This window comes from Nicotiana tabacum, chromosome 13 (genome assembly GCF_000715075.1).
Source record: "Nicotiana tabacum cultivar K326 chromosome 13, ASM71507v2, whole genome shotgun sequence".
Taxonomy (NCBI): Eukaryota; Viridiplantae; Streptophyta; class Magnoliopsida; order Solanales; family Solanaceae; genus Nicotiana; species Nicotiana tabacum.
In genome coordinates this window covers 80,194,971-80,267,059 of record NC_134092.1, presented here as the reverse complement: position 1 = coordinate 80,267,059, position 72,089 = coordinate 80,194,971, and positions in this window count along the sequence as shown.

The following is a 72,089-nucleotide window of genomic DNA, read 5'->3' as shown; positions in this document are numbered from 1 at the left end:
AATGTTTCGTCGAAAGTCGACAAGTTGGGAATGTTATAACATATACCTTTGGGGTGAGACTAGGGTGCTTAACATGATAAGGAGATTATGTTATGATTTATATTAGTCGTATGACATCCGTGTGTTATGTTTTGAAGTCAAGAGAGTTGTGGAACAAAAGTCGATGAAAGTCATCACAAGTTACATTCATAAGTTTTACTGAAACTTTGAGTCAAATGTAACTGCGATTTTCTCCCAATATACTTAGAGTTATGGGGTGTTTCACCCATCAAATTAAAGATCTATGAGTCTATTTTCCAACTCATTAAACCGTTTGTCAATACGATATTGGAGTAGAAAAATATGGGCATTTGTACGATACTGCGCAAGCTGCTAGGTGACAAGGAGGTGTGTCACCTACTTGCTTAAATGAGAGCCCCAAAAAAGGGGCCATTTTGGGTCGTCCAAAGAGGCCTTTTAAGGGCCTATTTTCTTTATATATTAGACTTAAAATAGAGCATAATAACCAGACATAAGCTCTGCAAAGAATCCTCCCAAAAATTTTCCACAAACCCTAATTGATTTTCTCTCCCTTTCAAGTTCCAATTGGAGGTAAAACCTAGAGTTTGAAGAACCAAGATAAGAGCTGAGTTATCCAACAAATAAGGTGAGTTTAATTCTCTCTTTCATCCAATTTTTCTTCTGTAAATTCATGGTAAGTCGTTCTATACTTGTAAGAACTCACGGGACGGTGATCGGAAGCCGTGAGTTCGAGTTATTCACTTGTAGCGGACTGTTTTGTGGACTGTTTTGTGTTGCTGTTGGGCTGCATGTTTTACTACTATTTTGTGAAGTTTTGGAGGAGGAAGTGGGTTTATAAACACCATATAAATGTAGGGTGGTTGGCTGGTCGTTCGTCATAACATTTTCGGGTCGTTTGACACTACTACAGTGGTCGTTTTGTGTACGAAGAGATTGGGGTGTGTTGGGCTGTTTTGTAGTATTTGATGGTGTATATAGGGCTGGAAAATAATGTATATATGTTGTTATTGTTCTGTTCTTGTATTGTTGGTGTTATCTTGAATTTGGAGGAAGTAAGAATTATAGGGGAGATGCTGCCCGTTTTAATACAAAATAGGTTTGTCGTTCGTTGTGCGATAGTTATACCTTTCGTAACTTAACGATAGTATTATTATCATTCTTGTAGATTAAGGTGCGAAGAGGTGAGTTCAACTTGGTGATTGGAAAGATTGTGATAAGGTATGTTAAGGCTAAGCCTTCCTTCATTTTGGCATGATCTCGTAGCTACATGTGTTAGTAATGAGACAAAAAGAGAAGTTCATATTCATGAATTTATTCACACTATTCTAGTCTCATAAGTTACAATATTATTCCTTATCGAGACTCTATATTCAATTTTAGTATTGTCTTCTTCCAGTCAAGAGAGCAGCAAGCCTATATATACAGTATTACAGTATTTTCATTACCATCGAGCTATAATCGATGGGCAGGCCCCTATTGGGCAACCTCTGATCAGATGGAAAGTTATATACCGAGCCTACTGTGGCCGAGCGCCTATGAGCGAGCCCAGCATGGTCGAGATACATAGCCTAGTATGGCCGAGCGCCTATGAGCGAGCCTACTATGGCAGAGCAGTTATATATACCGAGCCTTATAAGGCCGTACAATTATTTTACTTACTATATTGAAGGAGTTGAGTCAGTATCAGCAGGTAAGTATATCTCCAGATCATCTTTGACTCCCAGTTACTTCCAGTTATTATATTATCAGTTCAGTTTCGATTTTCAGTTATGTTATTGCCTTACATACTCGGTACATTATTTCGTACTGACGTCCCTTTTTCGGGGACGCTGCATTTCATGCATGCGGGTTCAGATAGACAGACGAGTAGATCTCCTCAGTAGGTGTTTCCCGAGTTCAGCCTGATCGGTAAGCTCCACGTCTTTTGGAGTTGCCAGGTCTAGAGTGTTGTGTACATCTTATGTATATCTGTATATATGTTATGGGTAGGTTGGGGCCCTGTTCCGATCATAGTACATCTATCAATAGAGGCTTGTAGACATATCCTGTTGGTTAGTGCAGTATGTTGGGTTTGTAGGCCTGGTATGTATAATTTGGTGGTTTGTCAGCTGTAGTAGCTATGACGGCCTTTTCAGCCTAGCTTTATATTGATGTTTAGTTAGCGCTAGTTTCCATTCAGTTTTATATTTTGCTTCGCAAATTGTCTTGCAAGGTGGCCCCATGGCCAAAGTATGACATTATGTGTTCAGAGTCCCTTAGTCGCAATTTGGTATGCCAGGTTAGGTGAGGCACCGGGTGCTTGTCTCGCTCCTAGGTTCGGGGCGTGACAAACTTGGTATCAATTTGGTATTGATTTTGAGGTGACGTATACATCAGGGTCATATTGGGCTAAGTGGTACTGGTTTGGGGCGACGCATGCACCAGGCCCCACTATTAGGCTATGTGAATTTGATTATTGCTTGGGCCAGGATCCTCCCCTCCGGAGTCTGATACTTACAGTGAGCGCAGGCACAATGATATATACACGTACTTTGGTGCAGAGCATTTATGCCAGGCACTTGTATAGTGCTGAGTGTAATTGTGTGTGATGGTGAGGGTCCTTGTGCCAGGCACAACGTGCTAAGTGTGGTTATTCTTGATGGTTTCACTATGATGATATTGAATTGACATGTATATTTGACATGTAGTCATAGAGATGTAGTTTCCTCATGCTAGCTGGTAAATGAAATATTTTATTCATGTTGGGCTTTAACTATTATACTTGGAAAGCATGTATAAATTCCTTTAATGTGAACGAGCTGGTTATGATATCATTGAGTTATTTACTTACACTGTTTCCTTTATATCATGAGCTATGTTTTGATTATTGATATTGGTCACTGACTGTTTCTTCTGAGCTCGTCACTACTTTCAATTTAAGATTAAGTGTGTTACTTATTGAGTACATGGGATCGGTTGTACTCACACTACACTCTGCAATTCATGTGCAGATCCAAGTACTTTCGGACGTGGTGATTGCTAGAGTTGTGTTGGTACAAGCTTGTAGGGGACTACAAGGTAATTGCTGTGTCATCCGCAGACCTTGAAGTTCTCTTTTAATTTATCTCTGTTATTACTACTCTATTGTTCAGACAATTATATTGAGGATTTGGCCTTATATTTTGATATTCAGTAGTGCTCATGTATTCATCGACTCCAGATCTTTGGGATGGTTGTAGTAGTATTATTGTTGTTTTTGCAGTTATTTCATGATATTTCCGTTGTTGAATTTATTAAATTCTATTTTATTGAATTTGCTGTTATTGTGAAATTGTTGGCTTGCCTAGAAAGTAGTGTTAGGAGCCGTCACGGCTCCGTTGGGAGTTAGGTCATGACAAGCTGGTATCAGAGCACTAAGTTGCCTAGGTCTCACAAGTCATGAGAAAGTTTAGTAGAATCTTGCATATCTGTATGAAGACGTCTATACTTATCTTTGAGAGGCTACCAAACTATTAGGAAACTTCACTTCCTTGCATTCTTGTCGTGCTAATTTATTAATTCCAAAATCTAAATCTTTACTCTTCTCTTCTCTCATAGATGGTGAGGACATGTTCAGACGGATCAGGCGGACATGCACCAGTACCACTAGTTAGGGCCGGGAGACGTCGGGGACGAGGTAGAGGCTGAAGTGGGTTCACAATGCATTTAGAGCAGTACATGTGGAGCCACTAGTTGCTCCAGTGGAGGAGCAGGTTCCGAATATTATTGAGCCGGTGGGACAATCTCAGACACCGGCGATACCTATTATTATACCTGGTCTTCAGGAGGCATTAGCTTAGATCTAGAGAATGTGCACGAGCCTGGCTCAGGAGGGTACGATACTAGTTGCACCAGTTATCTCATAGGTTGGGGTAGGAGCCAAGACTCCCGCCGCCCATACACCAGAGCAGCAAGCTCAAAGATATCAAACACCGGGGGTGTTACCAGTTCAGCCAGTTATTGCTGTTCGGGCCGAGGTTGGCCTACCTATATCTGATGAGAAGCAGAAAAGGTTGGAGTGGTTTAGGAAGCTTGATACACCCGAGTTTAGTGGAGGAGAGTAAGAGGATCCTCAGGATTTTCTAGAGCGGTGCCATCAAACTCTTTGCACCGCGGGTATTTGGACACCAGTGGAGTTGCTTTTACTTCCTTTTAGCTGACAGGGGCAGCTTACAGATGGTGATAGACTTATGAGTTGAGTAGGCCAGCTGGCATAGCCCCACTTACATGGCATGAGTTTTCAGTTCTCTTTTTAGAGAAGTTTGTTCCACGGACTCGCAAAGAGGAGATGCGTAGAGATTTTGAGCAGCTATGCTAGGGAGATATGAATTCGTAGATTTGTCCCGTCATTCCATATGGTTGGTTCCCAATCAGAGATAGAGAGAGAGAGGATCAGAAGGTTCATTGATGACCTAAACTATGGTCATTGTTACAGTTTGGCTCGAGAGGTAGATATGAAATCTAGGTTTGACTAGGTGGTCAAGATTGCTAGACATTTGGAGCAAGATTTTAGTCTTGAGTGTGAGGAGCGATAGGGCAAGAGGCCCCGTGGTTTAGGTGGTACCTCGTCTAGAAGTCAGTCACATCATTGCGGGATTCGTCCTTTTAGGCTCGCTCAGGAAGCTCATTAGATTCCTCGTGGTTCGTCAGTTAGCCATAGTTTATACAGTGCTCGCCTAATTCAGTCATCATTCAGTACACTCCCAGCTCATAGCTTGTACCGTACTCCATTAGTTTAGGGTTCGTCCGCACCGGGTGCTACCAGTGGTTATTCTAGCTCTTGGGGTATGATTTAGGCCCCACAGTCATTCCTAGTTTGAGGTTGCTATGATTGTGAGGAGCTAGGGCATATGAGGAAGTACTGCCCCCGTCATTACAAAGGTCCAGTGCAGCAGGGAGGCCAGACTATGACTCCCGTACTAGTTGCTACACCGCTAGCTTAGCCAACTCGGGGTGGAGGTCGTACGGGTCGAGGTTGCCCTTGAGGGGGAGGTCAGTTAGGCGGTGATTAGGCTCGTTCTTATGTATTTCCCACCAGACCAGAGGCAGTTGTTTCCGACGCTGTTATCACATGTATTGTTTCAGTGTGCCACAGTGATACTTCAGTGTTATTTGATCATGGTTCTACTTATTCATATATTTCATCATACTTTTCTCGTCATTTGGATATGCCTCGTGATTCTTTAGTTATGTCTATTCATGTATCTACACTGGTAGGTGATTCTATTGAGGTGGACCATGTAAATCGGTCTTGTGTTGTGACCATTAGGGGTTATGAGACCATAGTTGATCTTTTACTGCTTAGCATGGTTGAGTTTAACTTGATTTTGGGCATGGATTGGTTGTCGCCTTATCACGCCATTCAAGATTATCATGCTAAGACCGTGACATTGGAGATGCCAGGGTTGCCGAGGTTGGAGTGGAGAGGCTCATAGATCATGTTCCTAGTACAGTAATTTCTTATTTGAAGGCTCAACGGATGGTTGAGAAATGGTGTTTGGTATATATGGCCTTCGTGAGTGTTGTTAGTGCTGATACTCCTACCGTTGAGTCAGTTCCGGTTGTAAAGGACTTCCCAGATGTGTTTCCTGCAGACTTGTCAGGCATGCCACCTGATAGGGTTATTGATTTTGGTATTCACTTGGTGACAGGCACTTAACCCATCTATATTCAACCATATCGCATGGCACCGGTAGAGTTTATAGAGTTAAAGGAACAACTTTAGGAGTTGCTTGATAAGGGTTTTATTATACCGAGTGTCTCGCCTTGAGGTGCTCCAGTCCTATTTGTTAAGAATAAAGACGGATCTATTAGGATGTGTATTGACTATAGGTAGTTGAGTAAAGTTACAACAGTGAATAAGTACCCACTACTGCGTGTTGATGATTTATTGATCAACTTCAGGGTGCTAGGGTGTTCTTGAAGATTGATTTGAGATCGGGGTATCATTAATTGAAGATTCAAACTTATGATATTTCGAAAATGGCCTTCATGACCCGCTATGGTCACTATGAGTTTCTGGTGATATCTTTTGGGCTAACCAATGCCCCAGCAGCCTTTATGCACTTGATGCACATTGTGTTTCAGCCGTATCTTCATTCCTTCGTCATAGTTTTCATTAATGATATGTTTTTGTATTCATGCAACTGGAAGGATCATGAGCAACATATAAGGATTGTGCTCCAGACTTTTAGGGAGAAGTAGTGTCCATTGAGGGAATTAAGGTAGTTTCGAAGAAGGTTGAGGCAATTCAGAGTTGGCTCAGACAGTGTTCTGCAACTGAGATCCGGAGTTTCCTTGGTTGGGTCGGGTATTACCGCAATTTTGTGGATGTGTTTTTGTCAAGACCCAAACTAACCCTCTGTAAGTTGCCGTGATGGCACCTAGTCTTTACTACTAAGTAAGCCGACTAGGTAAGCCTAATATTACAAAAAATAAATGTAAAGAAAACACAACATCTTAAAGATAAACAGCGTATACAAAATAATTTTCCCAAGACCCGGAATATCACTAAGTCACAAGCTGCTATAATCTATGTAGCTCTATACAAAAGTTTGAAGATAATAAAGAAAGTTTATAGGCGAGGGAGTAGAAGGGGACTCCGAAGATCTGCGGACGCAAGCAGAAGTACCTTGAAGTCTCATAGAATCAGCAGCACGCACTAACCTCGAGGCTGATAGCTCGCACCTGGATCTGCACACAAAAATATGTGCAGGAAAGGGCATGAGTACACCACAATGGTACCCAATAAGTGCCAAGCCTAACCTCGGTCGAGTAGTGACGAGGTCAGGTCAAGGCCCTACCGGAGTAAATATAATAAATTAAATAGTATAAGATATCAGTAAAATTTATGGCAACACACTTAAAGAGATTCTCAAAAACCTTTAACAGTTAAGGGAGCCCTCGGCTCATAACAAGGTAATCACGGTGGGAAATCTCCCGTAGCTCCGAATGAATATGCAGTACAGGGGGATCTCCCGGAATACGTCCGTAGTCCCAAAGTAAATATACAGTGCTAGGGGATCTCCCGGAATACGTCCGTACTCCCAAAGTAAATATGCAGTGCTGGGGGATCTCCCGGAATACGTCCGTAGTCCCAAAGTAATTATGCAGTGCTGGGGGATCTCCCAGAATACGTCCGTAGTCCCAAAGTAAATATGCAAGACAGGGGGATCTCTCGGAATACGTCCGTAGTCCCAATTTAAATATGCAACGCAAGATGAAATGACAGGTATGGCATCGAGTTATACAGTTTATACTGAATACAGATAAGGAAAAATAGGGATTTAACTAGGCATGGCACACAGAATGTCAAATAGGCAGTTAAAACACGTAAGCATGCTTTTCTAGTCTAAACTAAGCAATTAAGCATATTAGTGCAATTTAATAAGAGAAACAATTTATGATTTAAAAAGGATAAACGGAATTTTTGCAATAACAACCCGTGTACTCACTTGTCATTTACGTACACGGCGCTCACACACCAAATAATATCGAAATATCCTAAGGGGAAAGTCCTCAACACAAGGTTAGGCAAGCCACTTACCTCGAACCGCTCAAATCAACTCGATATCACGTTTTTGCCACGAGTATCCGACTCCAAATGGCCCGAATCTATTCAAAGTAATTGCATATATAAATATAACTACAAGTAACTAATTTAACTAATTAATTCGAAGCTAAAACGTGAATTTAGGAAAAACGCCCAAAAGGTCTCCCCGGGCCCACATCTCGGAATCGGGTAAAAATTATAAATTATGAACACCCATTCACTCAAACAAAAATCATCTAAATCTAACGTCAAATTCCCATTCAAATCTCAGATTTTCAATTGGGGAACCTTTTCCCCCATTTCCAAACTTTTACCCTCAAATTCCTTAATTAGACTAGGAAAACAACAATAGATTATTGTATTATGATCAAAATCGAGTAAGAATTCGATACCCAACAGTGCTCCTTCAAAATCCCTCGAGAAATCGTCTCTCACCGAGCTCCAAATTGAATTTTGTGTTATGAAATTTCAAACCCTCGAAATCCCCTTTTTTGCCCAGCGATTTTCGCATCTACGCTCATAGGGCCGCATCTGCGGTCTCGTACCTGCGGAATAATCAACGCAGGTGCGGAAGTCACTTATTGGGATGGGTCCGCATCTGCGACCCCTGGGCCTCATCTGCGGACGACCCGCCGCACCTGCGAGCCCAGTATGCCCTATCCATTTCCGCATCTGTGAACTCTCAAGCGCACCTGCGAGTCCGCACCTGCGGACTCCCCTCCGCAGGTGCGAAACACCAAAACCAACAATGCACCAGATTTTCCTAAGTCCAAATTTCTTCCCGTTAAGCATCCGAAACACACCCGAGGCCCCCGGGACCTCAACCAAACATACCAACCAATCCTAAAACACCATACGAACTTAGTCGAGCCTTCAAACCACGTCGAACAACACCAAAATCATGAATTAAGCACGGATTCAATCCTAAGAATTTAAAATTTTCCAAATGCTACAAACGATGCCGAACCACATCAAATCTAGTCCGAATAACCTCAAAATTTACACATAGGTCACAATTGACACTACGAACCTACAGCCACTTTCGGAATTCCATTTCGAGGTCGATATCAAAATTTTCACTATCGGCCGAAATCGCCGAAACACTAACTTTCGCCAATTCAACCCGAAATCTACTACACACCTTCAAATTACATTCCGAACACGCTCCTAACCCAAAAATCACTCAACGGTGCTAACGAAGTCAACAGAATTCCTTTCCGGATCCGTCTTCACACAGTTTCAAATACGGTCCAAATTCTAAGGCTTAAACTCACAACTAGGGACAAAGTGTCCCAAAATTCTCTTAATTCCATAACCAATCACTCCGGCAAGTCCCAAAAGTAGAAACAAATATGGGGAAAGCAGATATTAGGGATTGGGCTCTAATTCTCAAAATGAATGGCCGGGTCGTTACATCTTCCCCCTCTTAAAACAATCCTTCATCCTCGAACTGTAAAAAGATGAGGGTACTGGCTGCGTATATCCTGCTCGGTCTCCCAAGTCGCCTCCTCGACCGGCTGACCCTTCCACCGGACCTTTACTGAAGCAATATTCTTTGACCTGAGCTTTCTAACCTGCCTGTCCAAAATGGCTACTGGCTCCTCAACATAAGAAAGATCCTTGTCCAACTGGACTGAGCTGAAATCCAATACATGAGTCGGATCACCGTGATATTTTCGGAGCATAGACACGTGGAATACTGGGTGAACTCCTGCTAGGCTAGGAGGCAAGGTAAGCTCATAAGCAACCTCCCCAACTTGCCGCAATATCTCAAATGGACTAATGAACCTCGGGCTCAGCTTGCCCTTCTTCCCGAACCTCATGATGCCCTTCATAGGCGATACCCGAAGCAAGACCCGTTCTCCAACCATAAATGCCAAGTCACGAGCCTTCCGATCCGCATAACTCTTCTGCCTGGACTGGGCTGTGCGAAGTCTCTCCTTAATCACCTTCACCTTATCCAGGGTATCCTGGACCAAATCTGTACCCAACAATCGGGCCTCACCCGACTCAAACTATCCCACTGGGGACCGGCACCACATACCATACAAAGCCTCATATGGTGCCATCTGAATGCTGGACTGATAACTGTTGTTGTAAGCAAACTCTGCAAGTGGCAAGTATTGGTCCCATGACCCTCCGAACTCCATCACACAGGCACAAAGCATATCCTCAAGAATCTAAATCATGCGCTCGGACTGCCCGTCCGTCTGAGGGTGAAAGGCTGTGCTCAGCTCCACCCTAGTACCCAACTCCTGCTGTACGGCTCTCCAAAACTGGGATGTAAACTGTGTACCTCTGTCTGAAATGATGGATACTGGAATACCGTGAAGGCGGACAATCTCTCTGATATAAATCTCATCCAACCTCTCAGAAGAATAAGTGGTCAACTCTGGAATAAAATGAGCTGACTTGGTCAGCCGCTCCACGATCACCCACATAGCATCGAACCATCTCAAAGTCTGTGGAAGTCCAACTACAAAGTCCATGGTGATCCTCTCCCACTTCCACTCTGGGATCTCTAACCTTTGAAGTAATCCACCCGGCCTCTGGTGCTCATATTTGACCTACTGACAGTTGAGATACTTGGCCACAAACCCAACTATATCCTTCTTCATCCTCCTCCACTAGTAGTGCTGTCTCATATCCTGATACATCTTTGCGGCACTGAGATGAATGTAATACCACGAGCTGTGGGCCTCCTTGAGAATCAACTCATGAAGCCCATCTACATTAGGCACACAGATCCGTCCCTACATCCTCATCACACCATCATCACCAATATTCACATCTCTGGCATCACCTCGCCGAACCCTGTCTTAAAGAATTAGAAGATGAGGATCATCATACTGGCGCTCCCTGATACGGTCATAAAGAGAAGACCGAGCAACCACACAAGCTAATACCCGGCTAGGCTCTGAAATATCCAATCTCACAAACTGGTTGGCTAAGGCCTGAACATCCAAGGCTAAGGGCCTCTCAGCTGCCGGAAGATATGCCAAACTCCCCAAACTCTCTGCCCGGCGACTCAAGGCGTCGGCCACTACATTGGCCTTCACCGGGTGGTATAATATAGTGATATCATAGTCTTTAAGTAGCTCCAACCACCTCCGCTGACGCAAATTAAGGTCCTACTGCCTGGACAAATACAGCAAACTCCGATGGTCAGTATAAATCTCACAGGGAACACCGTACAAATAATGATGCCAGATCTTGAGGGCGTGAACAATAGCTGCTAACTCGAGATCATGAACTGGATAATTCTTCTCATTCACCTTCAACTTCCTAGACGCGTAGGCAATCACCCTACCGTCCTACATTAATACCGCTCCAAGGCCAATCCTCGAGGCATCACAATAGACAGTGTAGGACCCCGAACCTGTAGGCAATACTAATACTGGGGTTGTAGTCAAAGCTGGCTTGAGCTTCTGAAAGCTCTCCTCACACTTCTTGGTCCACCTGAACGGAGCACCCTTCTGGGTCAGCCTGGTCATAGGTGCTGCAATGGATGAAAATCCCCCCCACAAAGCGACGATACTACCCCGCCAAACCAAGGAAACTGCGGATCTCTATAGCTGATGACGGTCAGGGTCAACTCTGCACTGCCTCCACCTTCTTCGGATCTACCTTGATCCCAGACACTATGTGGCCCAAGAATGCCACTGCATCAAGCCAGAATTCACACTTAGAAAATTTTGCATACAATTTCTTCTCCCTCAAAGTCTGAAGCACGGTCCTAAGGTGCTGCTCATAATCTTCCCGAGACCAGGAATATAATAGGATGTCGTTAATAAACACAATGATGAAGGAATCAAGATAAGGCCGGAACACACTATGCATCAAATGCATAAAGGCTGCTAGGGCATTGGTCAGCCCAAATGACATGACAAGAAACTCATAGTGACCATATCTGGTCCTAAAAGCAGTCTTTGGAATGTCCGGCTCCCGAATCTTTAACTAATGATAGCCAGAATGCAAGTCAATCTTGAAAAACACCCTGGCACCCTGAAACTGATCAAATAAATCATCGATGCGTGGCAATGGATACCTGTTCTTCACTGTAACCTTGTTCAACTGCCGATAATCAATACACAAACGCATAGAACCATCCTTCTTATTCACAAATAAGACCGGAGCACCCCAAGGTGATACACTGGGCCTGATGAATACCTTATCAAGCAACTCTTGCAACTGCTCCTTCAACTCCTTCAACTCAGGAGGAGCCATACGATAGGGAGGAATAGAAAAGGGCTGAGTGTTCGGTAACAAATCAATGCCAAAATCAATATCTCTGTCGGGCGGCATGCCCGGAAGATTAGCTGGAAACACATCTCGAAAGTCCCTCACTACTGGAACTAACTCAACTGCAGGGGTATCAATACTGACATCTCTCACATAGGCCAAATACGCATCACACCCTTTCTCAACCATTCGCTGCGCCTTAAGAAATGAAATGACCCTGCGGGGAGTATACTATAAGGTACCTCTCCACTCTAATCTCAGCAAGCCTGGCATAGCCAGCGTCATGGTTTTAGCGTGACAATCAAGAATAGCATAATGGGGCGACAACTAGTCTATGCCTAAGATAACATCAAAATCTACCATACTGAGTAATAACAAATTGGCTCTGGTCTTAAAACCATCTGACATCAAATTCCCATTCAAATCTCAGATTTTCAATTAGGGAACCTTTTTCCCATTACCAAACCTTTACCCTCAAATTCCTTAATTAAACTAGGAAAACAACAATAGATTATTGTATTATGATCAAAATAGAGTTAGAATTCATTTCCCAATAGTTCTCCTTCAAAATCCCTCGAGCAATCGTCTCCCACCGAGCTCTAAATCGAATTTTGTGTTATGAAATTTCAAACCCTCGAAATCCCCTTTTCTGCCTAGCGATTTCCGCATCTGCACTCATGGGGTCGCATCTGCGGTCTCGCACCTGCAGAACAATCAACGCAGGCGCGAAAGTCACTTATTGGGCTAGGTCCGCATCTGCGACCCCTGGGCCGCATCTGTGGCTCCGCTTCTGCGGACGACCAGCCGCACCTGCGAGCCCAGCATGCCCTGTCCATTTCCGCATCTGCGAACTCTCAAGCGCACTTGTGAGTCCGCACCTGCAAAACACCAGAACCAGCAATGTACCAGATTTTTCTAAGTCCAAATTTCTTCCTGTTAAGCATCCGAAACACACCCGAGGCCCCCGGGACCTCAACCAAATATAGCAACCAATCCTTAAACACCATACGAACTTAGTCGATACTTTAAACCGCGTGAAACAACACCAAAATCATGAATTAAGCACGGATTCAAGCCTAAGAATTTAAAATTTTCCAAATGCAACAAACAACACCGAACCACATCAAATTTAGTCCGAATGACCTCAAAATTTACACACAGGTCACAATTGACACTACGAACCTACAACCACTTTCGGAATTCCATTCCGAGGTCGATATCAAAATTTCCACTATCAGCCGTAATCGCCGAAAAACTAACTTTTGCCAATTCAAGCCTAAATCTACTACAGACCTCCAAAACACATTCCGGACGTGCTCCTAACCCCAAAATAACTCAACGGATCTAACGGAGTCAACTGAATTCCATTCCGGATCCGTCTTCACACTGTTCCGACTACGATCCAAAATTCTAAGGCTTAAACTCACAACTAGAGACTAAGTGTCCCAAAACTCTCTAAATTCTATAACCAATCACTCTGGCAAGTCCCAAAAGTAGAATCAAATATGGGGAAAGTAGATATTAGGAGATCGGGGCTCTAATTCTCAAAACGACCGGCCAGGTCGTTGCATCCTCCCCCTCTTAAAACAATCATTCATCCTCGAACGAGTATAAAGACATACCTGAAACTGTGAAAAGATGAGGCTACTGGCTATGGATATCCTGCTCGGTCTCCCACCCCTCCACTGGACCTTTACTGAAGCAATATTCTTTGACCTGAGCTTTCTGACCTGTCTGTCCAAAATGGCTACTGGATCCTCAACATAAGAAAGATCTTTGTCCAACTGGACTGAGCTGCAATACAATACATGAGTCGGATCACCGTGATACTTCCGGAGCATAGACACATGGAATACCGGGTGAACTCCTGCTAGGTTGGGAGGCAAGGCAAGCTTATAAGCAGCCTCCCCAACTCGCCGCAATATCTCAAAAGGACCAATGAACCTCGAGCTCAGCTTTCCCTTTTTCCCGAACCTCATGATGCCCTTCATAGGTGATACCCGAAGCAAGACCCACTCACCAACCATAAATGCCAAGTCACGAACCTTCCGGTCCGCATAACTCTTCTGCCTGGACTAGGCTGTGCGAAGTCTCTCCTGAATCACCTTCACCTTATCCAGGTCATCCTGGACCAAATCTGTACCCAACAATCGAGCCTCGCCCGTCTCAAACTATCCCACTGGGGACCGACACCGCCTACCGTACAAAGCCTCATACAGTGCCATATGAATGCTGGACTAATAACTGTTATTGTAAGAAAACTCTGCAAGTGAAAAGTATTGGTCCCATGACCCTCCGAACTCCATCACACAGGCACGGAGCATATCCTCAAGAATCTGAATCGTGCGCTCGGACTGCCCGTCTGTCTGAGGGTGAAAGGCTGTGCTCAGCTCCACCCTAGTACCCAACTCCTGCTGTACGGCTCTCCAAAATCGAGATGTGAACTGTGTACCTCTGTCTGAAATGATGGATAATGGAATACCGTGAAGGCAGACAATCTCTCTGATATAAATCTCAGCCAACCTCTCAGAAGAATAAGTGGTCAACACTGGAATAAAATGAGCTGACTTGGTCAGCCGATCCATGATCACCCAAATAGCATCGAACCTTCTCAAAGTCCATGGAAGTCCAACTACAAAGTCCATGGTAAAACGTTCCCACTTCCACTCTGGGATCTCTAACCTCTGAAGTAATCCACCAGGGCTCTGGTGCTCATATTTGACCTACTGACAGTTGAGATACTTGGCCACAAACCCAACTATATCCTTCTTTATCCTCTTCCACCAGTTGTGTTATCTCAAATCCTGATACATCTTCGCGGCACCGGGATTAATGGAGTACCGCGATCTGTGGGCCTCCTAGAGAATCAACTCCAGAAGCCCATCTACATTGGGCACACAGATCTGGCCCTGCATCCTTATCACACCGCCATCACCAATAGTCACATCTCTGACATCACCTAGCCGAACCCTATCCTGAAAAACTAGAAGATGATGATCATCATACTGGCGCTCCCTGATATGGTCATAAAGAGAAGACCGAGCAACCACACAAGCTAATACCCGACTAGGCTCTGAAATATCCAATCTTACAAACTTGTTGACTAAGGCCTGAACATCCAAGGCTAAGAGCCTCTCAGCTGCCGAAAGATATGCCAAACTCCCCAAACTCTCTGCCCGGCGACTCAAGGCGTCGGCCACTACATTGGCATTCCCCGGGTGGTATAATATAGTGATATCATAGTCTTTAAGTAGCTCCAACCACCTCCGGTGATGCAAATTAAGGTCCTTCTATGTGGACAAATACTGCAAACTCCGGTGGTCAGTGTAAATCTCATAGGGAACACCGTACAAATAATGATGCCAAATCTTCAGGTCATGAATAATAGCTGCTAACTCGAGATCATGAACCAGATAATTCTTCTCATGCACCTTCAACTGCATAGACGTGTAGGCAATCACCATGCCGTCGTGCATCAATACCGCTCCAAGGTCAATCCTCGAGACATCATAATAGACAGTGTAGGACCCCGAACCTGTAACCAATACTAATACTAGGGCTGTAGTCAAAGCTGTCTTGAGTTTCTGAAAGCTCTCCTCACACTCCTCGGTCCACCTGAACGGAACACCCTTCTGGGTCAGCCTGGTCATAGGTGCTACAATAGATGAAAACCCCCCCACAAAGCGACGGTAACACCTCGCCAAACCAAGGAAACTGCAGATCACCGTAGCTGATGACGGTCTGGGCCAACTTTACACTGCCTCCACCTTCTTCGGATCTACCTTGATCCCAGACACTATGTGGCACAAGAATACCACTGAATCAAGCCAGAATTCACACTTAAAAAATTTTGCATACAATTTCTTCTCCCTCAAAGTCTGAAGCACGGTCCTCAAGTGCTGCTCATGATCTTCCCGAGATCGGAAATATCCTAGGATGTCGTCAATAAACACAATGATGAAGGAATTAACATAAGGCCGGAACACATTGTACATAAAATTCATAAAGGCTGCTGGGGCATTGGTCAACCCAAATGACATGAAAAGAAACTTATAGTGACCATATCTAGTCCTGAAAACAGTCTTCGGGATGTCCGGCTCCCGAATCTTCAGCTGATGATAGCCAGAACGCAAGTCAATCTTGGAAAACACCCTGGCACCCTGAAACTGATCAAATAAATCATCGATGCGAGGCAAAGGATACCTGTTCTTCACTATAACCTTGTTCAACTGCCGATAATCAATACACATATGCATAGAACCATCCTTCTTCTTCATAAATAAGACTGGAGCACCCTAAGGTGATACACTGGGCCTGATGAAACCCTTGTCAAGCAACTCCTGAAACTGCTCCTTCAACTCCTTCAACTCAGGAGGAGCCATACGGTAGGGAGGAATAGAAATAGGCTGAGTGCCCGGCAACAAATCAATGCCAAAATCAATATCTTTGTCGGGCGGCATGCCCGAAAGATTAGCTGGAAACACATCTAGAAAGTCCCTCACTACTGGAACTAACTCAACTGTAGGGTTAACAATACTGACATCTCTCACATAGGCCAAATATGCATCACACCCCTTCTCAACCATTCGCTGAGCCTTAAGAAATAAAATGACCCTGTGGGGCGTATACTCTAAGGTACCTCTCCACTTTAATCTCGGCAAGCCTGACATAGCCAGCGTCACAGTCTTAGCGTGACAATCAAGAATAGCATAATGGGGCGACAACCAGTCCATGCCTAAGATAACATCAAAATCTACCATACTGAGTAATAACAAATCGGCTCTGGTCTCAAAACCACTAAATGCAATCAAACATGACCGATACAAGAGGTCCACAATGAGAGAATCTCCCACAGGAGTAGATACATAAATAGGGGAACTCAAAGAATCCTGAGATATCCCCAAATGTGGAGCAAATTAAGAAGACACATATGAATACGTAGAGCCTGGGACAAATAATACTGATGAATCCCTATGACAGACAGGGATGATACCTGTGATGACTGAATCTGAAGCAATGGCCTCTGAACGGGCTGGAAGGGCATAGTACCTAGCCTGGCCTCCCCCTCTAGGGCGACCTTGACCTCCCCAACCTCCGCCTCGAGCTGGCTGAGGAGATGGGGTGGCAGCTGGTGCTGGAAGAAAGGCTGGAAGACCCGGTGGAGCACGTGGAGGCTGATAAGTCTGTGGAGGTGCACCCCTCCTAGATCTGGGGCAATCTCTAACCAGGCGACGAGTGTCACCGCACTCAAAACAACCTCTCGGAGGACATGGCAGCTGAGTCTAACTCGGACCTGGCCGGTAATAGCACCTCGAGTAGGAGGCATACTGGATACTGGCGGTACATAATAGGGCTCCTGAGGTCCAGGAGGAGCTGGAACACCACTGGCTGCTGGAAGAGCTGAATGAAATGTTTACTCACAAAACCCCTACCATAGCATGCTGCTGGTGCACGAGCTACTGAATAATGACCAGTCTCTCGAGACCTCTTGGCCTCTCTCTCATCTCTGTCCCGGGCAAACATGCCCTCTAACTCCTTGGCCATACTGGTCTGAATACTATGGTGGAGTCCCTCAATGAAGCGACAAACCCTCTCTCTGATTGTAGCAACCAGAGCCGGTGCATGGCGAGCTAACTCACTAAAATGGACTGCATACTCCAACACAGTCAAAGCACCCTGACGCAGCTGCTCAAACTCTGTACACCAAGCATCCCTGAGGCTCTAAGGAACATACTCACATAAGAAAATCTTTGAAAACTGAGTCCAAGTGAGTGAAGCTCCCTCGTTCGAACTACTCAACTCATAGGCACGCCACCACTGATATGCTGCTCCCCTCAGCTGGAAAGCGGTGAAAGAAACCCCACTCATCTCCACAATGCCCATAGTGCGGAGAATACGATGACACTCCTCAAGAAAACCCAGAGCATCATCTGAAGCTAGTCCGCTGAAAGTAGGTGGGTGGTACTTCTTGTACCTCTCAAGTCTGAGCTGCTCTGCCTCAGAAGCAGCTACCCGAATCTCATGCTGAACCGGAGCCACTGGGGGCATAGGAATATATTCTAGGGCCTGATCAATTTGGACCCTCTGCTCAGGAGTGCGGGCTGTGGGAGTCTGTGCCCCTCCCCCAGCCTGAGATGTAGCGGGAGCTATCGAAAATAGTCCAGCCTGAGCCAGAGTGCTAAACATGCTCAAGAACTAAGCTAAAGTCTCCTGGAGGGCTGGAGTAGCAATAAGGATCTCCGGTGCTAGCCCTCCAGCTGGAGCTGCTCGGGGCTCTTCTGACGCAGCTCTCGTAGGTGCTCAGGCTGCACCGCATGGTCATCCTCTACCCTGACCCCGGCCTCTGGCGGCTCTGACAGGGGGCTCGGGTGCCTGATCGTCGGTCCTCCCAGTACGGGTCATCACCATCTGTGAGAAATAATAGAATAGAATCTTAGAATTTCTAGTGTCAATAACTCGCACGACAAGGAAATCAAAGAAATATGATTAATCTTAAAAGTTACATAGCCTCCTGAAGATAAGTACAGACATCTCCGCACCGATCCGCGAGACTCTAATAAACAGCTTGTGACTCGCGACTCCTATGAACCTAGTGCTCTGATACCAACTTGTCACGACCCAAACTAACCCTCCGTAAGTTGTCGTGATGGCACCTAGTCTTTACGACTAGGTAAGCCTAATATTACGAAAAATATAAAGAAAATACAACATTTTAAAGATAAACAACATATTATGAATAGCCAAGAGTAGTACCACTCGGCATACACAAAATAGTTTCCCAAGACCCGGAATATCACTAAGTTACAAGCTGCTATAATCTATGTACCTTTATACAAAAGTCTAAAGATAATAAAGAAAGTTTATAGGCGAGGGAGTAAAGGGGACTTCAAAGATTTGCGGACGCAAGCAGAAGTACCTTGAAGTCTCCTAGAATCAGCAGCATGCACTAACCTCGAGGCTGATAGCTCGCACCTGGATCTGCACACGAAAACATGTGCAGGAAGAGTAGCATGAGTACACCACAATGGTACCCAGTAAGTGCCAAGCCTAACCTCGGTCGAGTAGTGATGAGGTCAGGTCAAGGCCCTACCGGAGTAAATATAATAAATTAAACAGTAAAAGATATAAGTAAAATTTATGGCAACACAGTTAAAGAGATTCTAAAACTTTAACAGTTAAGGGAGCCCTCGGCTCATAACAAGGTAAACACGGTGGGAAATCTCCCGTAGCTCCGAATGAATATGCAGTACAGGGGGATCTCCCGGAATACGTCCGTAGTCCCAAAGTAAATATGCAGTGCCAGGGGATTTCCCGGAATACGTCCGTAGTCCCAAAGTAAATATGCAGTACTGGGGGATCTCCCGAAATATGTCCGTAGTCCCAAAGTAAATATGCAAGACAGGGGGATCTCCCGGAATACGTCCGTAGTCCCAATTTAAATATGCAACGCAAGATGAAATGGCAGGTATGACATCGAGTTATACAGTTTATACTTAACACAGATAAGGAAAAATAGGGATTTAACTAGGCATGGCGCAGAGAATGTCAAATAGGCAGTTAAAACACGTAAGCATGCTTTTCTAGTCTAAACTAAACAATTAAGCATATTAGTGCAATTTAATAAGAGAAACAATTTATGATTTAAAAAAGATAAACGGGATTTTTGCAATAACAGCCCATGTACGCACTCGTCACCTCAAATACACGGCGCTCACACACCAAATAATATCGAAATATCCTAAGGGGAAAGTCCCCAACACAAGGTTAGGCAAGCCACTTACCTCGAACCGCTCAAATCAACTCGATATCACGTTCTTGCCACGAGAATCCGACTCCAAATGGCCCGACTCTATTCAAAGTAGTTGCATAATGTAAATATAACTACAAGTAACTAATTTAACTAATTAATTCGAAGCTAAAACGTGAATTTAGGAAAAACGCCCAAAACGTCTCCCCGGGCCCACGTCTCGAAATCGGGTAAAAATTACAAATTATGAACACCCATTCACTCACGAGTTCACTCGAACAAAAATCAGCTAAATCTGACGTCAAATTCCCATTCAAATCTCAGATTTTTAATTGGGGGACCTTTTCCCCCCATTTCCAAACTTTTACCCTCAAATTTCTTAATTAGACTAGTAAAACAACAATAGATTATTGTATTATGATCAAAATAGAGCTAGAATTCGTTACGCAATAGTTCTCCTTCAAAATCCCTCGAGAAATTATCTCCCACCGAGCTACAAATCAAATTTTTTGTTATGAAATTTCAAACCCTCGAAATCATCTTTTTTGCCTAGCGATTTCCGCATCTGCGCTCATGGGGCCGCATCTGTGGTCTCGCACCTGCGGAACAATCAACGCAGGTGCGGAAGTCACTTATTGGGCTGGGTCCGCATCTGCAACCTCTGGGCCGCATCTGCGGCTCTGCTTCTGCGGACGACCAGCCGCACCTGCGAGCCCAACATGCCCTGTCCATTTCTGCATCTATGAACTCTCAAGCGCACCTGCGAGTCCGCACCTGCGGACTCCCCTCCGCAGGTGCGAAACACCAGAACCAACAATGTACCAGATTTTTCTAAGTCCAAATTTATTCCCGTTAAGCATCCGAAACACACCCGAGGTCCCCGGGACCTCAACCAAACATACCAACCAATCCTAAAACACCATGCAAACTTAGTCGAGCCTTCAAACCATGTCGAACAACACCAAAATCATGAATTAAGCACAGATTCAAGCCTAAGAATTTAATATTTTCCAAATGCTACAAACGACGTCGAACCACATCAAATCTAGTCCGAATGACCTAAAATTTTTCACACAGGTCACAAATGACATTACGAACCTACAACCACTTTCGGAATTCCATTCCGAGCTCGATATCAAAATTTTCACTATCGGCCGAAATCGCCGAAAAACTAACTTTCGCCAATTCAAGCCTAAATCTACTACAGACCTCCAAAACATATTCTGGACGCACTACTAACCCCAAAATCACTCAACGGAGCTAACGATGTCAACATAATTCCGTTATGGATTTGTCTTCACATAGTTCCGACTACGGTCCAAACTCTAAGGCTTAAACTCATAACTAGGGATTAAGTGTCCCAAAACTCTCTGAATTCCATAACCAATCACTCCGGCAAGTCCCAAAAGTAGAAAAAAATATGGGAAATAAGATATTAGGGGATCAGGGCTCTAATTCTCAAAATGACCGGCCAGGTCGTTACATCCTCCTCATCTTAAAACAATCATTCATCCTCGAACGAGTATAAAGACATACCCGACACTGTGAAAAGATGAGGGTACTGGCTGTGCATATCCTGCTCGGTCTCTCAAGTCGCCTCATCAATCGGTTGACCCCTCCTCTTGACCTTTACTGAAGCAATATTCTTTGACCTGAGCTTTCTGACCTGCCTGTCCAAAATGGCTACTGGCTCCTCAATATAAGATAGATCCTTGTCCATCGTGACTGAGCTGAAATCAAATACATGAGTCAGATCACCGTGACACTTCCAGAGCATAGACACGTGGAATACTGGGTGAACTCCTGCTAGGCTGGGAGGCAAGGCAAGCTCATAAGCAACCTCCCCAACTCGCCGTAATATCTCAAATGGACCAATGAACCTTGGGCTCAGCTTGCCCTTCTTCCCGAACCTCATGACGCCCTTCATAGGAGATACCCAAAGCAAGACCCGTTCTCCAACCATAAATTCCAAGTCACGAACCTTCTGGTCCGCATAACTCTTCTGCCTGGACTGGGCTGTGCGAAGTCTCTCCTGAATCACCTTCACCTTATCCAGGGCATCCTGGACCAAAGCTGTACCCAACAATCGGACCTCGCCCGGCTCAAACCATCCCACTGAGGACCGGCACTGCCTACCGTAGAAATCCTCATATAGTGCCATCTGAATGCTGGAGTGATAACTGTTGTTGTAAGAAAACTCTGCAAGTGGCAAGTATTGGTCCCATGACCCTCTGAACTCCATCACATAGGAACAGAGCATATCCTTAAGAATTTGAATCGTGTGCTCGGACTGCCCGTCCGTCTGAGTGTGAAAGGATGTGCTCAGCTCCACCCTAGTACCCAACTCCTGCTGTACGGCTCTCCAAAATCGGGATGTGAACTGTGTACCTCTGTCTGAAATGATGGATACTTGAATACCGTGAAGGCGGACAATCTCTCTGATATAAATCTTAGCGAGCCTCTCAGAAGAATAAGTGGTCAACATTGGAATAAAATGAGCTGACTTGGTCAGTCGATCCACAATCACCCAAATAGCATCGAACCTTCTCAAAGTCTTTGGAAGTCCAACTACAAAATCCATGGTGATCCGTTCCCACTTCCACTCTGGGATCTCTAACCTCTGAAGTAATCCACCAGGTCTCTGGTGCTCATATTTGACCTACTGACAGTTGAGATACTTGGCCACAAACCCAACTATATCCTTCTTTATCCTCTTCCACAAGTTGTGCTATCTCAAATCCTAATACATCTTCGCGGCACCGGGATGAATGGAGTACCGCGAGCTGTGGGCCTCCTCGAGAATCAAATCCCGAAGCCCATCTACATTTGGAACACAGATCCGGCTCTTCATCCTCATCACACCGCTATTACCAATAGTCACATATCTGACATCACCTCGCCAAACCCTGTTCGGAAGAACTAGAAGATGAGGATCATCATATTGGCGCTCCCTGATACAGTCATAAAGAGAAGATCGAGCAACCACACAGGCTAATACCCGGCTAAGCTCTGAAATATCAAATTTCACGAACTGGTTGGCTAAGGCCTGAACATCCAAGGCTAAGGGCCTCTCAGCTGCCGGAAGATATGCCAAACTCCCCAAACTCTCTGCCCGGCAACTCAAGGTGTCAGCCACAACATTGGCCTTCACCGGGTGGTATAATATAGTGATATCATAGTCTTTAAGTATCTCCAACCACCTCCGCTGACGCAAATTAAGGTCATTCTGCCTGGACAAATACTGCAAACTCCGGTGGTCAATGTAAATCTCACAAGAAACACCGTACAAATAATGACGCCAGATCTTCAGGGCGTGAACAAAAGCTGCTAACTCGAGAGCATGAACTGGATAATTCTTCTCATGCACCTTCAACTGCCTAGACGCGTAGGCAATCACCGTATCGTCCTGCATCAATACCGCTCCAAGGCCAATCCTCGAGGCATCACAATAGACAGTGTAGGACTCCAAACCTGTAGGCAATACTAATAATGAGGCTGTAGTCAAAGCTGTCTTGAGCTTCTGAAAGATCTCCTCGCACTCCTCGGTCCACCGGAACGGAGCACCCTTCTGGGTCAGCCTGGTCATAGGTGCTACAATGGATGAAAATCTCCGCATAAAGCTACGGTAATACCCCGCCAAACCAAGGAAACTGCGGATCTCCGTAGGTGATGACAGTCTGGGCCAACTCTGCACTGCCTCCACCTTCTTCGGATCTACCTTGATCCCATCACAAGACACTATGTGGCCGAAGATGCCACTGAATCAAGCCAGAATTCACACTTAGAAAAGTTTGCATACAATTTCTTCTCCCTTAAAGTCTGAAGCACAGTCCTCAAGTGCTGCTCATGATCTTCCCGAGACCGGAAATATACCAAGATGTCGTCAATAAACACAATGATGAAGGAATCAAGATAAGGACGGAACACACTGTGTATCAAATTCATAAAGGTTGCTGGGGCATTGGTCAGCCCAAATGACATGACAAGAAACTCATAGTGACCATATCTGGTCCTGAAAGCAGTCTTCGGGATGTCCAGCTCCCGAATCTTCAACTGATGATAGCCAGAACGCAAGTCAATCTTGAAAAACACCCTGGCACCCTGTAACTGATCAAATAAATTATTGATGCAAGGCAAAGGATGCCTATTCTTTACTGTAACCTTGTTCAACTGCCGATAATCAATACACATACAAATAGAACCATCTTTCTTCTTCACAAATAAGACCGGAGCACCCCAAGGTGATACACTGAGGCTGATGAAACCCTTATCAAGCAACTCCTGCAACTGCTCCTTCAACTCCTTCAACTCAGGATGAGCCATACAGTAGGGAGGAATAGAAATGGGCTGAGTGCCCGGCAACAAATCAATGCCAAAATCAATATCTCTATCGGGCGGCATGCCCGGAAGATCAGCTGGAAACACATCTGGAAAGTCCCTCACTAGTGGAACTAACTCAACTGTAGGGGTATCAATACTGACATCTCTCACATAGGCCAAATACGCATCACACCCTTTCTCAACCATTCGCTGCGCCTTAAGAAATGGAATGACCCTGCGGGGAGTATACTCTAAGGTACCTCTCTGCTCTAATCTCGGCAAGCCTGGCATAGCCAGCGTCACAGTCTTAGTGTGACAATCAAGAATAGCATAATGGGGTGACAACTAGTCCATGTCCAAGATAACATCAAAATCTACCATACTGAGTAATAATAAATTGTCTCTGGTCTCAAAACCACTAAGAGCAATGAAACACGACCGATACAAATGGTCCACAATGAGAGAATCTCCCACGGGAGTAGATACATAAACATGGGAACTCAAAGAATCCCGAGATATCCCCAAATATGGAGAAAAATAAGAAGACACATATGAATACGTAGAGCCTGGGTGAAATAATACTGATGCATCCCTATGACAGACAGGGACGATACATGTGACGACCGATTCTGAAGCAAAGGCCTCTGAATGGGTTGGAAGGGCATAGTACCTGGCCTGGCCTCCCCCTCTAGGCCGACCTCGACCTCCCCGACCTCCACCTCGAGCTAGCTGAGGAGGTGGGTGGCAGATGGTGCTGGAAGAATAACCGTAGGACCCGGTGGAGCACGTGGAGGATGCTACGTCTGTGGAGGTGCACCCGTCCTGGCTCTAGGGCAATCTCTAACTAGGTGACGAGTGTCACCACACTCAAAACAACCTCTCAGAGGATGCGGCAACTGAGACTGACTCGGACCTGTCCTGTTGGACTGGCCGGTAATAGCACCTCGAGTAGGAGGCATACTGGATACTGGCGGTGCAAAATAGGGCTCCTGAGGTCTAGGAGGAACTGGAACACTGCTGGCTGCTGGAAGAGCTGAATGAATAGGGCGACTCACAAAACCCCTACCATAGCGTGCTGCTGGTGCACGAGCTCCTGAATAATGACCAGTCTCTCGAGACCTCTTGGCCTCTCTTTCCTCTCTGTCCCGGGTAAACATGCCCTCCACTCTCTTGGCAATGCTCACTGCCTACTGATAAGTGATGTCCATCTCCAACTCCCTGGCCATACTGGTCCGAATACTGGGATGGAGTACCTCAATGAAGCGACAAACCCTCTCTCTGACTGTAGCAACCAAAGCCGGTGCATGGCGAGCTAACTCACCAAAACAGACTGCATACTCCGACACAGTAATAGCACCCTGCTGCAACTGCTCAAACTCTGTGTGCCAAGCGTCCCTGAGGCTCTAAGGAACATACTCACGCAAGAACATCTCTGAAAGCTGAGTCCAAGTGAGTGAGGCTGCCTCGACCGGACTACTCAGCTCATAGGCATGCCACCACTAATATGCTGCTCCCCTCAGCTGGAAAGCGGTGAAAGAAACCCCACTCGTCTCCACAATGTCCATAGTGCGGAGAATACGATGAAACTCCTCAAGAAAACCCAGAGCATCATCTGAATCTAGTCCGCTGAAAGTAGGTGGGTAGTACTTCTTGTACCTCTCAAGTCTGAGCTGCTATGCCTCAGAAGCAGCTACCCTGATCTCATGCTGAACCGGAGCCACTGGGGGCATAGGAATATATTCTCGGGCCTGATCAATCTGGAACCTCTGCTAAGGAGTGCGGGCTGCGGGATTCTGTGCCCCTCCCCCGGCCTGAGATGTAGTGGGAGCTATCGGAAATAGTCCAGCCTGAGCCAGAGTGCTGAACATGCTCAAGAACTGAGCTAAAGTCTCCTGGAGGGTTGGAGTAGCAATAGGGATCTCCGATGCTGGCCCTCTAGCTGGAGCTACTGGGGGCTCCTCTGACACAGCTTTCGTAGGTGCTCGGGCTGCACTATGTGGTCATCCTCTACCCCGACCCCGGCCTCTGGCGGCTCTGACATGGGACTCAGGTGCTTGATCGTCGGTCCTCCCAGTACGGGTGATCACCATCAGTGAGAAATAATAGAATAGAATCTTAGAATTTCTGGTGTCAATAACTTGCACGACAAGGAAATCAAAGAAATATAATTAATCTTAACAGTTACATAGCCTCCCTAAGATAAGTACGGACGTCTCCGCACCGATCCACGAGACTCAAATAAACTGCTTGTGACTTGCGACTCCTATGAACCTAGTGCTCTGATACCAACTTGTCACGACCCAAACTAACCCTCCGTAAGTTGTCGTGATGGCACCTAGTCTTTACGACTAGGTAAGCCTAATATTAGGAAAAATATAAAGAAAACACAACATTTTAAAGATAAACAGCATATTATGAATAGCCAAGAGTAGTACCACTCGGCATATACAAAATAGTTTCCCAAGACCCAGAATATCACTAAGTCACAAGCTGCTATAATCTATGTAGCTCTATACAAAAGTCTGGAGATAATAAAGAAAGTCTAATGACGAGGGAGTAGAAGGGGACTCCGAAGATCTGCGGACGCAAGCAGAAGTACCTTGAAGTCTCCTAGAATCAGCAGCACGCACTAACCTCGAGGCTGATAGCTCGCACCTGGATCTGCACACAAAAACATGTGCAAAAAAGGGCATGAGTACACCACAATGGTACCCAGTAAGTGCCAAGCCTAACCTCGGTCGAGTAGTGACGAGGTCAGGTCAAGGCCCTACCGGAGTAAATATAATAAATTAAATAGTAAAAGATATAAGTAAAATTTATGGCAACACATTTAAAGAGATTCTCAAAAAACTTTAACAGTTAAGGGAGCCCTCGGCTCATAACAAGGTAAACACGGTGGGAAATCTCCCGTAGCTCCGAATGAATATGCAGTACAGGGGGATCTCCCGGAATACGTCCGTAGTCCCAAAGTAAATATGCAATGCTGGGGGATCTCCCGAAATACGTCCGTAGTCCCAAAGTAAATATGCAGTGCTGGGGGATCTCCCAGAATACGTCCGTAGTCCCAAAGTAAATATGCAAGACAGGGGGATCTCCCGGAATACGTCCGTAGTCCCAATTTAAAAATGCAAGATGAAATGGCAGGTATGGCATCGAGTTATACAGTTTATACTAAACACAGATAAGGAAAAATAGGGATTTAACTAGGCATGGCACACAGAATGTCAAATAGGCAGTTAAAACACGTAAGCATGCTTTTCTAGTCTAAACTAAATAATTAAGCATATTAGTGCAATTTAATAGGAGAAAGAATTTATGATTTAAAAAGGATAACCGAGATTTTTGCAATAACAGCCCGTGTATGCGCTCGTCATCTCACATACACGGCGCTCACACACCAAATAATATCAAAATATCCTAAGGGGAAAGTCCCCAACACAAGGTTAGGCAAGCCACTTACCTCGAACCGCTCAAATCAACTCGATATCACGTTCTTGCCACGAGTATCCGACTCCAAATGGCCCGAATCTATTCAAAGTAATTGCATAATGTAAATATAACTACAAGTAACTAATTTAACTAATTAATTCGAAGCTAAAACGTGAATTTAGGAAAAACGCCCAAAAAGTCTCCCCGGGCCCACGTTTCGGAATCGGATAAAAATTACAAATTATGAACACCCATTCACTCACGAGTTCACTCGAACAAAAATCATCTAAATCTGACGTCAAATTCCCATTCAAATCTCAGATTTTCAATTGGGGAACCTTTCCCCCAATTTCCAAATTTTTACCCTCAAATTCCTTAATTAGACTAAGAAATTAACAACAGATTATTGTTTTATGATCAAAATAGAGTTAGAATTCGTTACCCAATAGTTCTTCTTCAAATTCCCTCGAGAAATCATCTCCCACCGAGCTCCAAATGGAATTTTGTGTTATGAAATTTCAAACCCTCGAAATCATCTTTTCTGCCCAGCAATTTCCGCATCTGCGCTCATGGGGCCGCATCTGCGGTCTCGCACCTGCGGAACAATCAACGCAGGTGCAGAAATCCCTTATTGGGCTGGGTCCGTATTTGCGTACGACCAACCATACCTACGAGCCTAGCATGCCCTGTCCATTTCCTCATCTGCGAACTCTCAAGCGCACCTGCGAGTCCGCACCTGCGGACTCCCCTCCGCAGGTGCGAAACACCAGAACCAACAATGCACCAGATTTTCCTAAGTCCAAATTTCTTCCCGTTAAGCATCCGAAATACACCCGAGGCCCCCGAGACCTCAACCAAATATACCAACCAATCCTAAAATATCATACGAACTTAGTCGAGCCTTCAAACCACGTCGAACAACACCAAAATCATGAATTAAGCACGGATTCAAGCCTAAGAATTTAAAATTTTCCAAACGCTACAAATGATGCCGAACCACATCAAATCTAGTCCGAATAACCTCAAAATTTATACACAGGTCACAATTGACACTACAAACATACAACCACTTTCGGAATTCCATTACGAGGTCGATATCAAAATTTTCACTATCGGCAAAAATCGCCGAAAAACTAACTTTCGCCAATTCAAGCCTAAATCTACTACAGACCTCCAAAACACATTCCGGATGCGCTCCTAACCCTAAAATCACTCAAAGGAGCTAAAGGAGTCAATGAAATTCCATTTCGGATCTGTCTTCACACAGTTCCGACTACGGTCCAAACTCTAAGGCTTAAACTCACAACTATGGACTAAGTATCCCAAAACTCTCTGAATTCCATAACCAATTACTCCGGCAAGTCCCAAAAGTAGAAACAAATATGGGAAAAGTAGATAATAGGGGATCGGGGATCTAATTCTCAAAATGACCGGCCGGGTCATTATAGGTTTCATCTATAGCAGCCCTATTGACTAGATTGACCCAGAAAGGTTGCCAATTTAGGTGGTCTACTGAGTGCGAGGGGAGCTTTCAGAATCTCAAGGCCGCCTTGACTATAACTCCAGTTCTGGTTTTACCTTCAGGATTGGGTTCTTATATAATTTATTATGATGTTTTACATATTGGCATTGGTTGTGTGTTGATGCATAAGGGTAGAGTGACTGCTTATGCTTCGTGTCAGTTGAAGCCCAATGAGAATAACTACCCAGTACATGATTTGGAGTGGGCATCCATTGTTCACGCGTTTAAGATTTGGAGGCATTATCTTTACTGCGTGTCTTGTGAGGTGTTCATGGATCACATGAGTCTCGAACACTTATTCAAGCAAAAGGATATGAACTTGAGGCAACAAAGGTGGTTAGAGCTACTAAAGGATTGTGTTATTACAATTCTTTATCACCCGAGGATGGCCAATGTGGTAGGCGATATATTGAGTAGAAATGCTGAGAGCATGGGGAGTCTTGCTTATATTTCGGTTGGGGAGAGACTGTTAGCATTGGATATTTAGGCTTTGGACAATCACTTTGTGAGGTTGGATATTTTGGAGCGTAACCGGGTTCTTGCTTGCATGGTTTCATGATCTTCTTTGCTTGAGCGCATTAAGGCGCGCCAGTAATATGATCCCTACTTGCTTGTCCTGAAGGACACGGTGCGTCACCGTGATGCTAAGGAGGTTACTATTGGCGATGATGGGGTATTGAAGATGCAGGGTCGGATTTGTGTTCCAAATGTGGATGGGTTGCGAGAGTTGATATTGGAGGAGGCCTATAGTTCGCGGTATTCCATTTATCCGGGTGCCACGAAGATGTATTAGGATTTGAGGCAGCACTATTGGTGGTGGAGGATGAAGAAGGATATTGTTGAATATTTTGCTCAGTATTTGAACTGTCAGCAGGTGAAGTACAAGCATCATAGACCCGGTGGTTTGCTTTAAAGGCTTGATATTCCAGAGTGGAAGTGGGAGCGTATCACCATGGATTTTATAATTGAACTTCCACCAACCTTGAGGAGATTTTATGCAGTGTGAGTTATTGTGGACGGGCTGACCAAGTCTGCACACTTCATCCCAGTAATGACTGCCTACTCTTCAGAGCAACTGGCTCGAATTTACATTCATGACATTGTTCGCCTTCATGGTGTGCCTGTGTCTATTGTTTGAGATCGAGGCACTCAGTTTACATTATATTTTTGGGGAGCAATGCAATGTGAGTTGGGCACACAAATCGAGCTGAGTACTACATTTCATTCACAGATGGATGGGCAGTCCGAGAACACTATTCAAATCTTGGAGGACTTGTTACGTGCCTGTGCTATTAATTTTAGAGGTTCATGGGATCAGTTTCTTCCGTTATCAGAGTTTGCCTACAATAACAATTATCAAACGAGTATCCAGATAGCTCCTTACGAGGCCTTTTATGGGAGGCAGTGTCATTCTCTGGTTGGTTGGTTTGAGCATAATGTTGCATATATTATGAGTGAGAAGGTTCTACCTAAAGTTTCGCCCATCAAAAGTGTGATGAGGTTTAGGAGGAGGGGCAAGTTGAGCCCCAGGTATATTGTCCCTTTTGAGGTGCTTGAGAGAGTTGGAGAGGTGGCCTACAAACTTGCCTTGCCACCTAATCTATTGGGAGTTCACCCAGCGTTTCATGTTTTGATGCTCAGAAAATATTATGGTGATCCATCACATGTTTTGGACTTTAGACGGTGCAGTTAGACGGAGATTTGACTTATGATGTGGATTCAGTGGCCATCTTGGATCGGCATGTTCGAAAGAGTGGAAAGCCTGTTAAGCAGGCTACATGAGAGAACGAGTAGGAGATGCGGAGCAAATATTCTCACCTTTTTGAGATTTCATGTATGATTTTAGACCAGTTTGAGGACGAACATTTTTTAAGAGGGGAGAATGTAACGACCCGGCCAGTCGTTTTACGTATTTCAGCCCCATTTCCCCTATTTGGTGCTTTACATGTGTATTTGTGGTTACGCGACTTGCTGGGGTAGTTGGTTTGAGTTCGGGGAAGTTTTGGAGTGAATTAAAATACTCTGTCCCAAGGTTGGATGCTTAAGTTGTAAGAGTTGAGCGGAGTTTGAATTTTGTGTAGACTGTTGCACCCTATTTTTCACAGGTCAAAATAAAATACAATTAATGATTCTTCTGAAGTTAATAAAAGAGTCACCACCTAATATTTAAGGTATATTAGGGTTCCTATAAGTCCGTGAAAGTTATTATCCTAGTGGTCTGCTAACTAGTGAGATTCGGGTAAGGATTCTAGTTATTTTTTGAGGGGAAGGGGTTAGGCATCCCTTAAAATCTACCTGAGGTAGCTCCTTAAACTTAGGCTAAGTTTGGGGAAAGAAATATCTATATTCTGGTTAATTATTGTTTTGAAATTGCTAAATGAGATTTTATAAAAATGTTTTGAGTCTAGTTTGAAATCTCAGTTTTTGAGAAAACGGTTGTGTATTTCCTTTCAGAAGGGTGATATTCATTTGTGAGTCTTTATAACTTGTAAAATAAGAGACTGCTTCAAAAATATGCTTTTGGTTGAAAACAGATATACTTGTTTGCTTTATGAAAATTGATTTGGTGAAATGCCTTAGTGTTTTCAAACTCATTTATTGTTCCTTTCAAACTCGGTCGTATATGAATGCTTTTATTGTCTTTGAAACGGTTTTGTATTATGCGTGATCCATTTGAAGATTTCCCAAGGGAATTTGTTTTTATTTTTTCGAATCTGTCAAGACCTTAAAATCACTGAAATTCGTTAGCGGTAAACATAAAAGCTACTTGTTCACTAAATGGTTTGTCTCAAATGTTAATGTTTGAAACGTTAAAGTGATTGAACCAGATGAAACTTATAATCTAACTTAACCTTTTTACCTATAAGTCTTAATTTGCCTAATTTTTCTAAAACAATCAAGATATTAAAAGCGCTAAGTAATAAGGTTAGTTCTTTCAAGGATATATACATAGAGCAACAAATAACAACAACTATCATTAAAAGTGGAGGAAAGAGAGTTGGACTCTTAGAATTAGGCTGGCAAGCAAGCCAGACCCAGCGGGGTTCAAATCAGCAACAGACATGAACACACAGGAAAGCAACCCAGTCTTGGAATTTGGGCCTGGGTTCCAAATGAACTCAACATGCCTAATTCGATCATGCATATAAAAGAACAAGAAGATAATTAGTGTATATCAATATATGGTGAAATAAGACAAAGTCATAACAAGTATTAAAATAAAGGGGCTAAGGAATACAGTAAAGCCAATTTTATTTGTACCAACCTTATGAGGATTAATTAAAGCCAGTGACCAAAGGCTTAGAGTAAATCTCATTTTATGGGTAAGGTCCCCCTATGGACCCCTGACACTTTAGAGTTTACTAGGGTCTCATGGACCCCGAGCAGTGCTTGTGTCAATAAGGGATACCTCAACTGCAAACCAAGCTCACACCTAAATACCCTTGGTCATCAACTCTTACTCTTCCTCAATGGTTTGGACACAAATAAAGTGTCAACTTAGCAGTTTCACATTGTCGGTATGAAAGAAGTATGTTACATCTCGCATTTTCGTATGTTAAAGTTTCGTCTTCAGTTAATCGACGTAGACTCGGGGATGAGATCATCTTGAGGTTAACGTATTTATGCTATTTATAACAAGCGATAAGTAAGTGCTATGAAGGGTAAAGGGTACACAAATTAAAGAAAATGAGTTTCGATTGAAGATTGTCGATTTGGGATAAAATACGGTGAGCGCTATAATATCCGATATTTATGGACTCGTACCATACAAGGTACCATATGACCATGATAGTATGATGTATAAAGTATATTAAAAATGAGTAGTATTTTAAGTAATTTGAGATAATTCTTAATTATGTGGGTAATTGGTTAATTATTGGGTAATGGGATATTACCTAATTAATTAGGGATATATTAGTGGATAAAGATTAAAATCCCCACCCCAACCCCACGTGGCAGCACGCCACTTCCTAAAGACACGACTCTTAGTCATTATTGATTAGGTGGAAAACAAATGTGTTAGTTACAAAGACACTTCATCTCTAACATCTTCAATACAAAATAACTTACAATCAGATGCTAACTTCATTCTAACATTTTGAATACAAAGACACTACAATCAGATGCTAATTTCATTTTTAATATTTTGAATACAAAGACTACAATCAGACGTTATCAATTCCTACAAGTTTTCAACAAAACTTCTTGTAACCAAACAATTCTAACGAGAATTATTAGTACCTTAGCAACATAAAATTTTGCGGTTCTAAAGGAGTATGGTGCAACCTTTTCCAAGAACATCATATAGATTTTTTCCTACTCCAGGTATGTTAAGGTCATCCCTTCTTTCTTTTTGGCATGATCCAAATGATACAAAAAGAAACGAGCAAACACACAGTTTTTATAAACGACTCTATTCATAGAAACACTAGGTGTCTCTATGTTCTTGATTCCCCATGTGACATATTATTATATCTTCTGTTCATGAGTCTCAGAATGATACACAGTTGATAAAGTTTATCCGAAAGGAATATTGAGATTATTAACATATTTTCATGCTTTTCATTCATTTATACAGGTACATTAACCCATGACTAGATGATGTTATATATGCGTATTTATATGTATACATATGTATTTGGGATATGGGAAAAGGTTACGGCGTTATATACGCACCACCACCTAATCAGTTGGCATATGTTGATGATTTTGCCCGCAGTGTCCGAGATGATATATGGGATGCCCTCATAGGCTTGATGATGTTATGTATACCTATACCTATGCATGACACAATATTTGTACGCACGTGCATGACATTATAAATGTTTCAGTCTTTACAAGTTATTTATACTTATAGCCGGAATTCTTTATTCCGTGTTGTATCTATGTCTTCTATGTACTAATTTTTATGCCTTACATACTCAGTACATTATTCGTACTGACGCCCTATTTCTTGGGGCCTGCGTTTCATGCCTGCAGGTGCAGGTAGGCAAGCAGATGATCCCCCTTCTTAGGATCCCTGATCAGCGAGAGTTGGCGGCCTCCACTTGATCCGGAGATGCTTTTGATTTTGGTACGATATGCTTGTATACATGTATGAGTATGATGTGGCCCAATCCCGTCCTTGTACAGTTGTATATTCTATTAGAGGTATGTAGACAATATGTATAGTTGGATAGTATGTGGGCTTGCCGGCTTCCAGTTTTGGATATGTAGTTGTCTATTGCAGCCTTGTCGGCTCGTCCCACGTGTTCCGCACGTATATGTACATATGCCTTTTGGGCAGGTTTCCTTCATGTACATTATTCTCGTAATTCAGCATATGTTATTCAGGTTTATATCTTAGATGAATGCTTAGGGGTGTTCGACATGTAGGACTCGGGCACACGTTGCGGCCCATCGGTTTGGGTCGTGACAAAGTAACTACAAAGGTTCATGATAAATCTTTCAGAGGTTTAGACATACAGAAGTTCAACAACTTGAAACAAAAAGCTATACATAATACTACAACTATCATTATAATAAAAAGACATGAACATATCAAAACCAACACAACACTGACCTTAGGACCTCTTATCAGAACACTAAGTACAAAAATAAATCACTGCAAGTAGGCTTCTAGGATTCCAATAATACCAAGACCTTAAGTTTGATCATAATATGTATACAACACTTAGGAAGTTCACTACTAAGATACAGTCAGGCAGAGTTCCAAGACCTTAAGTTTGTCTAATTGCATGCTATCAGTAGATAGATTCCGTTTCCAACCACTTCAAGTTCAAAGATACTTTATTAAGTAATCTTAACATCAGTAAGTGACAAAGAAAGATATGGGCACTGGTTTTGTTAATTCTACTAAGGTCCAACCCTTCAGGATCCCTTTAAACAGGTTCAAATTACTTAGCATAGAGCAGCAGGTATTTCAACAATCTTTAGAACAATTTAAGTATGCACATAACTAGGACCCTACATCCTTAACACTTAGGATAATAAATTCACTCAGACTTCCCACAGAGTGTGTCAATCAACCATATCAGCAGAGACGTCAATATAAGTAGGAAAGTTAACTTTAGTCTTTGTTTAGACCTAGTGGACATGGTATCTAGTTGTGAAAATATGTAGTATGTCAGGTTTTTAAGATTACCAGATCCAAACAACATTCAGATTCATGATTAGGTTCTTCCATAAGTAGTGATGTCAAACATGCATGAGATAACAAGTAGAAATGGTTATTTTTCAGTTGATTTAAAGCAGGGCAAGCATGACATAACAAGTTCACTTAGACATGTAAGTAAGTTTACTAGCAGGTTACACCAATAAAGCTAACATTTAGTTAAGTTATCAAAGTAAGCAACACTCAAATTGACAAGAAAAGTCTTTCCAAACAGGGTATTAGACATCATATGATCATGAGCCTATCAGGAAAATATTTACACATAAATAGCCAAAGCAACCGAGTAGATGAATGCAGAACAACACTTCAGATAAGTAAGTAGGATTATTGTGGTACCCTCGGTCAAGGTCTATCATGTATTTATATCCTCATTAGGCTATCATGATAGACCATTCTCTTTTAGTTAAACAGAATCAATATGAGGCCAAGCATAGCCGTTATCTATGGCTTCTTACTTAGACAAATGGATTAGCATAATGGAATAAGCATAACTATTAGGAAGACCCTTTAAATCAACAAGGGACTATAAGTAAGTTGACATAGTGATTTAAATATGAAATTCTCTCAACTAAGGGCATGTGAAGCTTCATGAACCTTATTGGATCAATAAAACCAACATGATAAGTGTAGACACAAGCATTGAAGTCAAATTCAATCAATACATCAATATAGGTGACACCTAGCTACTATCATAAAGCTCAAATAATCATAAGATAGCAAGTAATGACACTTATTACATGGCTGATCCAAACAAAGCAAGTGGGTAGGTTTAGTGACATTTATGCTAACAAATTCACCACATAATTTCAAACTACAATGATAGACATACATGAATCACTTTATCCTAAATGTACAGAATAAATATGGCATCATAATAGGATTGTCAGCTAAAGTCATCAAAGCAGATAGATCAAATATGAGAAAATGAGCAGTGATGGGAATCATTCATTGGACTAAAATAATGCAGCACAATTTAATAGGCATAAAGGTCAAGACATCACTTTGTTTAAGGCATGAAATCTTAGTTGAACATCACGAGAAGTCCTAGAACATGATTCAATCGACTTAGCTAACATGATAGTGTTCATATGACTATCATTTAACTAATAGGGGGTGGACCACGCATAACATTAACATAAGGTTTAGCTCGGCTAATCATAAAGGCTCAACATGATTTGTTCATAAGAGTAACAACAACATAGCACTAGCTAAGTCATGATAGGAACAGTTCAATAGCCATTGCAGAAAACAACATGAAGACAACACAATTATCGAGAAACCACTAATTCTTAAAAGAGCAGAATGACATGAATATCAGGTTATAGTAAGAAGAACCACATATTATCACAAACAAGTAGGTATTTATCAGGTAAACATCATAACACAGAACTACACAACTAATTTAGAAATAAAAAGAAAGAGGGTCAATGTACACTGACCCTCTTCGGAGCAGCAAACCTATTAAAGAGTGCTAACAACCATCTAAGAATTCCAAATTCACAACGATCAACTCACAGTGGTTGAATTTAAACGGGAATAAGATAAAGAAAAAGATAAATTAGATAAGTGATACTGGATACTTAAACTTAGCAGGAAGTTTTGAATTTTAATGTTCTGTCCTTCTTGGTGTTGTTAGGCTTGTGTATACAATGCTCTATTTATAGTGGCATTCAAGTCATTAAGGCTCCGCTTGAATTCAAGCAGTAGTGGATGATGACGAATGTACGATGATGATAGAAAGAAGGGGGAAAATAGAAGAAAGTAAATGAAGAAATCAATGGAGATATTACCTCAGCACGGTGGTGACCGAGCCGACCGTTGAAGAGAAAAAGACCATAGGTCAAAGCCCCATGTCTAGAGGTCAATATATTTGACCTCTGGACAATAAATAATGATGATGAGGTCAAAGATATGGCCATGCATGCTCTAATTTGAACGAATCGGAGAAAGGACGATGGTGTTCCCGGGTTGCATATCTTAGGTCTAGGATTTATTATTTGGGGGTTTGAATTATGGAGATGAAAGGGGAAAGAAACTGGCAGGATTTGTTGTTTGAAGAGACAATATATGAGTTTTGATCTGATTTGAGTGACCTTGAATTAATTTGTGTAAGGTTTTATGGATTGATAAGTCTGTGAGATTGAGAGAAAAGGGAGAGAAATAGTAAAGAAGGGCGGCCAGTTTGGGGAGAAATGAGTAGGGTTAGTGGGAGTGTTTCTTAGGTTAAAGTAAGAGACGAGAGGTGAGTCACTGGATCATTTGATCAATGGCTCTGGATTTTTAATGTCTTAAACAGGTAAACGAGTTAATTATGGGAAAAATGGTGGATGTTGGATCCTTGTGATTCGACGTTTGAGATGAGATCTAGAATAAGTTTAATAGTAAAAGGAAAATGAGGATTAATTGTGCGTCGTTGATTATTTGGCAACAATCCAGATGCATTATGTAGTTGTGTGAGTGCTGAATATTTGTGATGTGGCACACTACAATTGGTTTAGAGAGGATGGCATGGATTGCCAACCTGGACAAAGGTGGGGAATTCCAGACCGGGTCATGGCACTTGGGCCTATTTATTTTTGGACCAAATAAGCTGGGTAAGGATTTAACTTGTAGCTGCATTGAATTTAATTGAATAATTGCAACTGTAGCCTTTTGAGTTTTAACCCTTTTTAAAATTAAATTAATTAAACATAATTAATCCTAATTAAATATAATAAAATATAATTATTAAATATATTATTAATTAATTACTATGATTAATTGGTTATCTAAAATTAATTATGATACTTCATCTATTAAATTGTAAAAATTATTTTGGCCAATTGAGTAATAAAGGTAATATAATTATAAATGTGAGACTAGATTATTAAATTAATTGTAATACTTTGGTATAAAATATTGAAGCTATTTTAATTAATTAAAATAGTAGGGTCAAAATTAGTTTAAATGAGTTAATAGCTTAAACGGGCAAAATATGAAAGTTGATTAATAAGTGTAAATAATTTAATTCAAAAGGGGTGGGTCAAAATTGGTCGTCAACATAGACAACTTTGAAAAAGAGTTTTGATGATTCCAAAAGTTTCGTATGGTAATTTTGGACTTAGGCATATGTCCGTATGTGGATTTGGAGGTCCGTAGGTAGGTTTGATGCTTTTTTGGCGAAAGTAGGAAAGTTGAATGTTTGGAAGGTCGATAGGTTTGACCGAGAGTTGGCTTTGTTAATATCGGGTTCGAATTTTGGTTCCGGGAGTTAGAATAGGTCCATCATTTGGGATTCTCATGCAAAATTTGAGGTCATTCCTAGTTTCTTAGGCATGTTCGACGTATGTTTTGAATTTGGAAAGTTCATTAGTTTTCTTAGGTTTGAATTGGGATGCTATTCGGGGTTTTGATGCTATTTTGTGTGATTTGAGTCCTCGAGTAAGTCCGTGTTATATTTTGGGTTTGGTTGGTGTGACTTGACGGGGTCCGGGGGCCTCAAGTGTGTTCCAGATGGGTTTCGGGCTATTTCTCTATGTGTTGAATTGCTGTTTCTGATGTTTGGTGCTTTCTTCATCGTGATCGCGACACAGAGGTCGTATTCGCGATAGGGTTTTGGTGGAGGGCATTTTTGTTCTTCGCGTTTGCGAAGATAGGATCGTGTTCGCAGAGCATTGGCAAGGCAGTGCTTCACGATCACGTACATGGCTCTGCATTCATGTAGAAGGGGAGCCTGGCGGGAGTCAGTTTGGTGCAATCCCTCACGTTCGCGGGAGAGGGGATACATTTGCGTAGGCATGGTGGTGTTGGTCATCGCGTTTGCACCAGGATGTCATGTTCGTGAAGAAGGTTTTGGTAGCTGGGGGAGTTTGTTCTTCACGATCGTGAAGGCATTTCCGCGATCGCGAAGGGTATGCCTGGGCAGAATGTTTAAATACTCTATTTCGAGGGTTTTGGTTATTATATCACATTTTGAGTTAGAGAGCTCGGTTTTGGGTGATTTTAGAGGGGATTTTCACGATTTGGATTGGGGTAAGTATTTTTGACTCAGATTTGTTTATATTCCATGATTTTATCCTTGGTTTTAACATTTAATTGGTGAAATTAAGTGAAGCAATTGGGGATTTTAGAAACTTCTCTAAATGAAATTTGATGATTTAAGGTCAATTTGAGGTCGGAATTGGATGAAATTGGTATGGTTTGGACTCGTAATTGAATGGGTTTCTGAAATTTGTGAGTTTTGTCGAGTTTCGGGGTGTGGTCCTAGGGTTGACATTTTGGGTTGACTTTTTAATTTTGATAAAGACCAAAGCTTTATTATTTGTGTTGTTTCCTATAGCATTGTTTGATGATATTAAGTTATTTGTGACTAGATCTGAGTCGTTCGGAACCCGATTCACGTGGGACCACTTTTTGGAGTATTGGTTTGCGCGTTTTGAGGTTAGTGTTGCTCCAAAATGCACACGCAAGTATACGTGGTCGTACAAGTAATATAGGATTGTAAGTTCAGATATCGTACCCATAGGGATTTGTGATTAACTATTTACTAAATTAAACTAAAATAATTAATCTATTCAAGCGAATCCTAAAGTATGCATATTTAACTAAAACTAATCTAGAGTAACAAACTAAGAGATTAAAGGAACAAGTTGGCAAAATTAGACACGAATTCAATGAGAGACGATATTCTAGAGCTATCGGTTAGCTAACAATCCCGTTGAGTCTTCCTCTTAAATTGCCTAATTAATTTATCTGGTTTATTGGTTGACATGGTTAATATTACTCGTAGTATTCTCCCGAATTACTACTCGCCTATTCAAGCTAACCTAATGCCTATATTCCTATGGAATTTGGATTAACAAGAATGCATTAATAATTCCTGTATAGTAACCAAGCAAGGTGATTAGGTATATCCCTATCCTAACCGCAAATCCATTCCCGATGCTCGAGCTCAAGATCTTTCTCTACTCAATCTTATATGCAATCTAGAATTCCCTCTCCCGAGTTCAATCCTAAATTCGTAGATAGTATTCAATTGGTAATCAAGCAATCGAATAATTAAGAACAAGATTGAATAAATAAACCAATATGATAAAATAATTAGAACAATAAAAACTTCAAACTACAACTTTCATGTAGCACCCACAACTCCAAAACTAATAAACTATGAGATTAAAGGAAGGGAAGAGAAAGAAAAACCGAGAATCCTTACTCCCGAGTGTTCCGTGCGTGTGTTTTCCTCTCAAAGTGGTGTCTCCTCACAAAAATATGATAGATTCTCTCCAAATTAAGTTTAGGACCCTTTTTATATGAGTTGGGGCCGTGTAGGGCCGAAATAACTTTGTTTCGGGCAGAATAGGAAAAACCACTGCAACACAGCATCCAGGGCAGCGTGAGGCACTGGCCCTGGCGCAGAAAGAAGTAAGTTTCCTCCTCCTCCAATTCTTTCTTTGCTGCTGGTATGTTTTTGTTTATTTGCATTGTGTATCTCTTTCTTGTCTTCCACTAAGGGGGACAAACACCAAAGTGTGTCTCCCCTTTTTTTATTCTTTTAATTTTCTTTCTTTTTCTTTCGCGTTTTATTCAATTTTACTCCAAATCTCTTCATCTTCACACCTATTTATTCTTACATAGTTAAAATATAATATTAGACACGCAATAATATAATTAATACTCAAAAGATGATCAAAAGTGCTATAATATAAGGAAATAATGGTTAAATATATGCATGTTTTGCCGAACATCAGTAAGTAAAATATCTAAACTTTGATTTGAGGGTAAATATGTTATATGAGATGTGTTAGGGTGATTCACGCTCTAGGTGACGGGCGTGCGTGCGTGCACCGGAGTATTCATGATTTGGGGTTGCTTTTAGACTATTATGAGATTTGTTTTGCTATCATGCCTCGTTATATCCGTGTTTTCTAAACGTGTATGTTTATTTTTGTTCTGATTCATATTAGAAGTCATGTTTAGGCCATGTGCTTATTGTTTTGAGATATGATAGGGATATTCTTATTATTTTTGAGCTATTTTCCTTAATTGTACACATACTCGTAGTCATTATGCTATATCCGTGTATGATATCTCCATCTCAGTGCTTTCTTATTTGATTCCTCACAAGTTTTTGATGCCTCGTATGTGTAAAACTGTTGAATTAAGTACTGTGAGATGTGGTTAACTATGACTTGAGCGGTTGATGACTGAGCTTGGTTCATAGAGCCGATTTGGTACTGATTTTATGGTGACGCACACGTGAGACTCATATTAGGATAAGTGGTACTGATTTATGGCGACGCATGGACCAAGCCCCGCTATTGAGCTATGTGATTTTGATTAGCGCTAGGTGATGAGCTGTGATTTTACCACTTCTTTTAGTCTCTTTTCTTTAGATTTTGCGTCCTTTAATTATAATATGAGGTTGTTTATGGTATGTATTGCTAGATTTTCAGGTAAATGATGCCATGAAGAGAGTTGAATTCAATTGAAGTGGAATTGAGCTAAAAAAAGAGTTAAAACAATGCAAAATTCTTCAGTGATCCATCATACGCGGAACACTGGTCACTTTTGCGACCTCGCATCCATGAGGAAATGGACGCATTTGCGGAAGAAGGCCTGGAAGGCAGAAACCGCTTCTGCGATCGATTCACCGCATCTGCGCTCAAAGTTTGCATCTACGATTGCACATCTGCGCTTGCAAGTCCGCTTCTGCGGAGTCAGTGTTCCCTTCAAAGTTTGCTTCTGCGATAGCCTATTCGCCTCTGTGGAGCCGCACCTGCGAGGATACTTCCGCAGGTGTGTTCAACGGGCTCCAGACCTGGATAGAATTGACAATTCACATTTTCTCAACTCCAAACCCATAAATGCACGACCTAGCTTATTGGAAACAGATCTTTGGCAGATCTTTGGCATATGTTTGGCATATGTTTGGCTTATATTTCAGTCTCTTGACTAGAGAGGGCAAGTTTTGGAGCTAGGGTTCTTCCACACACACTTGCGTCTTGAAGATTTGAAGTTTTTGGTTGAGAATTTCTTACCCATTTATGTTCATTTCTTCGTTTCCTTGCTTTGTATTGTATATTTAAGTGTGTAGTATTTTTTTCAATACTTGAATCTTGTTTATGGAAATATTCATGTTTAAAGTGTGGATTAAATATCTTGTTGTGCTTATGTATTGAACGATTTTTAGTTATATTAAAGTGAGTTATTGTTTCTTTAATTATTCTTGTTCTTTAATGTTTCTAAAGGGATTAGCTAACCCTAGGACTCGCCCATTTACTTCGAATTAATTTTGGGAAAGATAATTTGGGGTTGGGAAAGATTAATTAACAAGAACTTGAGGCATTAACCCTCACTTTATAGATTTTACCTAGGGATAGGATTGAACTACTTGTTGCTATATTCGGGTGCGCTTAATCTCTTAATTATTTTAGGGATAATTCAATTAGGAAGTCTTGTTAGTCTTCGAAAGAAGCTAATACAGCATTATTATCCGAGGCTAATTAACATAAACTCGCTCATATTTATAAAATCGTGAAATACATTGGATCGTTACTTGAGTGTAATTCCGAATGCATCCATTCTTGTAGCCATTGATCATTTTATTTGCTTTCTAGTTTAGTTTATATTTCCGCATTTAGCCATAATATTCTCACAATCACATTTTAAGTGTTTGGCTTAGCATAATAAGTGATAATTCTCTTACACGCCTAATCTCCTACATATTGTTCTCTGTGGTATTCGACCCCGACTCATAGTTGGGTAAATTATATTGCATGCGACACTGTCTATTTACTTTTTAGTAGTTGATTTGGACTTCACCAAAATTGGCGCCGTTGCCGGGGAACAATTTGGCGTATTTAGGTTGTTTGAGAAGTAAGCTTATGTAACGACCCGACCAGTCATTTTTAGCTCTAGTGCGTCATTCAGCGGTTTGAGACCCTGAGCAGTTTCACTTAAGGTATTATGACTTGTACGTGTGGTCGGAATTTAATTTCGGAAAGTTCGGAGTTGATTTGGAAAGAAAGATTTAAATTTCGGAAGCTTTAAGTTGGAGGAATTCACTAAAGGGTGATTTTTGAGTAAACGACCTCAAAATCGGGATTTGAATGTTCCAATAGTTTCGTATGATGATTTTTGACTTGGACGTATGTCCGGATCAGGCTTTGGATGACCCGGAAACATTTCGGCGCTTATTGTGGAAGTTTGTATTTTGGAAGGATTTCATAAATTCGTGTTGGAGTGCATTTTTAATGCTATCGATATCCGTTTGGGATTTTTGAGTCTCAGAATAGCTCTATATGGTGATTTTGGTATTGGGAGCGCGTCCGAATGTGGATTTGGAGGTCCGTAGGTCATTTCGGGGCCATTTGGCGAAAGTTAGAAATTTGAAGGTTTTTCAAAAGTTTGACTTGTAGTGGACTTTTTGGTATCGGGGTCGGATTCCGATTCTGGAAGTTGGAGTGGGTCAATAATATCGAATGTGACTTGTGTGCAAAATTTGATGTCAATCGGACGTGATTTGATAGGTTTCGACATCGATTTTAGAAGTTTGAAATTTCAAAGTTCATTAAGTTTGAATTGGAGGGTGATTCATGATTTCGATGTTGTTTGATGTGATTTTAGGCCTCGAGCAGGTCCGTGTTATGTTATTGGACTGCTTGGTGTGGCTAGGCTCGCAGAAGAGGCCTTCTTTGTCCGCAGATGCAGAGCTCGGCCAGGTGAGGGAAAGGCGCACCTGCGAGGCATTTGCCGCAGGTGCGGGACCGCAAATGCGGCCCAAAGCACCGCAAGTGCAAAAGTCGCTGGGCAGTGAGGTTTTATAAAACGAGGTTTTGGCTTATTTTCACTTCATTTCGTCCATGGGAGCCGATTTTGGAGCATTTTGGAGTGCCACCTTCATCAACTATAATGGGGGCATGAAATTGAGAATAAGTTATATATTTGAGTTCGTAGTGTTATGGGTAAGGTTTATCTTCGAAAATATTAGGAATTCGGGCACGTGGGCCCGGGGGTAATTCTTATTGACTTTTCAAGAGGAGTTATGAATTATTATAAATTGGATTATAATAAGTATTAGAGTGTATATTTATGGATTTTTATGTTTATTGACTAGTTTTGGAGCATTGGGCATCAGTTTGAGTTATTGGAAGGGCTTGAGAGTCGGTGATGGAACTTCGGAGCGAGATAAGTCTCTTTTCTAATAATATAAGAGGGAAATTACCCCATAGGTGGAGTTAATTAATATGTGTTGTTATTTATTGGGGCTACGTACGCACGAAGTGACGAGAGTTCGTAAGTAGCTACTATCCCTGTTTATGTCCGGGTAGTTTTAGGTTTACACCATGCTTTGTGGACACCGTTATTTGATTATATTTGTTAATTGTATCAAATGAAACTAAGTCGAGGATTTTAAAGATTTAAAAGCTTTTGATTTTGAAAAGAATCAATAAAGAGTTATGATTTATTGATAATTTATATTTGACCGCGTCCCAAGTATGATCCGCGAGTGGGGTTATCAAATAAAACTAAGTCGAAAATTTTAAAGATTTAAAAGCTTCAAGTTGAATTGGCTTTATTTTGAAAAGAATCAAGAAAGAGTTATGATTTATTAATAATTTATATCTGACTGCATCGCAAGTATGATCTGCGAGCGGGGTTATCAAATGAAACTAAGTCGAGGATTTTAAGGATTTAAAAGCTTCAAGTTGAATTGTCTTTATTTTGAAAAGAATCAAGAAAGAGTTATGATTTATTGCTAATTTATATTTGATCGCTTCGCATGTATGATCCGCGAGCGGGGTAGATGCATCTATAGTTCATGCCGTTCGACCCTCGGCAGTGCACAATTTACATTTATGTTGGATCGGGCTGAACGTCCTCAGTGGAATTTTGTGTGTGATAATAGAACTGGAAGTCCCTTTATAATTGGTATAAATTCATTATTTGAAAGATTATTTGTTTTAAATGAAGGAAGTGATTTGGGTTCTTAAATATGGTGATGAATTGTTCAGTTATTTCTTGTTCTGAGTTTTATTGATATATATATATCATACTTAATTAGAATTTCCTATTATCATATTGTTGGCCCTTAGTAAGTGTCGCAGTTGACCCCTCGGCACTACTTCTTCGAGGTTAGGCGGGATACTTACTAGGTACGCATTGACTTACATACTCATGCTACACTTGCTGCACATTTTTGTGGAGGTGCATATATGTCTAGTGGCCTTGGGGGCGCAGAGGCGCGGTTATTGCGGAGACTTAGGTGATCTGCATTCCACGTTACGAGTCCGCAGCTAGCAGAGTCTCCTTCAGAGTATTTACATTTCTCCTGTCCAGATTGTATTTTGGACAGCTGTTGTATTTTTATTTTACATTCCTAGTTAATGCTCATACACTCATGACACCAGGTTTTGGGTGCTTATGGGTTGCACTGTATTGGAATTGTTCAAAATATTTTTATTTATTTTGCAAATTTCATCTTTTACCATTTAATTGAAGGAAATATGATTTCAAAAATATTAAAATGAGAACCAAATTAAGTATTTACTTTTGGCTAGCCTTACCGTGGTGTCCGGCGCCATCACAACCTTTAATGGATTTTGGGTCGTGACAACATAGTATCAGAGCACTAGGTTCACTTAGGTCTCACGAGTCATGAGCGAGTCTAGTAGAGTTTTGCGGATCGGTACGGAGACGTCTGTACTTATCTTTGAGAGGCTACAGGATTATTAGGAGCACTTCCCTTCTTGATTCCTCATCGTGCGATTCGATTACTTTGAGGCTTATGCCTTCATTTCATTCCTAATCAATTCTGTGCGACGTGAAGCGCTTGTTATAAATTGGGAATCGAGGAATTTTAATGGTACTTCAGATGTGGTGCGGGATGTTGCTCCCTACGTATTTGATTGGGCTATTGTCGTCGCCTTGCGGAAGGCCTTTCTGTCGTTTCAGCTCGGTATCAGTATTACCTAAGGTTTTAAAGTTTGGTATTGATTGTTATGATGATTCGTGCGTTGCTATCGCACCGCATTTGTGTAATGGAAGAATGCTTGTCTATGCATCGAAGCAGTGAATGACTTGGAAAGAGGTTTACTCAGCGCATGTTTCAGAAATCCAGTATTTTATTTCCGGCGAATGAAAGGCGATAGGACTATGAATGTTCAGGTTCGGGTTGACGGAGTAACGAGACTTGGTATTTCGAGCATGGTGGAATTTTCATCTGTGATGTGGTGTCGTTGCCCTGGATTGAATGTGTTAAGTTTACCAATGTTATGGTCTTCATCAATTGCCTTCGGGGCAGAGTAGTATGAGATGGTGCTAGAGAAGCGACTGTCAGAGATCGCAGTATGCGGTGGTTCAAGACTTAATCGGTGGTACGTGTGTTGAGGGCTCAAGGCAGATGATCTTCGAAAAGGTTTAAAGTTGGTAGCGTTCGATTGGTTCAAGTGCTACAGAGATAGATATTGAGTTAAGGCAACAACTGGGCAGCGAAGGATGAGGAAGGACATGTGTGGGGTGTCTTACAGTGGTTAAATTCTAGAAGGTAAAGTGTGAGAAACAGAAGTTGAGTAGTTGCTTAAAGGAGAGGGTTGACCAAAGTGGGAGAGTGGCAGAGTTGCATATGGGTTCTGTGGTAGGATGACTATACGCATTGGGGGAACTTAGAGTGATTTGGGATTCATGGTGGACAGTGACTAGGTCTACGGGCTTAATTTGGAATATTGGCTGCTATATTGAGGAAGATTGGGTGTGACAGGAGGGAGTTGCTTAATAGGAAGCAAGATACAACATGATTTTGGATTTGAATGTATTGTCGCACCTTTAGTTGATGTCCATGAGGAGTGAACAGACTTGTACAGCTGGTGAATGAGCACGAGCTCAGGATGGTTTATTGGTTTCATGGAAATTGTACTCGGTGCAGCATTGTTGGAAGATGACAGCATGGAATTTCCACAAGTGGGTTATTTTTGGTGAGCAGTTTAACTATTGCATGGTGTTGATGAAGCTTCTACGAAGAATTCTACTGGCTATCCGGTGAGAGGTTGAATATGAAAACGTGGCTAGTGATTCAGAGTGTTCATGAAATGGTTAGCAGGAAGATTTTGAGGCAAATTGGCGGGTTGATTGTGCAAGATCATGTCAATTGGGGATAAGGAGTCTTGGTGGATTCCAAAATTATGCAATGATAGCTTCAAGCTAAGTGGGAGAGCCCCCACTGCCTACGATGGAATTGCATGGTTGTCTACTTGTGAGATTTCTGGTTATCGGCATATTGGTGGGTTATTACGACTAAGGAAAGAGAACATCAGCAGTAATTTGAGTAAAGGATTGAGGAATGTGTGCTATAGTTGGCCTTGTTGACTCATGTTCAGGCTTTGGGAAGATTCAGGATTTATGCTTCGTGTAGAGATGATTTACAAGGAAGGTGATTTAGCCGGGTGCTTCTTTGAGAGGGAGTTCATGTGCTAGTGGAGACTTGGAGTTTGATTATATTCGGGACCAAGTCAGAGTGGGTAACTCTCAACAAAGGTCCTAGTAGGTTCAAAATTTAAGGTGCGGTGCCAAAGGATTTCGAGTTTGTGGTATTATTAAGTATCGAGTTTTGGCAGCGGATTATGGAAAAGGGGACTTGGAATGTTCTATGTTATCGTCGGTCTGCGGTGTGGCATTTGAGGAATGGGAGAAAATAACTTCGGGTTCATAGAGGGGTTTTCAGAATGGGTGTACCAGTTGAAGATGCGAATATGCGCATAAGGAGAGTATGAGATGGTTTGTGGGTTTTGGAGACAACGTGATCTCGTGAAATAAGGTCACTCAGGATGAGTTCGGATTTGGGTTCATGATGTTTTGAATGGGGCTATTATTATTCCTAAGGCAAGTCCAAAGTAAATTAGAAGAAGTCAGATTCGGTTAGCTATGGTTGAATTGGCATGATGGTGGCAATGATCAGTTCCTTCAGCATGTTGATTTATACATGTGATTTGTGGCAGTGCGTGCGAGGTTTAACGGCTGCCGTAATTGATTTTATTTGGAAGCATTCGAGTATTATGGTTGTTAGGTATAGATGGAGCCCGGAAGAATTATGGTTGTTTAAACCACCACTCGAGGTTTGTATTTTCTACGGTTATGGGAATTTAGTCACGTGGGGCAATGGTTCTCCTGAAATGAGTTGAGTGAGAAGTTTCTATATGATGAAGTGTGTACCCTATTGGTGGTTCGGGAGTTATGATGAAATTCTGGTATTTTTGCGTATGGGTATGTTAGGTGTAGTGAGTGGCATGGGAATTGGAAGTTGAGGATCAAGGTTGCAGTTGCTGTCGACGAGAATATCACGAGCTTGGATAAGCAGGGAAGAATTCAGATGTTTAGAGTAAGCTGGTATTGTCCTTAGCGTCACCTGAGATCGGTGTTCTGTGTAAGAGGCTTTGTGTACTGATTACAGATTCTTAATTTGCTTTACAACATTAAAGTTGCCGGCTCTATGGAGGTGCACACTTGTACCTGGTGCGGAAGGTCATGGGAGTGCGTCCCACGGGAAGATTGTGTAGGTGTGACATGTAGTAACCTGATTGATTGAAGATTTAAACCAAGTATGAAGATTGTGGTACTATCGCTAATGTGAGAATTTATGCCTGAAGGGCGCTCGGTTCATTTGATTGTGAGTTGTGGAAGTTTGTTCTGGAATCGACTGTTGTTCTTGTGTGTCATGGGAAAAAGGGTTATTGTGGATCCTTGAAAGGTTATTAGCCCAGTGCGGTACGATCAGAATCGGCTTGAGGTCCGTGGATGGATCTAAGTGTGAATGTGTCCTTTATATTAGGCCGAATGTGTTCATCTCAGCATAACGTTGTTTTGGAAGGGGTCTTCGGGCCTTGGATGTTATTTATGTCGTCAGCTATTTCATGTAATACTCTATTGTTCCATGTGGGCTGTGAGACGGTTTGATTATTCGCACTCGTATTGAGATCCCGTATAGGTTGTGGTGTTATATGAGCAGGATGGGTCTTGAGATACATGTCATTTATCGCACCTTTATCGTGCTTGAGTTTTGTAGCGCGTGATGCTACCCGTCTCCCCAGGATTTGTATTATGCACTTGGCGTGCTTATGGTTGATATTCGGGCATTTTGTATGTATGAGTGTTACGGCTCGATGTTTGTCTTTTTTAGATTATTATTTGCGGATCGGGTGGCATGCTGCCACAGGTATATGGTTGGATCGAGTGGCACGCCGTCACAGATATATTGATTGGATCGGGTGGCATGCCGCCACGGATATATTGATTGGATTGGGTGGCACGCCGCCATGGGTATCAATATTGGATCGGGTTGCACGCCGTAACGGCATCATGGGTGGATCGGGTTGCACGCCGCAACAGTGTGATGTTGAGCACAGTTCCCTATATCTATTCCTGTGTGTTTTGTCCCGCATTTTCTGAGAAAGATTCATGGCACCTTTTTGGTTGTTTAATTAGTTACGTAGGCTGTGAAGTTCTTTCCGGAGTTCGTTTTCCTTATGTACCACATTCGAGTTTGTAGATTGTTGGCACATGGTGGCATCATATGAGACCTTTGGTAGTGTTTGTGGTGGCTTATTGCCAGAACGACTTGTACCGGGTGAGACGAGATTATTAGACCTGGGACCAGTGCGATCGGATTTATATGAAGCATATTAAAGAGTAAATATTGCTATTCAATCCAGAATGAGGTAGTGGTTCTTGTCGGGAGGAGAGACTCCATGAATTGTGATTCGGCAGGTGGTTATGAGTTCTACACATCTTCTCTATCGTGGCAATTTTGCAAGAGTTGGAACATGATTTATATGAGTCATGAGGTGTGTTGTGAGCATCGGATTCGTGGGTTTTCGGCTGTTGTTATCAGAGGATGTTATTATGGTCATGTAAATTATGCGGTGTATGGTAAGAATTCAGTAAGGGTATACAATTATGTGTTGGTAAATCATGTAGTGATGGATACGGTGTTTGTATGTTGGAACAGACCTGGTAGAGAATTTCAGATGTTGGAATTTGTCTCTAAGGGAGGATTTTCAGGTTTGCTCGAGCAAATATGCTCAACTGGGTTGTGGTAGCACGGGTAGGTGCACGAGGTGTTAAACAACGATTTCAGACAACTCCAGAGCAATTCTTAGCACGTTCGCAGACTAACGTATGTTTAAGTGGGAGAGAATGTAATGACCCGATCGGTCATTTTGAGCTCTAGCGTGTCATTCAGCGGTTTGAGACCCTGAGCAGTTTCACTTTAGGTATTATGACTTGTACGTGTGGTCGAAATTTAATTTCGGGAAGTTCGGAGTTGATTTGGAAAGAAAATTTTTAATTTTTGAAGCTTGAAGTTGGGGGAATTGACTAAAGGGTGATTTTTGAGTAAACGACCTCGGAATCGGGATGACCCGGGAATGTTTCGGCGCCTATTGTGAAAGTTGGCATTTTGGAAGGATTTCATAAATTTGGGTTGGAGTGCATTTTTAATGCTATCGATGTTCGTTTGGGATTTTTGAATCTAGGAATAGCTCCGTATGGTGATTCTGGTATTGGGAACGTGTCCGGATGTGGATTTGGAGGTCCGTAGCTCATTTCGGGGTCATTTGGCGAAAGTTAGAAATTTGAGAGTTTTTGAGAAGTTTGACCAGAAGTGGACTTTTTGGTATCAGGGTCGGATTCCGATTCCGGAAGTTGGAGTAGGTCCGTAATGTCGAATGTGACTTGTGTGCAAAATTTGAGGTCAATCCGACGTGATTTGATAGGTTTCGGCATCGATTGTAGAAGTTTGGAATTTCAAAGTTCATTAAGTTTGAATTGGAGGATGATTCGTGATTTCGATGTTGTTTGATGTGATTTGAGGCCTCGAGCAGGTCCGTGTTATGTTATTGGACTGGTTGGTATAATTGGACGGGGTCCCGGATGAGTTTCAGATACTTAACGGATCGAATTTTGGACTAAGGAAAACGCTGAGGCAGCTGATACCTGGTGCAATCGCACCTGCGTGAAAAGGGCCGCAGGTGCGGGCTCGCAGGTGCGAGCCACGAGCCGCAGAAGCGAGAAATGGAGGGCAGCCTAGAATCTGCAGATGCGGAAGACTGGGCGCACCCGCGTGAGCGCATGTGCGAGAGAGATGGTCGCAATTGCATCTAGGCTCGCAGAAGTGGCCCTCCTTGTCCGCAGATGCGGAGCCCGGCCAGGTGAAGGAAAGGCGCACCTGCGAGGTATTTGCCGCAGGTGCGGGACCGCAGATGCAGCCCAAAGCACCGCAAGTGCGAAAGTCACTGGCCAGTGAGGTTTTATAAATTGGTATTTTGGCTTATTTTGACTTCATTTCGTCCATGGGAGCCGATTTTGGCTCATCAACGATAATGGGGTAAGTGATTTCTTCACATTTTGAGTTAAATACATGGTTTTTACATAGATTCAAGCATGAAAATTTGTAGAAATTTGAGATTTTGAAGAAAAACCTATAAATTTGTATTCTTGGATTTTGATCACGAACATGGACGTGAAATTGAGAATAAATTATATATTTCAGTTCGTAGTGCTATTGGTAAGGTTTATCTTCAAAAATTTTCGGAATCCGGTCACGTGGGTCCGAGGGTGATTTTTATCGACTTTTCAAGCGGAGTTAGGAATTGTTATAAATTAGATTATAATAAGTATTAGAGTGTATATTTATGGATTTACATGTTTATTGACTAGTTTTGGAGCGTTGGGCATCGGCTTGAGTTATTGGAAGGGCTTGAGAGCCGGTGATGGAACTTCAGAGCGAGGTAAGTCTCTTTTCTAACCTTGTAAGAGGGAATTTACCCCATAGGTGAAGTTAATTAATATGTGTTATTATTTGCGGGGGCTACGTACACACGAAGTGATGAGAGTCCGTACGTAGCTACTATCCCTATTTATGTCCGGGTAGTTTTAGGTTTACACCATGCTTTGTGGACACCGTTATTTGATTATATTTTTAATTGCATCAAATGAAATTAAGTCGAGAATTTTAAGGATTTAAAAGCTTCAAGTTGAATTGGCTTTATTTAGAAAAGAATCAAGAAAGAGTACGTAGTTACTATTCCTGTTTATGTCCGGGTAGTTTTAGGCTTACACCATATTTAGAAGTAAGTCAAAGATTTTAAGGATTTAAAAGCTTCAAGTTGAATTGTCTTTATTTTGAAAAGAATCAAGAAAGACTTATGATTTATTGATAATTTATATTTGACCGCGTCGCAAGTAAGATCCACGAGCGAGGTTATCAAATGAAACTAAGGCGAGGATTTTAAAGATTTAAAAGCTTCAAGTTGAATTGTCTTTATTTTGAAAAGAATCAAGAAAGAGTTATGATTTATTGATAATTTATATTTGACCGCGTCGCATGTATGATCCGCGAGCGGGGTAATAGATGCATCTATGGTTCGTGCCGTTCGACCCTCGGCAATGCATAGTTTACATTTATGTTGGATCAGGCCGAACGTCCTCGGTGGAATTTTGTGTGTGATAATAGAACTGGAAGTCCCTTTTATAATTGGTATAAATTCATTATTTTAAAGATTATTTGTTTTAAATAAAGGAAGTGATTTGGGTTCTTAAATATGGTGATGAATTGTTCAGTTATTTCTTGTTCTGAGTTTTATTGTTATATATATCATGCTTAATTAGCATTGATATTTTATTTATAGCCCATAGTAAGTGTCGAAGTCGACCCCTCGTCACTACTTCTTCGAGGTTAGGCGGGATACTTACTGGGTACGCGTTGATTTACGTACTCATACTACACTTGCTGCACATTTTTGTGTAGGTGCATATATGTCTAGTGGCCTTGTGGGCGCAGAGGCGCGGTTATTGCGGGGACTTAGGTGAGCTGCATTCTACGTTACGAGTCCGCAGCCAGCAGAGTCTCCTTCAGAATATTTATATTTTTCCTGTCCAGATTGTATTCCGGACAGCTGTTGTATTTTTATTTTACATTCCTAGTTAATGCTCATGTACTCGTGACACCGGGTTTTGGGCGATTATGGGTTGCACTGTATTGGAATTGTTAAAAATATATTTATTTATTTTGTAAATTTTATCTTTTACCATTTAATTGAAGGAAATATGATTTCAAAAATATTAAAATGAGAATCAAATTAAGTATTTACTTTTGGCTAGCCTGACCGCGGTGTCCGGCGCCATCACGACCTTTAATGGATTTTGGGTCGTGACAACGTAAATGCTTTGGTCCAAACTTGTGAATATTTGTGTAATTATTTTCTTATCTTTGTTTATCTTCTTATTTGTTTTCTTGTTTGTTTTCCTAGTTTTTGACAAATGGCATCATATAATGAAAATTGGTCGGATGGTAGTTGTTCATACTTTGATGACCATTGTCCTTATTGTGGAGGACCACACTCGTGGAAAAATTGTTTAAATTCGCTCGGGAACGGATTGTGTGCACAATCTCAAACCCATGAGTGGAGTATTTGTGATAAGTGTGGTCGTCAAAATGGTCACTGGGATAATTGTGCCTATTTGTCCTTCCCTCCCTCAATCCCCTGCTATGATGATTCTATTTTTTGTGATGAAAGTTTTAGGGATATGGAAGTGGAAGAAATTGAGCAGATCAAAATGGAGAGTTCAAGCTCATGTTAGAATGCCTACTTGAAGGAGGAAACAAAGAGCAAAGTGCCTTGGAGGAGCTTTTGGAAAATAGTCTCCAAAATGACTTGGCGCTTGAAAGGTTGAACTGACAAATGGGAGAAATGTTTGAAGCTTTAGAGGTCAAAAAAGTCTTGGAAGTGAATGATAGACAAGAACCTTCCTTAGATGTGAAAGCCGAAAATCCTTCCTTGGCACTTGATCAAAACCAAGAAGAACTCTCAAATGCTCAAAATGAGAGGATGATGCTCATGTTGGTGGCCATTCTTGAAAATGAGGAGAAGCACAACTTGGCACTCGAGGACTTAAAACAAGCACTAACTCAAAATGATGATGATATCCACATCATGGAAAAGCAAATGAAAATATTGCTTGAGGCTCACTATGCCCACCAACTTGAGAGTGTGGAAAGAGATCAAGAAGAGTCTGACATCGAGGAAGAAAGTGAGCTTTATTTTGAGGAATCAAGAATTGAACATCCGTCAACCGACTCCATGCTTGTTAGTGGTGCCAAGAAAAATATAGAATTAGAGTCAACCAGTATAATTGAAAATATGGTTGAGATTGACTCCAGTCCAGGGAAAAAAGAGGATGTCAAAATTCGGGAAGAATTGCAATTTGGAGGTTTAATGTCACATTCCAAGCATTTTTCAACATTGGAATTGTGTGGTGATATGGGAATTGAACTACACGAGTCAATAAGGGATTGCGAGGAGCAAAGGCAAAGGCCACACATCTTATAATTTGAGGGAACAAGAAGGCAAAATGACATTCCTCACATGAAAGCCAAGAAATGCAAAATGAAGAAATTAAAGTTTGGCTTGATCATCTACCTACCACCCCTCACCGCTCGTGGTGACAAGCTTGATTCCAAGTTAGCTGCCCAATTCATATCGTCCAAGTGGCGAGAAAAGTGGTAAAGTTAATTCGCGTCGTGCCACGATATTAAATGCGATGCTTGGTGGGAGGCAACCCATCGGTTTCAAAATATTTAGTCGTTTTTGAAATATTTTTTTTAGAATAGCTTAGGATATTATTTTTGACTAATCGGCCAAGTTTCAGATTTTTTGGAGTTGGATTGAGGAGTTTGAGGTGTTGGAGTGCACAAAAACAGTGACTGAAAAATCGGTGCGCCAATCATCTGGTGTAACCGCATTTGCTGAACATTCGCCGAAGATTATTCTTCGCAGAAGCGGCCACTGAAGCGTAGATGCGGAAAATATCGCAGAAGCGGTTTGGAAGCCGCAAAAGCGCCCCGTAGAAGCGCTACAATTTCCGCAGTAGTGGTCGAACAGGTAAATTTTAAAACCATTCATCAGTCAGGTGAGACTCTAATTTTCCCCAAATCTCAAAACTCCCTCTCCTCTCTCACGCTACTGCTCTTCACCACTGCTCACACTTGAGTTCTCACGCACAAGACCACACAGGTATCAAGCTCAATTCTCTTTTCTACTCGTCTCTTCTACTTTTATCTTTTTCTTCTTCTTCATCTATGTTTCTTCTTCTTCTTCATCTCCACTGCTGTTATTTTTTCCCACAATCCCGTTTTCCCATATTTTTGTTATTATCTTAGTTTTAGGAGTGAGGGATATTGGTTGCGAGTATACTTATGTGTGCTGTTGATGATTTAAAAATAATTTCGGGGGAATTCTGAGTACCCTATTTGTTTCAAGAAGCATACTTTCTCGTTTATTGTCATGTGTTTAACTAATTGTCAGACTTAAAGTTTGTCCCTAAGTGCCATAAAATCAGGTTTAATAGAGTCGTAGGTTCATGTATTTCACTAATTTAGAATTATTGAGCATAAATTATGTGCTAAAATCATGTCTAATAGGTGAAAAGAGTCAAAAATTCTGGGTTTGTGAAACCCGTGATGTGCATCATAGAAGCGAGAAAAGTGCCGCGGATGCGGCCTCGCACCTGCGTTGAAAGTTCTGCAGGTGCGATTTCTGGTCAGCTGGGCAAAACCGCAGAAGCGATAGGAAACCAACAGATTTTGCAATTCTAGTAGCTTTGCAACTGGAGTTTTCGGGGGCCATTCGACTTGATTCTTTAGCGTAATTGCATTGTTTTGAATTGCTTAACATGATTCTAATGGCCGACTAACATTCTTTTGAGCTTTTGAAGGTACTTTGAGCTAAAATTGACCCGAACATGAATGCAAATACTCCGCTTGATCATGAAATTGAGGAGGAGGCTGCGGAGGAACAATTTGATAATTCACGCTTCATGTCTGTTGACTGTCATCGACGGTATTATGACAACCTTCTCATAAAAAGGATCGTGCTTGAAAAAGGGATCGTCGAGGAGAAATTGGCAAAGCTACTCCCAGAATTCTATAGCCGTCTACAAACCTTCGACTGGTCGTGCTTCATTCCTACTCTGTGCAAAGCCAATAAGGAGTGGGTTCGTGAGTTTTACGCTAATCTTAAGCGTACAAACTTCGCCGACCCACAACTCACCATAAGGGGAAAAATAGTGAGGTTTAAAATCATTCATCTGTCAGGTGAGACTCTAAGTTTTTCCCAAATCTCAAAACTCCCTCTCCTCTCTCACGCTACTACTCTTCTCCACTGCTCGCACTTGAGTTCTCACGCACAAGACCACATAGGTATCAAGCTCAGTTCTCTTTTCTACTCGTCTCTTCTACTTTTATCTTTTTCTTCTTCTTCATCTCTGTTTCTTCTTCTTCATCTCCATTTCTATTTTTTCCCATAATCCCCTTCTCCCCATATTTTTGTTATTATCAATTTTAGTTTTAGGAGTGAGGGATATTGGTTGAGAGTATACTTGTGTGTGCTGTTGATGATTTAAAAACAATTTTGGGGGAATTCTGAGTACCCTATTTGTTTCAAGAAGCATACCTTTTCGTTGCTTGTCATGTGTTCGACGAATTGTCTGACTGAAAGTTTGTCGCTAAGTACCATAAAATCAGGTTTAATAGAGTCGTAGGTTCATGTATTGCACTAATTTAGAATTATTGAGTTTAAATTATGTGCTAAAATCATGTCTAAGAAGTGAAAAGAGTCGAAAATTCTAGGTTTATGAAACCCCTGATGTGCATCGCAGAAGCGAGAAAAGTGCTGTAGATGTGGCCTCACACCTGTGTTGAAAGTTCCATAGGTGCGATTTTTGGTCAGCTGGGCAAAACTGTAGAAGCGATAGGAAACCTGCAGAAGCGGGACCACACCTGCGATGGCTTTTCCGCAGGTGCGGAAACTGGGTAAATTTTGCAATTCCAGTAGCTTTGCAACCGGAGTTTCTGGGATCCATTCGACTTGATTCTTTAGCATAATTGCATTGTTTTGAATTGCTTAACATGATTCTAATGCCCGACTAACATTGTTTTGATTTTTGGAAGGTACTTTGAGCTAAAGTGGACCCGAACATGAACGAAAATACTCCGCTTGATTATGAAATTGAAGAGGAGGCTGTGGAGGAACAGTTTGATAATTGACACTTCATGTCTACTGACTGTCATCGACGGTATTATGAAAACCTTCTCACAAAAAGGATCGTGCTTGAAAAGGGGATCGCCGATGAGAAATTGGCCGAGATACTCCCAGAATTCTATGGCCATCTACAAACCTCTTGCAGGTCGTGCTTTGTTCCTACTCCGTGCAAAGCTAATGAGGAGTGGGTTCGTGAGTTTTATGCTAATCTTAAGTGTACAAACTTCACCGACCCACAACTCAATAAGGGGCAAAATAGAGAGGTTTGGGATTGAACAGATCAATGATATTCTAGGGCTTCCTGACCATCCACTTGAGCCGGTGCAAGAAAAGGATCATTGCAACAACGGAGAATGACTTGTTGCTAAACTCTATCCCGCAAGCATGAGAGAAAAATGGGCCAAGAAGAGAAAGTTTTTGAAGTCGAATGACTTCATAGCTGAGGCTAAAATGTGGCTCTACATCCTCTGCAACAGGGTATCACCCTATGGAAATATTTCAGATGTCTCATATACTGGAGCCTTGATTATTGCGTGCATTCTAGAGGGCATTCCTGTGAATGCCAGTCACTATATCTTGCGGGAGCTGAGAGAGTATTTGCTAGACAACAGCCCAGGGTTGATGTTTCCTACACTGATTATCGAATTGTGCAGGTGGGCAGAGGTTGAGGTGCGCAGCACCGATCATTGGTTGCCGACCGACAAACCCTTTCATCCGTTGACAGTAACGGGCGAGGGTAGTGCAGTAAAGAGCAATAAAAGGAAAGTCACCACTGTTGTCGGACCAGAGTCATCCTCACAGTCAACATTGCCTGGGGGACTATTTAGGATGCTGAATTCGCAGCTTGGTGTTATCCGTGATTTAGTGTCACAGCTCCCTAGCGGACCCTCAGACCCCTAGCCTAAGCCCGAGTACTTTACCAGGGAAGACATGAAGACTTACCTAGATTCAAAGAAAAATAGGCAGAGTCTCATGAGAAGATGGCAGCCACTGTTGACAGACTCGAGTTAGCCTATGGCATCTTGGCCAAGGCACATGTAGATCTTCAGTCGGACTTCCAAAAGGAGAAAGCGAGAAACAAGAAGAAGGGCAGGTTTATGATCAAGATGTGGAGAGGCATCAAGGCCATCTTCAAATGGGGGCATCCGAACAGGAAGATACCTGTTGCGGACGATGATGAGAGCGAGGAGTACTCCTTCATGTCGAGTGTTGCTAGTGATGATGTTGATTATACTGATGAGGATGAGGCCGAGAGTTCTTCACGACAGTAATTAGCCTTTCTCCCGCAGTCTGCTAGTCTGATGCAGACCTCAGGGAGACCCTCAAACTACTCTTATTTCATTTTGATATTGTGCAGTAAGGACACTGCAATGTTTTTAGTTGGGGTGGCTTTAGGGAGTATACTTTATTCATACATTGATGCTTAATTTGTGCCCTTGCCGGGTTTATGTTGCAGTATAGATATTGTGTGCCCTTGCCGGGCGTGTTTTATTATTGCTTATCATGTGCTCTTTCCGAGCGTAGTTGTGATTGGTTATATATTTGCAGATTAGTCACTTTTGTTATTGTATTTTATTTTTCTTTCTTTATTTTTTTTCCTTAGTAGTTTTTAGTTTATGCTATTTTTGTTCCTTTAGTATTAGTTGCTTTTGTTAATTTATTTTCTTTAGTAGTTTTTGTTATTTTATTTTGATATCTTTAGTGTTTATTTTATTTTCTTTAGTAGTTTTAGTCTATATTATTTTTATTTCTTTAGTAGTATTTCCTTGGGTTTTCTTTATGCTACGGTTCTTTCCCGAGGAACATTTTTGTGTCGAACCGAGTGACTTTTCCCTATGATGAATGGCGTGATGACTTTCTTAAGGGAATTAGTCTTGTTTTGTTATGTGGAGACTTTTGGATTATTTGGTAATAATAAAATTAGTCTCTTATATGTGAAATGTAAATTAAGAATACCCCTCATAATTTGGGTTTTAAATTGAAAAAGTAAGTTGCATGGGGAAGAATAATTTTTGTGACATCTTTTTGGCTCATTTGGTGACTCTTTACCCACTAGTTGGCATAATATTGCTCTAAATGCTCTTATTATGAAGTGAAATTGAGCCGTCTTGATTAGTTCATGTGCCATGTGTGTTAGTTCTTGTTAAAAATAATTCTTGTGTTTACTTCTATCAACTAGAACTTGTCCGGTTGGTCTTTCAATGCTAATGTTAACTATGTTTGGTTGGAAGGATGACCTTAGGCATTCTTTGTGATCTTTGAAAAAGCCTCTTTAGCCTTTCAAGCCTACCATTGTATAAATATTATCAGTAGTTTATCCCATTTGGGCCTTTAACCTTTTCTTTGGCCACCTCATTACAAACCTTTATCCTTTTATGAAATAATTCCCTCTTTTGAACCCGTCCCTCCTTGAATATTGAGAATGAGGCTAAAAGCCTAAGTTGGGGGTGTTGGTGTCAAGTTGGAATTTGGTAAGGTTGTATATTGAGTGTAAAAACATATACCTCAAAGTTGTTTATATGAAGATACTCAAGCTCCAAAAGAAAGTATTTATATATATAATAAAAAATATATGGAGTCTTGAGAAAATTAAAGAGGTACTTTAAGGTGGTTCTATGTTGGTAACTAGATGTCAATAAGGGCTATTTGGTTTAAAAAAGAAGCAAAGTGCAAAAGAAAGACAAATGTGAGTAGTGTTCAAGGAAGGTGTAGTCACTTGTATCCCAAATGCTTATCCGACCCTTCCCTAAACCTACTGTACAAGCTTAAAAAGTCCTAATGGGATCTCAAACCGAATGTTCTTGAATAGGTGGCGAATTAAAATAAGGGCAAGCTTATGGCATGATATTTTGTAACACTTGAAATTCTTTGTTGAGAGTGAGTGTCTTTGTGCATTTGTCCCTTGTGTTGTTATTGTAAATATGATTATTTTGTGACTTTCTTTCTTGTGAGGGCACATGGATTTGGATGGATTGGTGACATTGATAGATTCCGAGTTGTATAAATTGAGCATATATAGTAGAAAAGTGCTTTTGAGTCACTTCTTGAGGCTTTTTGTTGTCACTTGATTATTTTGAAACTCCTTTGCATTTATTGAAGTTTTTTCTAAATGAGGGAGTTATTTAGTTAAGATTCACATGCTTGAGACTAATTATTAGTACCAACCAAATCTATAAGTATGGTGCTTAATTGGAGAATGTGATTTGTAAATGATAGCAATACTACTTGTGCTCTAAATGGTAGCACCTCATTGAATTGTTGGTTTTGATTTGCTTGAGGACAAGAAAAAGCATTAAATTGGGGGTGTTGATGAGTGGTGATTTTACCACTTATTTTAGTCTATTTTCTTTAGATTTTGCGTCCTTTAATTATAATATGATATTGTTTATGGTGTGTATTGCTAGATTTTCAAATAAATGATGCCATGAAGAGAGTTGAATTCAATTGAAGTGGAATTAAGCAAAAAAAGAGTTAAAACAATGCAAAATTCTTCAGTGATCCCGCATCTGCGGAACACTGGTCGCTTTTGCGACCTCGCATCCGCGAGGAAATAGACGCATTTGCGGAAGAAGGTCTGGAAGGCAGAAACCGCTTCTACGATCGATTCACCGCATCTGCGCTCAAAGTTCGCTTCTGCGATTGCGCATCTGCGCGTGCAAGTCCGCTTCTACGGAGTCAATGTTCCCTTCGAAGTTTGCTTCTGCGATAGGCTATCCGCATCTGCGGAGCCACACCTGCGAGGATACTTCCGCAGGTGCGGTCAACGGGCTTCAGACCTGGACATGATTGACAATTCACATTTTCTTAACTCCAAACCCACAAATATATGACCTAGCTTATTGGAAACAGATCTTTGGAAGATCTTTGGCATATATTTGGCTTATTTTGCAGTCTCTTGACTAGAGAGGATAAGTTTTGGAGCTAGGGTTCGTGCACACACAGTTGGGTCTTGAAGATTTGAAGATTTTGGTTGAGAATTTCTTACCCATTTATGTTCATTTCTTCATTTCCTTGCTTGGTATCTTCATTTCTTCATTTCCAACACTTGAATCTTATTTATGGAAATATTCATGTTTAAAGTGTGGATTAAATATCTTGTTGTGCTTATGTATTGAACGATTTTAGTTATATTGAAGTGAGTTATTATTTCTTTAATTATTCTTGTTCTTTAATGTTTCCAAATGGATTAACTAACCCTAGGACTCATCCATTTACTTCAAATTAATTTTGGGAAAGATAATTTGGGGTTGGGAAAGATTAATTAACACGAACTTGAGGCTTTAACCCTTACTTTATAGATTCTACCTAGGGATAGGATTGAACTACTTGTAGCCATATTTGGGTGTGCTTAATCTCTTAATTGTTTTAGAGATAATTCAATTAGGAAGTCTTGTTAGTCTTCGGAAGAAGCTAATATAAAATTATTACCCGAGGCTAATTAACATAAACTCGCTCATATTTGTAAAATCGTGAAATACATTGGATCGTTACTTGAGTGTAATTCCCAATGCATCCATGCTTGTAGCCATTGATCATTTTATTTGCTTTCTAGGCAAGTTTAAATTTCCGCATTTAGCTATAATATTTTCACAATCATATTTTAAGTGTTTGGCTTAGCATAATAAGTGATAATTCTCTTACACGCCTAATCGCCTACGTATTGTTCTCTATAGGATTCCACCCCAACTCATAGTTGGATAAATTATATTGCATGCGACCGTGTCCATTTACTTTTTAGTAGTGGATTTAAACGTCACCACTAGGGCCAGGATCCACCCCTCCAAAGTCTAATACTTATAGTTAGAGCAGGCACAGTGATACATACACGTGCTTTGGTGAGGGTAATTTATGCGAGGCACCCGTACAGTGTTGAGTGTAGTTGTGTGTAATGGTGAGGCCCCAAATGTGCCAGGCACCGTGAGCATGCTAAGTATGGTTATTCTTGATGGTTTCACTGTGATGATATTGAGTTGACATATAGGCATATAGATGTACGTTTCTCATGCTATCTGGTAAATGAAATTATTTATTTGTGTTGGGCTTTAACTATTTGTAACGACCCGGCCGGTCGTTTTGAGCACTTTAGCCCTATTTTCCCTATTTGATGCTTTACTTATGTGTATTTGAGGTTTCATGACTTGCCGAGGTGGTTGTTTTGGTTTCAGGGAAGTTTCAGAGTGAAACACTTAGTCCCAAGGTTGGAAGTTTAAGTTGAAAAAGTTGACTAAAGTTTGACTTTTGTATAGACAACTCCAGAATAGAGTTTTGATGGTTCTAATAGTTTCTTATGGTGATTTTGAACTTAGGCGTATGCCCGTATTTGGATTTGGAGGTTAGTAGGTTGGTTTGGTGCTTTTTGATGAAAGTTAAAAAGTTGAAGGTTTGGAAGGTTGAGAGGTTTAACTGGGAGTTGACTTTGTTGATATCGGGTTCAAATTTTGGTTACGGTAGTTGGAATAGGTCCATAGTGTCATTTGTGACTTCCATGCAAAATTTGAGGTCAATCGGAGTTGATTTGTTATGGTTCGGTTTGAGTTTGGAAAGTTGAAATTCATTAGGCTTGAATTGAGGTGTGATTCATGGTTTTAATGTTGTTTTGTGCGATTTAAAGCCTCGAGTAGGTTCGTATTGTCTTTTAGGAGTGGTTGGTATGATTCAATGGGGCCCCGGTGGCCTCGGGTGTGATTTGGATTGAGTTCAGACTCATTTTGGACATAGAAGATTTGCTGAAGAATCAGACTTCTGGTGTTTTCGCATCTGCGATGGGATTGGCCACAAATGCGGAGCCGCAATGGGGCCTTGGTAGCGCAGGTGCAACATTGGTCTTGCTGGGGGAGGTCTGCAGATGCGTGCATGTTTCCGCAGAAGCAGACTCGCTTCTGTGATGAATGGACCGTATAAGCGGAATGTGGCTAGAGGATCAGGGACCGGGTGCTGAAGCTATACCGCAGGAGCTAGTGCGCAGATGCTGGAACCTGACCGCAGAAGCGGTAGGTCGGGATTTAAGTGGAGTTCACAAGAGCATGATTTTGACCACAAAAGCGGCATCGCCGATGCGATTTTGGGGATCGCAGATGCAATTTTTCAGGCAGACTTTATAACATCGACGTTTAGTGTTTCCTCTCATTTTCGGGATTGTGGAGCTCGGTCTATGGCAATATTTGGAGTGGTTTTCATCAGAATTGAAGGGGTAAGGGATCTGTACTTAATTTTGGTGTTAGAAATTGATTACCCATTGATTATTACCTCTAATTTATGAGGATTCAAGGTGAGATTTGGGAGTTTTTGAAATATGTTATTGGAGAGTAGGATTTGATAATTAGAGGGTTGATTTGTGGTTGGAATTGGATGATTTTTATATAGTTGCACTCGTAGTTGAATGGGTGTTTGGAATTTGTGAATTTGGTCGGATTTTGAAGTGCGGGCCTTGTCGATACCCATTTTTGCCCTCATATTTTTATAAATATTCTATATACTTTCAAGATATCATTGCTGTAGCATTACCAATTTACAAGGGTTGTATAAGTACTTTCTGTAATTTTTCATTATTTTTAATGCTTTAAAATTAATTTTCTTGCATTTAAATCACTCAAATATTTATTAATTACTCCTTTAAATTATTTTGTGATGACTTAATCATCTAAATTTATTGATTACACTTACATATATGCTTTATAACATTTTACTTTATTTTATATATAATTACATATGCATTTCTGAACTGTTTATGCATATTTTGCAACAATAGCCTATACTTTACATTTAATTATATTTATCATTTTATTTAGGGTCAAAATAATTTTTTAAATTTTTTATAATCTTCAATTATCATTTTAAAAATATTAAGTTCCATAAATAGTATTTTTTATATTTATTTAGCTATTTTATTAAATTGTTTTCCGATAATTTCTTTTATTTTAAAATATAGCCCAAAACATGCCAAATTTCGGACCTAATCCACCAGCCCACATCCTAAGTTACCCAAATCCTAGCCCAATAACCCCAAGCCCAAACCAGACGACCCCTTTTAATGAACCCGGTCGGTACCCGTCTTAAACGACCTACCCCACTCTTTCTTTTATCTCAGCCGTTGATCTCAGAGCTCAACGGCCCACAGACCCCCTCTCATCTTTAATCAACCAAACCCACACCCTAAAGACCTATTCTGATAATGCCACCACCCCTAAATCCTCTGTATTCTCTCTTCTTCTCTGAGAAATCGTAACTGTCGTATCTATAAACCCTCTCCAAATACGGCCCTAAAATGGAATCAATCATTGATTCACTTACCTATTTTGTGGTACTTCGCTATTGTGCATATGTCTACGGCGTTAGTAAGTTCTTGCCCTATTTTTGGCAAGAGCTACATTTCAAAATCAGGCCCAATTGACTTTGATCTTTGAGGATTCAAACGATATTTCATCTATATACACCTGAAAGGAGGCGATTCTTGCACTCCTAGTTTGATTTATAGTTGTTTGAACATAGATAGGGTTTGATATCTCCATCTCCTTTACCAATTCTGACTGCCTGAGATCCTTTCTTTCCTTTTTATGTTTAAATTGATTATTTTCCATAATTGTCTGTTTAAATCAATTGCTATATAAACCCCTTCCATGCTTCCCCTAAAAGAGGTTTAAGGATTCATTACTTAACTACTACTACCACCATTGTCCCACTCTCATTCATTCTATACAATAATGAGTTTTTATCTTTGGCTGGCTAAAGTCAAGGCCACCGGATTCTGTTCATTAACCTTCCTCCAGTGCAAGTACTGCTCGGAATCCATTTCGAGGCTCCTGTGAACTCTGAAGCATTGGGGAATTGGGGTTTCACTGTTCTTCAATAATCAGAGCTATTCATGAGATTTTTGAGTTCTTCATCCTTTATTTAGTTTGTTCACAACTGGTTAGTACCTTATACTTTCGTAATCTCATTACTCTCTGATTGTGTGCATTTCTTTGAGTGTTTAATATTATGCCATTTCAAGCCTACTCCAATTCTGACTTTTTGCTAAGTGATACATGATGTTTACTTGATTTGCAATTAAACCCGATTCATATTTATTGTATTTTGTTTGGATTTCTAGGAGATTATGTCTGCCCATAATTGTTTTCTTCTTTTTGAATCCCTTATGCATCACCTGTTGTCCTGCTGTAAACTATGTGATGACATTGTATAAATGCTTAGCCTAGTATGCTTTTCCTTGACATTATTAGCCTCCATATTATAGATTACCAAGCTGACTGATTGCTTATCTTCACGTTTAAGCTTAATTGACTACTCAAGACTATTGTTTATCATGAACCATGAGTTAGGATCTCCTAGGAAATTAATGCATCCCTAGAACCTATTGAAAAAAGTCTATGCCAAATCTTTTATGTATACGTGCTGTTCCCTGAAACCAACTTGTGATCATATGAATTCTATATGCCAGTATTGTTGCAATTCCAAGGCAAACTTGTTCTTTGCTTTGATGTTATGTGCTCACTGATCGTTTGAGACTCCTAGGGTAAATTTCAACCCATGTCTTGTCTGCTCCTCTTCACATGATGTCTGCTTACTTTATTTACCTGAAAGTCATCCTCTTCTCATTTGAATCCTCACATATTGATAAACTGAGTTTGCTTGACTATTTCATATGTTAAACTCTGCAAATTAGTTGTTCTCATTAGGCTCTTATGTTGAAGCTTCCATGTTAAGTCTGTATCTTACTGGTCTTATCTATGACACTGCTAGATTTCTATGTTCAAACCCTTGCTTAAAGTTCCTTAGGATGGTTTTGGACCATGCTTTGTTCTAGAACTTTGTTTGAAATAACCCTGTTGCTCGTAAACTTTATTTCTGGAGTTACAACCACAAACCTTACGTCATATGTGCTTTGTGTGTTTTTAAATTTAGTATGATCTTGTCTATAAGTCTTGGTTAGAGTTGTTGTTGGTCAAAACTTAAGGACCGAGTGTTTTAACCTTCAGAGTTGTTCAATTCACTTTGTGTGTAGTTTGTTACCTGTATAGCCAAGTTTGGCATCCATTTGGGTAAGAAATTATTCGTTTGGGCCTGGTATGTTGGGCCTGCTTTGGTACTGGAGGTCTAAAGAATATTGTCCGCATCTGGAGTTTGGGCATGCAGTCCATATGAAGTTCTAAGCTTGTTTGAAGTCCCAGATATGTTACTGGGTTATTCTATATTCGTATTTGGGCCTATAAGCATTCAATATGGTCTGTAATAACTTGTAAAACTAAATGATGGCAAAATTAATGAAAAGGGTGTTGGGATATTCTAATGCTTGCATAAAAGGGTGGAAAACATGCCTATATATTATTTTGCTATTTCGTTCAGCATGCCTTTTATGTTATTTTGCTTAGTGAGTTGCACATTAACAAAAATCATGCCTATAAGAATCAAGCACACACTTCACTTAACTTGTCAAAACATATTGGATCAAGTAATTTCTACACTTGTTTCCATGTCTACTACTAAACGCTTTTAGATAGCATGCCTTTGCTAATGCTCATCTAGATATCATGGCCACAGGGTTTTAACTAATTAATCAGCTGCTCCCATCACTCTGACTATAATGCCTCACTTAGATGACATGCCTATAAGTATAAAGTTATAATTTCAGTTATTAACTATTAAAAATCCTGCCTATAGGATACTGTCACCTGCCTAAGAAGCATGTCTATAAAATTAGCACCGGTAATTCAGAATTCTGGGATCGTTTCATTGCCTCATTGTGCAAACAATTAGAGATCATGCCTATAGGACATGCAATGCTTTTAATCTACATATGCGTTAGTCTAAAAGCTGCAGTACTGTCTGTATAATACTAGAAATCAGAATCACATAGAAAACATGCCTATAAGACTTAACGATTCTAATACATCTTAATTCCGAAACTGTATACTGCATAACCTGAGGTTTGTTTTCATGCCTTTGTTGCTATGTGTGGAGGTTAACTTGAGCCACCTATTGCTATTATGTGCATTCCTACTTGTTTTGAATGTGTAATTAGTTTTATCATTTTGAGCACCCTAAGTAAAGTTTAGAACTACCTAAATAGCAGGTCTAAAGCCTCCTGACCACAGGCATGGGACAGGTAGTGCACGCATAGGACACGACCTAGAATTGAATTAGAGTGCCTTTCGGTAAATAACTTTGACATAGTAATCGGGTAGCAGGAGATGATATTTTATACCCGCTGAATAATATGAGCAACCTCTACCTCAAGGGAGTTGAGAAGTATTATTTATGTTGCACGTGGTGATCCTCTAGGCTAAAACACTTAGGACCCCCCTCTTTATGTGTTCACATTTACACTAATCAAGTTGTACTGTAGAATCTCTAAAGACTTGTACTGATTATGTACACAATTTAACTGTTGCCTGATTCTCCTTACACTTGTTCACAATAGAACTTTTAGATTCTTTGTCTTCCCTTGCTTATATGATCACGCAGGACAGTTATAATTTATAATCCGCATAAGTGTAAACTTCGGCCGGGATCCACAGTTGTGGACCTCGAAGAGTGCCTAACACCTTCTTTGGTGATATAGACTAATCAAATAGAGTTATTTGCAAATAGGTTCCCTAACATACCTTAAAATTGGTAGGTGGCGACTCTTCTCTTTTAATACCCATTTTAAAGAGTTGTCACATGTCGAAGTCTGCTTTCGCGAGGAAACAGGGCACGACAAGCCTAAGGTTAACTTTTTGATTTTGTTTTTAAATCTTAGCTTTATCATTTGGAATCAATTCCTATGGATTTTGTTGATTATATTAAGTTATTTTGACTAGATTCGGGCCATCTAGAGGTTGATTCACGTGGGAAGGGCTTGTTAGAAGAGTGATTTGGATTGCTTGAGGTAAGCATCTTACCTAAACTTGATTGAGGCACTAGTTGCCTAAGTTATTTGTGATAACTACGTACTATGGGTGGCACATATGTGTAGGGTTCAACCCATATGCATGCATCAGTGGTACTATTTCATGCTCGGAGTAGTGCTTAGGCTATGATATGCCTTGATTTGATTGCTAAGCTTTATGTTGTGATGTTTCTCCTATTTATACCCCTTATATGAGCTATACATACCACATTTGAGGTTATTCTCTTGATTGAACATGATAAACTGCTATTTCATGATGAAATTGTCTAATTGAGCTGTGATAACACTCACTTACACATGCATACACCATAACATGTCATTTATACCAGTCAAGGAGTATGAAATTTGATGTTCAATGATCATGTACATGCATTCTTGAATATATTCTTTTGTGTGATATGAGCTAGACTGGTAGCATGTGACAATGCCGGGCGGATTGTGATTATTGGCACGTGAGTTGTCCATGCGTTTGGTATTATTGGCATATGAGTTGTCCATTCTGATCCAGATATTTATATTATTGGCATGTGAGTTATCCATGCAGTATGTGAGTTGTCCCTGTGATTGATATTATTAGCACATGAGTTGTTCGTGCAGCATGTGGATATGGATCCATCCCCCTAGGGTCACCTTCTCATGTATCTCTCTTGATGGTGTACACACGGATTGAGGAAACAGAATGATCCGACCAATTATTTTATCTAATGTAGCCTCGTTCCCCTATTTATCGCTCCTTCTTTGTTTATTTGTGGTTTTGAGACTTGCTGAGGCGGTTGGATTGGTTTCGGGGAGGTTTCAGAGTGAATTAAGACATTTAGTCCCAAGGTTAGAAGTTTAAGTTGAAAAAGTTGACCGGAGTTTGACTTTTGTGTAGACCACTCCGAAAAAGGTTTTGAAAGTTTCGATAGCTTCGTATGGTGATTTTGGACTTAGGCGTATGTCTGAATATTGATTTGGAGGTCCGTAGGCTGGTTTGAGGCTTTTTGGCAAAGTTGGAAAGTTGAAGGTTTGGAAGTTTGAGAGGTTTGACCGAGAGTTGACTTTGTTGATACCGGGTTCGAATTTTGGTTCCAGGAGTTGGAATAAGTCTGTTGTGTCATTTGGGACTAGTGTGCAAAATTTGAAGTCATTCGGAGTTGATTTGATATGGTTCGACATTAGTTTTAGAAGTTGGAAGTTCATTAGTTTTATTAGGCTAAAATTGGGGTACAATTCGTGATTTTGATGTTGTTTAATGTGATTTGAGGCTTCGACTAAGTTCGTGTTGTGTTCTATGACTTGTTTGTATGATTGGTTGAGGTCCTGGGGGCCTCAGGTGTTTTACGTATGATTTTCAGACCTTTTTCTTCATGTTTGGTTAGCTGATCTGGTGTGTGCTTCTTTGTGTTCACGATAATGGGGTCAAGTTCGTGAAGGCTTATGGGTTGGCAGGAGGAATGCTCTTCGCATTCGCGATATGGGAAAGCGAAGCTTTGGAGGTCAGTGTCGTTTGCGAATGCGAGAGGGAGGACGCATTCGCATAGAAGGGAGGTCGGCTGAGGGGCACTGTGGCTTAAGCCTTCGCGTTCGCGAGGGAGGTCCCATGTTCGCGTAGGTATGAACTCGTTGGTCATCACATTCACGACTGGGTCATCGCGCTCGCATATGAGGATTTTTGACTGAAGACGAATTTGTGCTTCGCGAACATGAGGGTTCTTCCGCATTCGCAGGGGTAAGCACCTGGGCAAAATGTTAAAAAGCCATTTCAAAGGTTAGAGGTATTATATCATATTTTGAGTTGTAAAGCTCAATTTTGGGTGATTTTGGAGGGGATTTTCACATCTTGGATCGGGATGATTATTTTTGACTCGGATTTGTTCATTTATCATGATTCCATCCTTGTTTTTATCATTTATTGGATGATTTGGAGTAGAGAAATTGGGGATTTTGTAGAAACTTTTCAAAAATGAAAAATGGATATTTGAAGGTCGATTTGAGGTCAGAATTGGATGACTTTGGTATGTTTGGACTCGCAATCGAATGGATGTTCTGAATTTGTGAATTTTGTTAGGTTCCGAGGTACGGGACTGGGGTTCAATTTTTGATTTCGATAAAGATTGAAATTTTATTGTTTGAAGTTCTTTCCTACGACATTATTTGTTGATATATTGAGTTGTTTGTGACTAGATTTGGGTCGTTTAGAGGCCGATATGCGTGGGAAGGGCTTGTTGGAGTATTGATTTGTGCATTTTGAGGTGAGTGACGCATCTAAACTTGGATTTGAGGGTATTTAACCCAATGTACTATGTTATATGAAAGATATTGGGTGATGTATGCACTAGGTGATGGGCATGTGTGCATGCACCGGTGTGCTCATGGTTTGGGGAGGCCTTTAGGCTATTTCCGGGCTTGATTTGCTATTGTATCTTTCTATCCACGCGTTTTCCCCTACTTGTTTGATCATTTAAACTGTGATTCATGTTAGACATCATGTCTAGGCTAAGCTTTATTTGTTGGAGACTTGATAGGGCTATTTTTGCTGTCTCAGAGCTATATGCTTTTTTTGTACGCATGTTCTCAGTCATGATACTATATCCGTGTATGATATCTCTATCTCAGTGTTACTTATTGATTCCTCATATGTTGTTGATCCCTCTAATGTGTAACACTGTTAGACTGAGCATTTTGAGATGTGTTTATCTGAGACATGAATGGTAAGTGACCGAATTTGGGCCATTGAGCCGGGTTGGTATTGATTTTGAGGTGACGCATATGCCAGGCCCATATTGGGCTAAGTGTTACTGTTTTGGGGGTGACGCGTGCACCGGGCCTCATTATTGGGCTAAGTTATTATGATTAGTGCTTGGGCAGGATCCGCCCCTTCGGAGTCTAACATGCCAGCAGTGGGCGCAGGCATAATATTTTATATTCGTGCTTGATGATGGGCAGTTATGCGAGGCACCGTATAGTGCTAAAGTGTACATATTTTTATGGATCCACTGTGATACTATTGTCTGACATGTATACTTGACAAGTAGGCATAGAAATGTACTTTGCTCATACTAACTGATAATTGACATGCTTTATCTGTGTTGAGCTTTAACTGTTATACTTGAAAGCATGTCTAAATTTCAAAAATGTAAACAAGCTGAACATGATATCACTGAGCTACTGTTTCTACGGCTTATCCTTTATATTCTGAAGTGTTACCGGTTATTGGTATTGGTATTTTACTATTGTTCTAAGCTCGTCACTGCTTTCAGCCCCAGGTTAGTGTTGTTACTTATTGAGTGCATGTGGTCAGTTGTACTCATACTACACTCTACACTTCGTGTACAGATCCAAGTACATTCGGTCGAGGTAGCTGCCATATCGTCCGCAGTCTTTGAAGTTCTCTTTCTGTTATCTTTATATTTACTGTTCTTTTGTTCAGATAGTTGTATTAGAGGATTTTGTTTGTATCTTGTTATTTAGTAGTGCTCATGTACTCGTTGACACCAGATTTTGGGGATGGTTATAGCAGTTTTATGGTTTTCTTCTCAAATATTTTATGATATTCTTTCGCTGTTGGGTTATTAGACTATGTTATTTTGTTATCATCTGACTGTTGTCTTACCTTGCAGGTTGGGTTAGGTACCATCAAGACTTGTGGATTTGGGATCGTGACAAGTTGGTATCAGAGAACTAGGTTGCTTAGGTCTCAAGAGTCACGAGTAAGTTTAGTAGAGTCTTCCGGATCGGTACAGAGACATCTGTACTTATCACCGAGAGGCTACCAAACTATTAGGAAACTTCACTTTCATGCATTCTTATCGTGCGAATTTGTTATTTCCGATGTTTAAACCTTGACTATTATATTCTCTCATAGATGGTGAGGATACATGCGACCAGATCACGACGACGACCACCACTAGTACCACTAGTTAGGGCCGCGAGAGGGAGAGGCCGCGGTAGAGGCCGAGGTGTGGCTCGTACTACAACCACAGTAGCACCTGTGGAGCCACCAGTCGCTCCAGCTGAGGAGCAGGTACCAGATGTTGTGAACAGGCGGGGCCATCTCAGGCACCAGCAATGCCCTTTGTTATTTTTTGCCTTCAGGAGGCCTTAGCCAGATTTTGACTATGTGCAC